Here is a 72,089-nt window from a genome sequence, read left to right on the forward strand (position 1 = left end):
GACAGACAGGATCCGACTGATGTAAAAGAGTCGAGGTTTCCTGATAATGAGTAGAGATGATCGAACAGCGCTGATGTTCAGGTTCGTACGAACTCGAACCATCAGTATTTGACTCCTGCAGTCTTCCCCTTCCATGGGGAAGGTGGAGACAGCCCGAGTCCAGTCTGGAAAACAGGAATACAGCCTATGGCCCAGGCCTAAGGGTGCATTCACTTGTACAGGATCTGCAGCACATTTGATGGCACAAATTTGCTTTGAGGCTATGTTTAGAGATGAGTAGAGATGAGCGAACCGGAATCACCTCGAACCCGAACTTTCGGCATTTGATTAGTGGTGGCTGCTGACCTTGGATAAAGATCTAAGGTTGTCTGGAAAACATGGATACAGCCAATGACTATATCCATGATTTCCACATAGCTTTAGGGCTTTATCCAACTTCAGCAGCCCCAGCTAATCAAATGTCGAAAGTTCGGGTTCGGATCGACTCGAGCATGCTCCAGGTTCGCTCATCTCTAGCTATGTTCCCACACAGTATTTTTGCTCAGTATTTTGCAACCAAGACCAGGAGTGGATTGAAAACACAGAAAGGCTATGTTCACATGCTGTTGAAATTAAGTGGATGGCCGCAATTTAATGGTAAATAATGGGCGTTATTTTAAAACAGCTTTTATTTGCCATTAAAGGTGGCCATCCATTAAAATTCAATATTGTAGCAACATAGCCTTTCTGTGTTTTCAATCCACTGGTTTTGATTGTGTAAGGATTTTTTGTGGTGTTTTCCCCATCACTACTATAGGACTGCATAAACAAAATGTAATTAAGAAAAGTTCTATAAAAAAAATGCAGGAGAAAAAGAAGAGAAAAAAAAACGTATGTGTTACCAGACCTAAAGGTATGTTCACGCCTGTCAAGATTTCTGCATTTAGGTTAATTCTGAAGCACATGAAATGTGTGGAGCACTCACAGAAATAACTGCAATACGTCTGCGTGTTCTCATAGCCTGGGTGTAAGAGGGACCGGTTTCTCATGTTTTGCCACAATTTTTGTAACTGCTGTAAAACATTTATTTTATTTTTATAAAAATAAATGGAGTTTTCCTGCAAACCCTGATCCCCCCCCCCCCCTAATAATGGACAGGGGGAATCGGTGGGGTAAGGATACTGCTGTATTTGTTGCATTTCTTCAAGTTCAAGATCATACATTATATTTCATTTCTGGGAAGTTACACTGATGAGGTAGATTAAGTGAGCATATACATGTATGTAACCTGTCAGCAGCCTCCCATATAACACGTTACCCCTCTGCAGCCTTCTGTATGACACACGTTACCTGCCTGCAGCCTCCCATATAACACACGTTAGCTTTCTGCAGCCTCCTGTATGACACATGTATGTATCCTGTCTGCAGCCTCCTGTATGACACATGTATGTATCCTGTCTGCAGCCTCCTGTATGACACATGTATGTATCCTGTCTGCAGACTCCTGTATGACACATGTATGTATCCAGCATGTCTCCTCCTGTATATCCCCTCCTGTCTAACACATGTATGTATCCTGCATGTCCTCTCCTGTATGACACATGTATGTATGTTGTATGTCCCCTCCTGTATGACACATGTATGTATCCTGTCTGCAGCCTCCTGTATGACACATGTATGTATCCTGTATGTCCCCTCCTGTACGACACATGTATGTATCCTGCATGTCCCCTCCTGTACGACACATGTATGTATCCTGCATGTCCCCTCCTGTACGACACATGTATGTATCCTGTATGTCCCCTCCTGTACGACACATGTATGTATCCTGCATGTCCCCTCCTGTACGACACATGTATGTATCCTGTATGTCCCCTCCTGTACGACACATGTATGTATGCTGTATGTCCCCTCCTGTATGACACATGTATGTATCCTGTATATCACCTCCTGTATGACACATGTATGTATCCTGCACGTCCCATCCTGTATGACACATGTATGTATCCTGTATGTCCCCTCCTTTATGACACATGTATGTATCCTGCATAACACATGTATGTATCCTGTATGTCCCCGTCTTTATGACACATGTATATATCCTGTATGTCCCCTCCTGTATGACACATGTATGTATCCCGCATGTCTCCTCCTGTATATCCCCTCTTGTATAACACATGTATGTATCTTGCATGTCCCCTTCTGTATAACACATGTTTGTATCCTGCATGTCCCCTCCTGTATGACACATGTATGTATCCTGTATATCACCTCCTGTATGACACATGTATGTATCCTGCACGTCCCCGCCTGTATGACACATGTATGTATCCTGTATGTCCCCTCCTTTATGACACATGTATGTATCCTGCATAACACATGTATGTATCCTGTATGTCCCCGTCTTTATGACACATGTATATATCCTGTATGTCCCCTCCTGTATGACACATGTATGTATCCTGCATGTCTCCTCCTGTATATCCCCTCTTGTATAACACATGTATGTATCCTGCATGTCCCCTCATGTATGACACATGTATGTATCCTGCATGTCCCCACCTGTATAACAAATGTATGTATCCTGCATCTCCCCTCCTGTATAACACATGTATGTATTCTGCATGTCCCCTCATGTATGACACATGTATGTATCCTGCATGTCCCCTCCTGTATAACAAATGTATGTTATCTGTATGCCCCCTTCTGTATGACACATGTATGTGACCTGTATGTCCCCCTCCTGTATGGCACATGTATGTATCCTGCATGTCTCCTCCTGCATATCCCCTCTTGTATAACACATGTATGTATCCTGCATGTCCCCTCCTGTATAACACATGTATGTGAACTGTATGCCCCCTCCTGTATGACACATAAATGTGACTTGTATAACACATGTATGTATGCTGTATGTCCTCCTTTTGTATGACACATGTATGTATCCTGTGTGCTGCCCCCCAGTACTATAGACCACTAGGTGCTGCTCCCAGTAGTATATATACCCCCTGTGCACCCCCCAGTAGTATATAGACCCCTTGTGTGCTGCCCCCAGTACTATAGACCACTAGGTGCTGCCCCTGGTAGTATATAGCCCCCTCTGTGCTCCCCCAGTAATATATACCCCCCGTGCAGCCCCCAGTAGTATATATATCCCCTGTGCTCCCACAGTAGTATATACTCCCCCTGTGCACCCACAGTAGTATGTATATCCCCTGTGCTCCCCCAGTAGTATATAGTCCCCCTGTGCATTCCCCATTAGTATACATACCCCCCTGTGCACCCTCCAGTAGTATATATATCCCCTGTGCTCCCCCCAGTAGTATATAATCCCCCTGGGCACCCCCCAGTAGTATATAGTCCCCCTGTGCACCCCCCAGTAGTATATATATTCCCTGTGCTCCCCCCAGTACGCTTTCCCAGTTATATATAACCCCTGTGCACCCCCCATTTATATATATATATATATATATATATATACCCTGTGCATCCCCCAGTTATATATATATATATCCCCTGTGCGCCCCCGAGTAGTATATAGCCCCCATGTGCGCTCCCTGTTATATATACCCCCCTGGACACTTCCCCAGTTATATATACCCCCTGTGCGCTCCCCCAGTTATATATATACCCCCAGTTATATACACTCACCGGCCACTTTATTAGGTACACCTGTCCAACTGCACGTTACCACTTAATTTCTCATCAGCCAATCACATGGCGGCAACTCAGTGCATTTAGGCATGTAGACATGGTCAAGACAATCTCCTGCAGTTCAAACCGAGCATCAGTATGGGGAAGAAAGGTGATTTGAGTGCCTTTGAACGTGGCATGGTTGTTGGTGCCAGAAGGGCTGGTCTGAGTATTTCAGAAACTGCTGATCTACTGGGATTTTCACGCACAACCATCTCTAGGGTTTACAGAGAATGGTCCGAAAAAGAAAAAACATCCAGTGAGCGGCAGTTCTGTGGGCGGAAATGCCTTGTTGATGCCAGAGGTCAGAGGAGAATGGGCAGACTGGTTCGAGCTGATAGAAAGGCAACAGTGACTCAAATAGCCAACCGTTACAACCAAGGTAGGCAGAAGAGCATCTCTGAACGCACAGTACGTCGAACTTTGAGGCAGATGGGCTACAGCAGCAGAAGACCACACCGGGTGCCACTCCTTTCAGCTAAGAACAGGAAACTGAGGCTAAAATTTGCACAAGCTCATCGAAATTGGACAGTAGAAGATTGGAAAAATGTTGCCTGGTCTGATGAGTCTCGATTTCTGCTGCGACATTCGGATGGTAGGGTCAGAATTTGGCGTCAACAACATGAAGGCATGGATCCATCCTGCCTTGTATCAACGGTTCAGGCTGGTGGTGGTGGTGTCATGGTGTGGGGAATATTTTCTTGGCACTCTTTGGGCCCCTTGGTACCAATTGAGCATCGTTGCAACGCCACAGCCTACCTGAGTATTGTTGCTGACCATGTCCATCCCTTTATGACCACAATGTACCCAACATCTGATGGCTACTTTCAGCAGGATAATGCGCCATGTCATAAAGCTAGAATCATCTCAGACTGGTTTCTTGAACATGACAATGAGTTCACTGTACTCAAATGGCCTCCACACTCACCAGATCTCAATCCAATAGAGCATCTTTGGGATGTGGTGGAACGGGAGATTCGCATCATGGATGTGCAGCCGACAAATCTGCGGCAACTGTGTGATGCCATCATGTCAATATGGACCAAAATATCTGAGGAATGCTTCCAGCACCTTGTTGTATCTATGCCACCAAGAATTGAGGCAGTTCTGAAGGCAAAAGGGGGTCCAACCCGTTACTAGCATGGTGTACCTAATAAAGTGGCCGGTGAGTGTATATCCCCCTGTGCACTCCCCCAGTTATATATATCCCCCTGTGCACTCCCCCAGTTATATATACCCCCCTGTGCACTCCCCAAGTTATATATACCCCCTGTGCACCCTCAGTAGTATATAGCCCCCCTGTGCCCTCCCCGAGTTATATATACCCCCTGTGCGCTCCCCGTTATATATACCCCCCTGTGCGCTCCCCCAGTTATATATATCCCCTGTGTGCCCCCCCCGTGGCAGCCCTAGTAGTATAGACCCCCGCTGTTTGCCCCCCCCCCCCCCGTTATATAGCCCCCTTTATGCTCCCCCCTCCCATATAGCAAATTACAAAAAAAAAACATACTCCCCTGGGTCTGCGCGTTTCTCTTCTCATCACTTCACCCTTGTGACCGCAGGCAGTGCTTTACCTGCGGTCACAAGAGGCCGCTCTCCCCTCTCATGGTGTCGGCGCTGCCTGCGGTCACAAGGGTGACTGACGGGGAGGAAGCCAATGGCTCCCGACCTGTCAGTGCCGCTGCTGCTGCCTTTACCTATGAGCGCTCGTTACGAGCGCTCATAGCTACAGTGCAGTGCGCAGCAGAAAGGGGGGGGCCTGCAGGGGGCGCCATGGATAGGTAACTTACCCATCCCGATGGCGCCCCCCTGGCAGGCTGGTGGCCGGAGCCCTGTGTGACCGCAATGGTCGCACAAAGCAAAGGCCGGCCCTGCGCAGGGTGGGCCCCTTTAACCAGTGGGCCTGGTGCACGTGCACCATGTGCCCTCTGGTTAAAGCGGCCCTGATGTATATTCCCTCCTGTATGCTGTATATCCCCTCCTGTATGACACATGGATATCCCCTCCTGTATGCTGTATACCCCCTCCTGTTTGCTGTATATCCCCTCCTGTATGCTGTATGACCCCTCTTGTATGACACATGTATATCCCCTCCTGTATCCTGTATATCCCCTCCTGTATGCTGTATATCCCCTCCTGTATGACATGTATATCCCCTCCTGTATCCTGTATATCCCCTCCTGTATCCTGTATATCCGCTCCTGTATGCTGTATATCCCCTCCTGTATGACATGTATATCCCCTCCTGTATCCTGTATATCCCCTCCTGTATCCTGTATATCCCCTCCTGTATGCTGTATATCCCCTCCTGTATGACATGTATACCCCCTCCTGTATGACATGTATATCCCCTCCTGTATCCTGTATACCCCCTCCTGTATGACACATGGATATCCCCTCCTGTATGCTGTATACCCCCTCCTGTATGCTGTATATCCCCTCCTGTATGACATGTATATCCCCTCCTGTATGACATGTATATCCCCTCCTGTATGACATGTATATCCCCTCCTGTATGCTGTATACCCCCTCCTGTTTGCTGTATACCTCCTCACACACTATAGCACTGAGCTCACATGTCACTCCTCACTCTCCAGCCCAGGAAGGAGGGGAGTGTGACTTCAGACCGTACCATGTGCGCTCAGCAGTGGGGGAGTTCTATGAACATATGAAATCTCTTATCATTTCTTCTATGGATTACGTATTGTTTTATAGGCTGATATGACGCGTGCAGTAATACACGGGGTGCACCTCTGTGGTAATGGTACATACAGCAGTAATGGCGGGAAGCTTCTGGCTCCTCCACACCCCGGGATCCCTGCACTGCTCTCTCCGGCCTCTGACCGCTGACTCTCCGGCCTGAGCTGCTGCAGCTGCTGTCACCATGAGTCGCATCTATCACGATAATGCCCTGCAGATCAAGCCGGTGCACGATGAGCGGCTGCCCGGGGACTGGGAGCCTGCCGTGTATCAGAGGTACGAGCGGGGCAGTGCTGGGGAGTGTAGGGACTGTACATAGGGGGAGGATGGGACTGTACATGGGGGGAGGATGGGACTGTACATGGGGGGAGGATGGGACTGTACATGGGGGGAGGATGGGACTGCACATGGGGGGAGGATGGGACTGCACATGGGGGAGGATGGGACTGTACATGGGGGGAGGATGGGACTGTACATGGGGGGAGGATGGGACTGTACATGGGGGGAGGATGGGACTGTACATGGGGGAGGATGGGACTGTACATGGGGGGAGGATGGGACTGTACATGGGGGGAGGATGGGACTGTACATAGGGGGAGGATGGGACTGCACATAGGGGGAGGATGGGACTGCACATAGGGGGAGGATGGGACTGTACATGGTGGAGGATGGGACTGTACATGGTGGAGGATGGGACTGTACATGGTGGAGGATGGGACTGTACATGGTGGAGGATGAGACTGTACATGGGGGGAGGATGGGACTGTACATGGGACTGCACATAGGGGGAGGATGGGACTGCACATAGGGGGAGGATGGGACTGTACATGGTGGAGGATAGGACTGCACATGGGGGAGGATGGGACTGTACATGGGGGGAGGATGAGACTGTACATGGGGGGAGGATGGAACTGTACATGGGGGGAGGATGGGACTGTACATGGGGGGAGGATGGGACTGTACATGGAGGAGGATAGAACTGCACATGGGGGAGGATGGGACTGTACATGGGGGGAGGATGGGACTGTACATGGGGGGAGGATGGGACTGCACATGGGGGGAGGATGGGACTGTACATGGGACTGCACATAGGGGGAGGATGGGACTGCACATGGGGGGAGGATGGGACTGTACATGGGGGGAGGATGGGACTGTACATGGGGGAGGATGGGACTGTACATGGGGGAGGATGGGACTGTACATGGGGGGAGGATGGGACTGTATATGGGGGGAGGATGGGACTGTACATGGGGGGAGGATGGGACTGTACATGGAGGAGGATAGAACTGCACATGGGGGAGGATGGGACTGTACATGGGGGGAGGATGGGACTGTACATGGGGGGAGGATGGGACTGTACATGGGGGGAGGATGGGACTGTACATGGGGGGAGGATGGGACTGTACATGGGGGGAGGATGGGACTGTACATGGGGGGAGGATGGGACTGTACATGGGGGGAGGATGGGACTGTACATGGGGGAGGATGGGACTGTACATGGGGGAGGATGGGACTGTACATGGGGGGAGGATGGGACTGTATATGGGGGGAGGATGGGACTGTACATGGTGGAGGATGGGACTGCACATGGGGGGAGGATGGGACTGCACATGGGACTGCACATAGGGGGAGGATGGAGCTGCTACATGGGACTGCACAAAGGGGAGGATGGAGCTGCTACATGGGACTGCACATAGGGGGAGGATGGAGCTGCTACATGGGACTGCACATAGTGGGAGGATGGAGCTGCTACATGGGACTGCACATAGGGGGAGGATGGAGCTGCTACATGGGACTGCACATAGGGGAGGATGGAGCTGCTACATGGGACTGCACATAGGGGGAGGATGAAGCTGCCTCCTGCTACATGGGACTGCACATAGCAGGGCTCCAGACTAAAAAATTTACCTGGGAGCCATTGGCTCCTAACCTGAAAAATTTAGGCGCCAAATAGAATATTTGGTCACCAACATTTTAAACCATGTAAAATTAATGTTATGTTACATGGGACTTACTGTGTGCAGAGGCCACGGCAGCTTCCTCCTCCTCCTCCTTTAGATTCTCTCTTTTCTTAGTTTGAAAATGTTCAACATGGAAACTTGCAACTTGACAACCATATCCAGTCTGACTCAGTACTTCAGCCTCACTTGGCTAGCCTTTTAATGAGGCTTACTCTTCTGAACTTGAACTTAAAGGGAACCTGTCACCCCCGGTGACGGGGTGACAGGCTCCCAACCCCCCGTTAAAACCCCCTATACTCACCTCATCGCGCCGGGTCCCGCTTCTGAAGATGGTCGGGTCACGGAGATCTCAGCCGCTGCAGCCCGGCGTGCGCTGAGAGATGAGTCCAACGCTCATAGAGAATGACAGAAGAGTCCAGCGCTCCGTCATTCTCTATGAGTGTTGGACTCATCTCTCAGTGTGCGCGCCGGGCTGCAGCGGCTGAGATCTCCGTGACCTGACCACCTCCAGAAGCGGGACCCGGCGGGATGAGGTGAGTATAGGGGGTTCTAACGGGGGGTTGGGAGCCTGTCACCCTGGCACCGGGGGTGACAGGTTCCCTTTAAAAGCTTGCAACAGTCTATACATACTGAGCTGGACTTATGACTGCAGCCATAGTGACCCCCCACAAGATGTGTATATAAATAGATATATCTCTCACCTAGTGACTAATGCAAGTGACCCCCTACAATACAGACACCTGAGGGGCCCTGATAATAATAATTGTGCATATATCTATCTCCCAGTGTCTGCAGCCAGTTTGCCCTACACTTATAGATGGCCCCCTCCCCTTATAGATGGCCCCCTCCCCTTATAGATGACCCCCTCTACCCCCATTATAGATTCCCCCTCCTCCCCCCCATTATAGATGCCCCCTCTTCTCCCCCCCTTATAGATACCTCCTCCCCTTATAGATGACCCCCTCTACCCCCATTATAGATGCCCCCTCTTCCCCCCCATTATAGATGCCCCCTCCTCCCCCCCATTATAGATGCCCCCTCCTCCTCCCCATTATAGATGCCCCCTCTTCTCCCCCCCCCCTTATAGATACCCCCTCCCCTTATAGCTAGCCCCCTCTCCCCCCCTTGAAGATGGCCCCTCTTCTCCCCCCATTATAGATGCCCCCCTTCTCTTCCCCCCATTATAGATGGCACTCTCTTCTCCCCCCATTATAGATGCCCCCCCTTTCCTCTATGCTAAGCAGTATTTAAAAAAAACAAACACACAAACTCACCTGACAACCCGCTCCCCCGGCGATCCTCTTCTTCTTCGGACGCTATCCCCGGCTGATGCGCGGCTGCCGGGGGTGTCCCATCCTATCCCCGGCAGCGCAGCGCATCAGTGAGCTCTCTGTACGCCGGGGCTGTGACTTCTGACACAGGAAGCGTCTCTGACGCGCGCTTCCTGTGCCGGAAGTCAGGGCCCCAGGCAGCTCACTGATGCGCCGCGCTGCCGGGGATAGGATGGGACACCCCCGGCAGCCGCGCATCAGCCGGGGATACTTAAAGAGACAGCGCGCCGCCGCCGGGGCCAGTCGCAAATGGGCCATTTGCAAAATATCAGTCGCATTGGCGACCATTTTGGTCGCCATCTGGAGCCCTGCATAGGGGAGGATAGAGCTGCCTCTTGCTGAATGGGACTGCACATAAGGGAGGATGGGGCTGCCTCCTCCTACATGGGACTGCACATAGGGGAGGATGGAGCTGCCTCTTGCTGCATGGGACTGCACATAGGGGAGGATGGGACTGCACATAGGGGGAAGATGGGACTGCACATAGGGGGAAGATGGGACTGCACATAGGGGGAAGATGGGACTGCACATAGGGGGAAGATGGGACTGCACATAGGGGGAAGATGGGACTGTACATAGGGGGAAGATGGGACTGTACATAGGGGGAAGATGGGACTGTACATAGGGGGAGGATGGGACTGCACATAGGGGAGGATCTCTGCTCTGATACTGTACAATAAACAGAACTTGCCTTAGAAGCTATTCTGTGCTGCCAGTATTAGGCCAGGGACACCCTGTGACACCATTGAGTGACAGCTGCTGTCCACAGTGACACATTTAGTTGTATGAATTCTTGTGGACTGCAGCTGTCAATCAGTAGTTACAGGGAATACGTGTATACAGCGGTACCTTGGCTTTTGGAAGGCAGTATGAGAACCCAGCAGTGTCTCCCCATAGGAAACATACTCTTATTAGGTGCCATGCCATATGCAAATATGCTTCATATAGGCATCAGGGCGGTCCTTGTCATCCACGTAGTCACAGCTGATGGGCTGTTATCTGCTGTAATCACGCCTCTGTCTAAATACGCCCTGATGCTTATATGAAGCATATTTTCAAATGGCGTGGGACCTAATAAGAGTATGTTTAGTTTTTCCTCTTTTTTTATAGTTTTTTTTTTTTCCATTTGCACACCTTTGTAAAGCTTAGATTGAGGCACATCAGACGTGTATTTCATGTATATTAGAGGGATTTTTAGTGCGCATCCGGGATCTACAGCTGATCATATCCAAAAGGTAGCTCTTATCCAAGTGCTATTTCTACTACTATACCATATACTGAGTGCTCAACCCAGCCGAGTGTGCACGTGTACTGCCATAGGGTAGGTGCACACTGAGCAATTTTGATAGAAAACTCTGTTTCCTGCTCGCAGACTGTGGCGCGTGCTCAGCTGCATTTATATTCTGGGGCAGGCTGAAATCCAGCATTCTAGTACTTGTTTCTGCTGGGATCCTCTTATATACATTGGATTTTTCCTGGGATTTGTCAAGTATGGATAGCTGGCCAATAGACCTAAATCGACTGAGCTGTGTATACCTTATTTTATAGTGGACCGGGCGTTCTTCTGGAAGGGGCACTAGTGGATTACTCTCGCCACACAGTCACTGATGTCAAAGGGAAGAAGGTGAGTAGACATTTATGAAGCCTGGTCTCAAAATGTTGCTACAGCACATGCTGCCCTTTGACATAGCCCCTTTAAATTTTTTCCAATTATGTTTTAAGCAGATATTTGGGGTGTTTTTTTTTTCTATTGCTCCATTGTATGTTAGCACAAAGTACTGACAAATAATGAATGAAATTGAATAGATGTATCCACTAAAATCTAAATTAAATTACTAAAGAGATTCCCTATGACATTCATATTGATAGCCTAGCCTTATGCTACGTTTACACGTATCGATAATTCGCCCGATCGTACGATTAACGATTTTGAAGTAACGATTTTTTTTTTATAACGATCAGCGTTTAGATGGAACAATATATCGTACAGAAAATTCATTTTGCGATCGCTTAAGCCTATCTCGCACATAGGAAAAATCAGTAAACAACTGTTTACACGGAACGATCTGCGAATTTTTTGCGAACGATCAACGATGATTTGTTAACATCTTCAAAGATCAAAATGAACGATTTTTAGCTAATCCCTTGATCGTTTGCTGCGTTTACACAGAACAATTATCGCTTAATGCGATCGTTATTGCGAAAATTCGCCCCATAATCATTCCATGTAAACATAGCATTAGGGTCCATTTACACAGAAAGATTATCTGACTGATTATCTGTAGGGATGGTCCGAACCTGCCGAGGTTCGGATTCGTATGAACCCGAACGCTCGGCAGCAGATTCTCGCTGTCTGCCAGCTCCGTGGAGCGGGCGGATACAGCGGGAGGAACACCTGGAAAACTGGAATACAGCCTATGGCTATGGCTGTATCCCAGTTTTCCAGGCGGTCCTCCCGCTGGATCCGCCCGCTCCACGGAGCGAGCAGACAGCGGGAAGACAACGGGAATCATTACCGAGGGTTCGGGTTCGTACAAACCCGAACCGAACTCGGTTCGGACCATACCTAATTATCTGCCAAAGATTTGAAGCCAAAGCCAGGAATGGATTTGAAAGAGAAAAAATGTCAGGCTTTCCTTTATGAACTGATCTCTGTTTATAGTCTGTTTCTGGCTTTGGCTTCAAATCTTTGGCAGATAATGTGTCAGATAATCTGTGTAAATGGACCCTTACAATAGGCCAGTGATGGCTAACCTTGACACTCCAGCTGTGGCAAAACTACAATTCCCGTTATGCCTGAACAACCAAAGATTTGGATTTGGCTGCCCATGTATGATGGGAGTTGTAGTCTTGAAACAGCTGGTGTGTCAAGGTTAGCCATCACTGCAATAGGCTATCAGTGAGGCTATCAGTGCCAAATTAGTGGGGGTCCAACCCAGGATAGGCCATCAATATAAAAGTCCTAGAAAACCCTTTAAAATATAAGTGTACCTAAACCTAAATAAAATGTATGACATCGTGGAGACATGCCACAAGTATGGATCAGCAGGTGTCTGGATGATGAGACCAACAATAATCACTTTAACAAAGGGGCAGAAGCATTGTGCCCTTGGTTATTGCTTAGATCTCCTTGGAAAGAGTGGAGTATGGGCCCAACAAATGCTCCGCACCCAGGCCCCCACCGATCCAAACTTCTGACATGATAAAAGTATGTTAAAAGTTCAGGTACACATGGTGTGTGGGGGGGGTGATTTACTAAGATCAGTCTGCTAGATTTATGTAGAGGTGTGTGCCTTTATATAAACCAGGCACATGTGAGCTGCCGTATTTCCAGCATCTGATTTATAAGAACTTTTGTATTATAGAAGAGGCTCTGTGGCGTGCAATAAAAATGTCTGGCAGCCTTCAGTCCAGAGGTCAAGTTTTCTTTTTTAAGAATGTAATGATTTTTTTTCTCTTTTTGCATATACTCTTTGTCAGTGGTTTTTAAGGCTCTCGATTTTGTAATAGTTTGTAGCAAACCTCTGTGAATAGCGCTGGATTCTGCTGGACTATTGATTGCTAGGGACAGGAGTGGGCTTTATAGATTGCACTAAGGAGGCTAGATTTACCCAAATAGTTCTCTCTTTATATTGCAGATGTCCTGCAGTCAGACGCCAGTGTGTTCTATTGATCTTTAGCTGTACAATTACATCTCCATGAGTTTGGAGAAGGCATGGTGAATACTGCGCCGCTGAGCTGGCGAGATCAATTCTACTGCTTACAAGCAATCGCTCCTCACTTTCCTGGTGTTCACTTGTCTGACGTGTTCTTTTTTTATTTCATTTTGTGCTGTTTGTTTTAGCCCCTTATTTGTTATGTTTTTGTTTCTATATGTATTAAGCTTGCGCTTTCTGAAACGTCTAAAACCCAACAGGATGCGAGTCAGTCAGAGATCAGGCTAGAGATGTTTTTGATGGAGCGTGGAAGCATAGTCTGTGTTCTGTGATAAAATGCACGCTCCGAGACGGAGGGAACAGAAGGGGTGTAATGATCCCTCTGACAAGTGAAATCAGATCTCCCACTACGGTTTTTGGGCTCTTCAAGCCGTCTGCAGCTTCACTTTGTGCCATTGACACATTAATAAGGCTGCGGCTTGCTGCAATCTTCTTATAAGATAGAATGATAACGTTACAGATTTGAGATGGCGGTGTGACAGTAAAAATATACGTGCGCTTCTCACTTCTAACAAATGCTATCAAGATGGAAATAAGAAGTTTGTCTCCCCTACAGTAATCGGCTAGGATCCCGGCTGCCTTCCTTTGGTGCCCTTCTAGGGTGCTCTCACACGTGTCGTTTTGATGCAGTTTTCAAAGGCATCTTAGAGTGGAATAAAAAGAAAAAAGAGAGAGAAGTAGAATCTTTCCTATATACTCCCCTTCCCTTTATGATCTCCTCCTGACATTATCTTCAATCTTCAAATACCTCCTCTGTAATATGACTTTTATGTGTGTGCTCTATATGACTGTCTTTTTTTCTTGACTTGTGGTATCCTAGGAACGATGGTATATTCTCTACATGAGACCAAACAAGATACATTGCAGGAAGTTTGACAGTAAAGGAAATGAAATTGAGCCTAACTTCAGTGACACTAAAAAGGTGAACACTGGCTACCTGCAGTCTTCTTACAGTAGGTATATTATATATATATAGAGTTTTATTCAATGATAGTACTAATGTAATTTCCCTATAATGTAAATGTTATTTATTCCAATAAAAATATAAGCATAGAGAAAGGGCAAGTGACCCCAGAACATAATATAATAAAACACACTGGTGATACAGTGATAAGGGGCAGAATATTAAAGTGTAACTGTCATACTGTTATTTAAATGTTTTTTACAGAAGTGATTTTGAGAAATTCTAATAGCTTTTATTAGACAAAAAGCCTCTTTTTGTACTCCAAAAAGCTGCCCCCCCCCCGCTCATTTCTTATCTGTGCATTATCAGGCAAAGCTGTCTTCATTACAGAGGAGCAAAGGGAAGATTTGCTGAGTCCATTATAACCTATGGAGGGGGGAGGTGGTCGAGGGGGATGTGTGAGGAGTAAGAGGAGGTAGGCAGCTGTGTAGTTTGAAAGCTGTCTGGGCACATACAATGCTGCATTCAAGGGTCGGAAAGGTTAAAGGTTATCTGGGAGCTTGGTGAGAGAAGATTGCCGGATGTAGTATTTTGCAGGACTGCCTTTTCTCCTCTCCATGCCCATTCACCCCCCTGGACCCCTCCACTCTCCATAGAGCATAATTGACACAGAAATCCTGCATCTTTTAAAGGGTGGGGGAGGTAGGAAAACAGCTATTTATTTGGCTTAATAAAACCTATTACAGAGTTTCTTAAAATCACTTATACCATTGATATTTATTGATTTCTGAAAAATGACATATAAATAACAGTTACGCTTTAAATGTGTTTTCTGACTACAAAAGAAAATTTCCAGGGGGCAGGGATTAGGAAGGAAATAAAACATATACCCATTTCTCTAGTCGCTTTCAGACCCCCCGCTGTCTGTCCCCTTTTCCCTTTTTACGTCTGTTTCCAAGGACATTTTTATTGTAATCAGAAACTCCTTTAGGCTATGTGCACACTGAGGAATTCTCGAGGAATTGAAGCAGAAAGTTTTCAGGCAGAATTCAAGCAGAATTTAAGCCCCCCATTGACTTCTATAGGATTCCTCTAGCAGATCTACAGCAGAAAATTCTGCTCTGAAATTCTGCAGTGTGAACAACAGAGCAGAAAACCCATTGGACACAATGGGACTTTGCTCTGTACATTTTTTACGGGAGGAATTTCAAGCTGAATTCCTCGCCTTTTCCTCAGTGTGCACATACCCTTAAAGTGTACCTATCATAGCGACACCCATGGCGATCGCTAGAATGAAGGGACAGACTTGCTCAGCAGCACACGCCCTGCCCCTTTTCTTCAGCTCTCACTGCTAAAGTAGCATTAGACGGAATTCTAATGGAGCCTATGGTCCTTCTGGTAGACACTATTGCTGGAAGTTCCATAGGGCTCCATTATAATTCCGTCTACCACTACTTTAGCAGTGAGAGCGGAGATGAGGGGCAGAGTGTGCTCTGTGCAGTTCTACCCCTTCCTTCTACCGATCGGCGGGGGTCTCAGCACCTGGACCCCGACTGACACAAAACTCATGTCATTATGACATGTCAGCGGTTTGTTTAAATGATAGGTATGCTTTAAATACAAGTGTACACTGCATAATCCACCTTGTGTGCTCTGCTGCGATCTGTGAGCTGTGGGCAGCTGGTCTTTACCCTTCCCCCTGTTATCTCTAAGGGTTTGTTCACACTGAGCAAATGTGGCGGAATTCCACGGCAGCCTGCCTCAGTGGAACAATGTTCCTCTGTGGGAGGGCTTGCGCACCACCACTCCTGCCTCTCTCTTCGCAAAGGGGCTCCTGCCCCTGCTCTGCGCAAATTGACATGTCAATTCTTTGAGCCAAGAGCGACGCACGCGGAGGCGACATTTGCTCAGTGTGAACATACCCTAAGGGTGCCTTCACACCTACCGTATCGCAGTAGAAAATTTAACTAAATGAATGAACACAGCACTAAATCCACACTTACAAATCTGCTGCGGATTTGCAGCGGATTTGACAGTGCGTATTTAATGCTGTGTTCATTCATTTAGTTAAATCTGCTGCGGATCCGCAGCGGATTTTCTACTGCGATACGGTAGGTGTGAAGGCACCCTAAGGCTGGGTTCACACTATGTATATTTCAGGCAGTATTTGGTCCTCATGTCAGGTCCTCATAGCAACCAAAACCAGGAGTGGATTGAAAACACAGAAAGGATCTGTTCACACAATGTTGAAATTGAGTGGATGGCCGCCATATAACAGTAAATAACGGCCATTATTTCAATACCACAGCCGTTGTTTTAAAATAACAGCAAATATTTGCCATTAAATGATGGCCATCCACTCAATTACAACATTATGTGATCATAGCCTTTCTGTGTTTTCAATCCACTCCTGGTTTTGGTTGCTATACAGCCTCACAAATACAGCCTCAAATATACATAGTGTGAACCCAGCCTAAGGGTGTAAAGCTAGTTCCATTTAAAGGAAAACTTTTAGCAGATTAGATTAATCTTACCTGCTTATAACTCCCTATTGTGCACTGTTCCTGTGCAGTTTGTAGTGTAATCCTGTGTCCAGTAAGGCTGTTTGGCGCACTTGTGGTGGGGCTACAACCCCCAGAGCACTGATCCGCTCGGCCAGCTCCTGTGATAACCATTAGAAGGGGTGGGCTGGTCGGGGCGGACCTGCCTTCTGGAGGTGGCGGTAGTCCTGCCCCCATTGCGCCAAACTGGCTTACCAGACACAGGATTACACTACAAACTGCACCGGAACGGCGCTGAGGATGAAGGTAAGAGACCTACCTGCATCCTCAGTGCCCCTTGCACAATAGGAAGTTGTCAGCAGGTTAGACGAATATATTTAATGCAAATGCTGGGATACGTCAAGCCGCATTAAAACAGATCCATAAACCCCCATATACTCAATAGAGATATGTTGAGAAATGTAGTGTATGTGTGATGGACAGTGTTAAATCACTTTAGGTCTTGGGAATACCCCTTTAACGTTTTGGTGCATGGTGGGAGATAAAACCAACAAAAGATATAACTGACTGCTGGACGATCGTTTGGCCATCTGTTATTGAAGGTGTATGGGGGCCTTTGAGATGCCGAACTCACCGTCACCAGATGATGTCAGGGGGGGAAAGGGTCAGGAGTTATGGATTTTCCATGCCCTTGCCCATTGTTCTTAAAGGGATAAGCATCGCTAGAGCAGTCTTGCAGCGGTTAAGCCCTTCTTAGCCATGCCAAGCATGTGCATGGGGGGGGGGGGGCCTCAGGATAGATACTAGAGGTTGTACAGTAGGGAATAGTAATGGGTAGGCGTCCCACCTTTCTGCTTTTATATGCAACCTCAGTCTTCCTTCCACTCACATAAAACTATAATGTAAAACATTCACCATAGCCCAAATATTGAACATAGAATATTGAGTTTGGTATCTTTTGGAGACTATGATGATACCAAGAGCTAAGCTCTGTATCGTAATATGTCATGTTTCTGCATTTAAAATATTAGATATGGCATATTACAAGTGTCTCGGACAGTGAAATAGTTAAACTGTAAGTTTTGAAAGAGAATGAGCTGATCCTGTTGGATAGCTGTTAGGTTATTAAAGCAAACTTTCTTGGTGTTTACCAAACTTATATAATTTCCTTTTTCTCTTAGCCAAGTGTCAAGGAGGTGGAGCCAAACTGTTATTGTGCCACAGCCTGACATGCCTAAACACTTGCTCTCATCTTTCTGCACCTCCTTGACTGATGTAGAGGGCGTGTTACATCAGTAAAGGGGTGCTGGAGATAAGGCCAAGCATGGAGGCATGTCCGGCTGTGGCACTTGAGCAGCTTGGCTCTTGGCTAAGAAGATACAGTTTGCTTTTATACCCTAACGGCTATCCAACAGTGACTGTAGTTTCTAATGAAAAATACAGCTGGCAGATTTCTGAAATATAAGATATCTTAATGATTTACATAACTATACGTCCTTCACCAGAGGTGGAAGCGAAGGGTGAAACAGACAGACTGCAGCCAGAGGAACTGAAACGTCTTGTTAACAAGGAGGAATTAATGAAAATCAGTCTGAAGTTAACCCCCAAGGATTGCGTTGCATTTTGGTTGCCAGAAGCTGAAATGGAGAAGACTGAACTAGAGTTTGGTGAACAATTAAGATTGAAAACCTTGGGAGATGGACCTTTTATATGTAAGACTGTTGCTTTAATATAGAATATGCAGAAACTGTTCAAAAACAGTATCTTGGATTCATGGGTTTCACGCTATTGTTAGTTGAAAATTAATAGCGTGACATTGTGATCTTACTGCAGAGAGGCCTGCGGAGCCTTTCTTATGAGTCTCAGAACACGGGAATAGCCAGATACCCCTTCAGGAAAGGACCTAGCAAAGGGATGGCTATTGCAGGAAGACCACCAAAACCACCATATTAAGTGGCCCCTTCAGTCAGTATCCAATTCAATTATGAGTCTGATGATATGATCAGGGAAATGCCAAAGAAAATCTTTTGACATCTCAGAGATAAGGTTTTGATTGGTCAGGGTCTCTGTGATCTGTTGATATAACTGGGTACTTATCTTCCCATTACCTGAAATCTCTGACTCCCTGTACAAGAAAAGCCTCATAGACTTATAACATTTTACGTCCTTTCTCCTCAGTAGCACGTCCCTCCTACACCTCTCGCACTGCAAAAGTGAACAAGCGCAGAGGCTGCTGTAATCACATGACCTCATGTTATATAATAACAGAAACAGCCTGTTTGAGTAGGATATTTAGATTATTATCCAGGCTAAGGACAACAAACTTTGTTTCCCTGTGGTTTACCACCAAGCATGATCCTCTTACAACTAATGGAAAATGTCATTGGTGGATGAGGGCAATATAGAAATAACAGTATAAGGGTGCCTTCACACCTACTGACTCGCAGCGTTAATAACGCTGCAAGTCGGCTAGGTCCTGGCAGATTACTTTCACTACTTTCACTATGTAATTCTGCCGGCCGCTTAACCCCTTCAGCTGCCGCCGGCTTCCGCTCTGTATACATTACTTCTCCTCGCTGCACGAGGTCCCAGCGTGCTGCTCTACCGCCCGGCCAATCAGTGGCTGCGGCTGGGCAACTTAGGCCAGGTAATGCATGCAGTGAGGACAGGTAATGTATACAGAGCGGGAGCCGGGCGGCAGCTGAAGGGGTTAAGTGGCCATTCAGACCGCTGTGTGTATGTAGTAAAAGTGATCTGCCAGGACCTAGACAACTTGCAGCGTTATTAACGCTGCAAGTCTGTACGTGTGAAGCTACCCTAACGATGCTTTAAGTTGTGGAATTTGCTGGCATTCCACCTTTGACAAATTTGTGCTGTATAAACATGGTCTTTTAGGAGCTTTAAAAAAAATAGCGCAGATTGTGGCCCGATATTTAGTTTTCTGTTTTATTAATCTTGTAGTGCAGCAATAAATAATAAATTTTTCTATCCTTTAGTTTCCTTGGCAAAGGTTGACACTGGGACAGTAACAAAATGTAATTTTGCTGGAGATGCTCAGACTGGAGCTTCCTGGACAGACAACATAATGGCCAATAAATCTCGCAGTGCTGAGCCTACATCCGAGGCCCGTGGTCAGGGTGATGGAGCTGAAGATGACGAATGGGTATGAAAATACTTATGTTCCAATAACCTATATACCTTTAAAGAGGTTGGCCACTTAAAAAACATAAATACTACTACTATATACCCCAACATGAAACATTACCTATGTAAGTTATTCCCATCCATTAGTGCCCCACATGTTAGCCAGCCCCCTCCAATAGTGCTCCACATGGTAGTCGGCTTTACCCACACTCCAGGAAAATGGGCCAAACTTACGTCGGGGGGAGATTAACGTTATAGCGGCGGCCGTCGGTAAAGGGGATTACCGGTGCCGCCGCCGCCTTTCATCTCCCCCCGCCGTGAATCCACGGTGGGGGGAGATGAAATAAGTGTATATCAGACCCCAGATCAGACCCCCCTAGTGCCCCGATAACTAACCCCCCTCCCCCGGCGGCCATCATTTCCAAGATGGCCGCCGCCATCCCTGCGAACAAACGATGTTTGTTCGCTGGGATGGAAAAGTTTAAATGAATGAAAGCCCCATGCTCTCCGCCACCGGAGGTAGCGGAGAGCATGGGGCAGTCATCAGGGACCCCCCTGTGGGGTCCCGGTACAAGCGATCAGCGGTATATACTATATACCGCTGATCGCTTGTACCATGTGCCGCCGGCACTTTTGATCCCCTGTCACCATAAATGATTGGTGACAGGGGATAAAAAGTGATGTCCCCCCACCCCCCAAGTCGCCCCCCAGTCACCTCCCCCTTCCCCATATACTCACCTGATCCTAGAGCTCCGTCCTCCTCGACGTCCTGGCTGGTTATGAAGTGCGCATGCGCTTCACAACCAGCCAACTCTGGAAAATTTAAAGTGACAGAGACCAATTTGGTCTCTTTCACTGAACTATGATTACTGTGAAACAAAATATCACAGTAATCATAGTAATACAGTGAAAATGAATGTGTAAAGTACAAAAAGTGAAAAAAAAAGTAAAAAAAACATACAAAAAATAAAACACACACTTTTTTATTATAGTAATAATTGCAGTTTACTCCCAAATTACCCCTAACCCTACCCCAGATTACCTGTAACCACCGCACGTTGCCCGTAACCACCGTACGTTGCCCGTAACCACCGCACATTGCCCGTAACCACCCCAAATTGCCAGTGACCCCCTCCAGATTGCCCGTAACCACCCCAAATTACATGTACCCACCCCAGATTACCTATAAGCACTTCAGTTTAGCAGTAACAATCCCAGATTGTCTGTAACCCTTCCAGGTTGCACATAACCCCCCAGGTTTCCCGTAATCACGCCAGATTACATGTAACCCCCCCCCCCCCCCAGATTGCACGTTGCCTCTGACCACGCCACGTTGCCTCTGACCACGCCACGTTGCCTCTGACCACGCCACGTTGCCTCTGACCACGCCACGTTGCCTCTGACCACGCCACGTTGCCTCTGACCACGCCACGTTGCCTCTGACCACGCCACGTTGCCTCTGACCACGCCACGTTGCCTCTGACCACGCCACGTTGCCTCTGACCACGCCAAATTGCCAATGACCCCCTCCAGATTGCGGTGCCCATGCCAGATTACAGGTATCCACCCCAGATTGCCTATAAGAACTTCAGTTTATCCGTAACCACCACACGTTGCCCGTATCACACCCCAGATTGTCTGTAAACACTGCAGGTTGCCCGTAACCACCCCACGTTGCCCGTAACCACCCCAGATTGGCTGTAAGCACAGCAGGTTTCCCGTAACCAGCCCACGTTGCCTGTAACCACCCCACGTTGCCTCTGACCACCTCACGTCGCCTCTGACCAGGCCACGTTGCCTCTGACCACCGCAGGTTTCCTCCGACCACCGCAGGTTGCCTCTGACCACTGCATGTTGCCTCTGACCACCCCAAATTGCCAATGACCCTCTCCAGATTGCGGTAACCATGACAGATTACAGGTACCCACCTGAGATTACCATTCAGTTTATCCGTAACCACCCCACATTGCCCGTAACCACCCCACGTTGCCCGTAACCACCCCAGATTGTCTGTAACCACCCCAGGTTGCCCGTAACCACCCCAGGTTGCCCGTAACCACCCCAGGTTGCCCGTGACCACCCCATGTTGTCCGTAACTACCTCAGGTTGCCCATAACCACCCCAGGTTGCCCGTAACCACCCCACATTACCTGTAATCTCATTTATTTTATTTTAGTAACTGCGCTATTCTAATAACCATTACTAGCTGCGGTTTTGCTCCAGCAAATTGGCGCTCCTTCCCTTCTGAGCCCTGCTGTGTGCCCATACAGGGGTTTATGCCCACATATGGGGTACCGTTTTACTCAGGAGAACCTGAGTTACAGATTTTGGGGTACGTTTTCTCTCCTGTTCCTCGTCAAATTGAGAAATTTCAAACTAAACCAACATATTATTGGAAAAATTTGAGTTTTTCATTTTTACTGTCTACTTTTGAATACTTTCCTCTAATACCTATGGGGTCAAAATGCTTACCACACCCCAAAATGAATTCTTTGAGGGGTGCACTTTCCAAAATGGGGTGACTTATGGCGAGATTTTACTTTGATGGCACTACAGGGGCTCTGCAAACGCACCTGGCGCTCGGAAACTTCTGCAGCAAAATCTGCATTAAAAAAGCTAATTGGCGCTCCTTCTCTTCTGAGCCCTCCTGTGTGTTCATACAGTGGTTTACGCCCACATATGGGGTACCATTGTACTCAGGAGAACCTGCGTTACAAATTTTGGGGTACTTTTTTTCTCTTGTTCCTCGTGAAATTGAGAAATTTCAAACTAAACAAACATATTATTGGAAGAATTCGAGTTTTTCATTTTTACTGTCTTCTTTTAAATACTTTCCTGTAATACCTGTGGGGTCAAAAAGGTCACCACACACCAAGATGAATTCTTTGAGGGGTGCACTTTCCAAAATGGGGTGACTTATGGGGGGTTTTCTCTCTGCTGACACTACAGGAGCTCTGCAAACACACCTGGCGCTCGGAAACTTCTTCAGCAAAATCTGCATTGGAAAAGCTAATTGGTGCTCCCTTCCTTCTGAGCCCGGCTGTGTGCCCATACAGTGGTTTACGCCCACATATGGGGTACCGTTGTACTCAAGAGAACCTGCGTTACAAATTTTGGGGTGCTTTTTCTCTCATTTTCCTTTTGAAAATGAGAAACTTTAATCTAAACGTATATATTATTGGAAAATTTTAATTTTCCATTTTTTTACTGCCTAATTGTGAATACTTTCCTCCAGCCCCTGTAGGGTTAAAATGCTCATTATACCCCTAGATTAATTCTTTAAGGTGTGTAGTTTCCAAAATGGGGTCACTTATGGGGGTTTTCAGGATACCAGACTTCTAAATCCATTTAAAAAAAGAACTGGTCCCTAAAAAAATCAGTTTTGGAAACTTTCACGAAAATGTGATAATTTGCTGATGAATTTCTAAGCCCCGTAACACCCTAAAAAAGTAAAATATGTTTACCAAATTATGCCAGAATAAAGAAGACATATTGGTAATGTGACTTAGTAACTAATTTATGTGCTACGACTTTCTTTTTTTAGAAGCAGAGAATTTCAAAGTTCATAAAATGCAAATTTTTTAAAATTTTCATGATATTTTGATGTTTTTCACAAAAAACACACAAAGTAGTGACCAAATTTTGCCACTAACATAAAGTGCCATATGTGACGAAAAAACAATCTCAGAATCGCTAGCATACGTTAAAGCATCACTGAGCTATAAGAGCATAAAGTGAGACAGGTCAGATTTTGAAAAATTAGCCTGGTCATTAAGGCCCAAACTAGCTGCAGCACGAAGGGGTTAAAGGGGTAGTCCACCCAAAAAATTTTTCTTTCAAATCAACTGCTACCATGAAGTGCCAGAGATTTGTAATTTACTTCTATTAAAAAATCTCAAGCCTTCCAGTACTTATCAGCTGCTGTATGCCCAACAGGAAGTTGTATTATTTCCAGTCTGGAGAGCAGGAGAGGTTTTCTATGTTGATTTGCTCCTGCTTTGGACAGTTCCTGACATGGACAGAGGAGGCAACAGAGAGCACTGGGTCAGACAGGAAAGAAAACACCACTTCCTGCTGGACACACAGCAGCTGATAAGTACTGGAAGACTTAAGTTTTTTTAATAGAAGTGAATTACAAATCTCTGGCACTTTATGGTACCAGTTGATTTGAAAGAAATTTTTTTTGGGTGGACTACCCCTTTAAAGAAGTATTGTCAGCATTGTTTACATAGTCATTTGTAATTCCAAATGCCTTTTACTTGGAACAGTTTTAAGAAACTGTATTCTTTACATTATTTGCCTTTGTCTGCTGAAGAACATGGATTGATGGCTTGGTCATCACATAATGTTACTAACATAGCGTAGATAACACTATTGTCTTACATTTCATATTATATTATATAAAAAAAGTTATCTGTTGTCTGCTATTCCCATGAAGGGTTTAGTAGCCAGAACTGCTGTGTCTTTGAAACCAGCAATAATATGTGTAATATAACAATGTATATATTTCTCAAACCTGTTCATAAGTTAAAAAAAAAACAATACAAAAAGTTGAGTTCTGTATGTAAAGTGCTCCATTACAAGCAATGTTGTTTGGGGATAATACTTCTGCACATAGAACAGTCAGTGGAACATGCAACAATTTGTTTTTCATGTAAAGTCGGAGGCATATGGTAGATAACACTTGCTCTACAGTGGAAGCTATTTATAACTCCATGTGCATGAGCTTTTATACAAAGCAAAATAGCGTAGTCTACTGAGATATTCTAATGGTGAATTCCATTGTAAATCATTGGGATCTGTTAGGGTGTTTTGACATCCATCATATAGCCTCATATATGATACTAGTGTGAATACAAGTGGCCATTGTCTAGGTATTAAAAAAAATTACAGCATAAACATGACAAGTTTTTCCCCTAACATCTGTAGCTCTGGCACAACTGCTATGACTTTGAGAGATGGGCCTTGGAGTGTGCCCCACCAAAAAGGAGCATTTTATTGTTTAGCTGTTAGGTAGATAACCCCTTTAATTTAAACAATATTTTTATTCTGTTTAGCCACATGTGCTTTGCTTATACTGTAATGCCTCTTGTCCAATGTTTGTCTATTTATTTTACAGGATGACTGAAGTACTTGCTGGTTGGTTGGTCAGTACAGCACCCAAACGTGATCCAGCCTCTTCCCTTGCTGAACATATAGACCAATTGTTTCTTCGACGGGCCTTTCTGATGCAACCATTTCCAAAATCTACAAATTCTCAAGGACAACACAAATTGTGGCCTGTTTGCCTATTTAGCATTGGCAGAGCAGGTGTGGTCCTTCCGTGGACTAGTCCTTCATTTTATGTGATCTTTATGCAATGATGTAATGGACTGTTTAGTTTCTGTTAGATGGATGTGCCAATGATGGGGTTATAACTTACAGCTAGGTTTACATGTTGCAGAACACAAATGTGCTAAGGTGTTCTTCACTACTTGTCCTTGGCAGTCACATTAAAGAAATTATCCAGCGCTACAAAAACATGGCCACTTTTCCCCCTACTGTTGTCTCCAGTTCAGGTGCGGTTTGCAATTAAGCTCCATTTTCTTCAATGGAACTGAGTTTCAAAACCCCGCCCAAACTGGAGACAACAGTAGGGGGAAAGTGGCCATGTTTTTGTAGCGCTGGATAACCCCTTTAAGCAAGTTTTACGTCAAGTTTTTTTTTAGCAGAATAAAGAAGTAGGAGTCCTTGAGCTGTAAAAAATCTGTGTATGAAACCACCCTTGCATTTGATTTGCATTATTGCTGTAGCTGGAAGTGCCAGTCCTACATGGGATATATCATATTATTGTTTACTGGAAGTGTTTTTGATAGCAGACTGGAGCTGCACTTCTTTGCCCAGTGTATAAGGTGGCACTTATATATCATATACAATATTATTTCTTCTATACAATGCTGTGGTGTTTACTTTTAGTTGACGACTTAGCCCTGCAATGAGGAACATTTCTGTATTATAACTTTTTTTTTTTTTTGTATTTCTACGTTCGGAATTTTTCTTTTTTTATTTTAATGACATGATTCTAAAAGAAAAAAAGTAATGTATCTACACTAAATGTGTTTGTGCAATGATATTCTGTTATATTTTTCTATAAAAATATACAAAGTAAATAAATCACTTATACACTGAACCTTCTCTTTATTTAATTATCCAATGAATAAAGCTACATTTACAATTTCTGTAGTTTTGTTCATAATTCTGGATCCACAATTACTGACAGCACTACAGACCCATTCATTTGAACGTGTCCATATGCCCTTGCCGCAAAGAAAACAGGCAGGTGCTAATTCAGACTTGCAAATGTGGCATGGATGACTATTCTTTAATAAATAGGTCTGTGCTTTGCAGACAACTAAAGATGCAGCTTTGTAATGCAGTCCGCAATTGTGAGTCAACGATCTCGATACGGACGTGTAAATGAGGCCTTGGGCTGAGTCCAGGTGTAGCTGGTAATTTTAAATGCATGTTTTTACAATAAATACACCAGAAGGAAAAAAAAAAATATATCAAAAGTCAAAACCCCAAATAAATCTTTCCAAAAGATCCTTGAAAATACAGCATTTTAGTATGCGTTCACATGTAGTGTTCACAGCAAGTTTGATGCAGCATTCTTTTGGCTTTACTCCTGGTTTCATTTAACAGTCCTGTTTCGTAAGTTTAGCTTCCAGGACAGCACCACATAATAATTATGGCATGCAGACAAAACCGTGCCTGCATGCAATGATTGCAATGTGGTTGAGGATAACTAGCTGATTGGTGGAGGTCCGACCACTCGGACCACCACCCATCCGGAGAACAGAGATAAAATGGCCCCCAAGCGTGCAGGGCCAGTACACAATTTAGATTTCCTAACATTGTCAAGCACTGAACTCTAAATCCACCCATTTTGTACAAATCTCTTCAGAATTTGGTCCGGATTTACCAGTGCAGATTTGCATGTGAAAATGTGGATTTTCTGCTGAGGAAAATCAACAGCATTTTTGTCTTGCAATATACAGCATATCCAAATCATAATCCATGAATTTCTTTACAGGATTCCTGTACATCGACTGCCTTGTATAACGTCTTGTAATATATCCTGGCCAAATGTATGTCAAATGGACATGCAGGTGTTGTTGGCAGTCACATGGATTTTTTCATGCTTCATTCATATAGATTGCAATCTATAGATTTCTGCAACAAATCTGCTGGGCGTGAGCCATAAAATCAGTCCTTATTTTTTAGTTCAAACACTGCCCACTAGATGGTGCCATCTACATACCATCTAAAATAAACATGGTACATTCTCATTCTGATTCTAACAGCTGACACTTTGTTATAGTCCCATCCAGTATAAATTATACATCCATCCAAAATCCCTGTGTTGTACTCAGGGCCGGATTAAAGGGAGGGCACAAAGGGCACGAGTTCCGGGTTCAGGCTGGTGTATATCAGGGCCAGCGTCAGCACTTGGCTTACTCTGGCCCCCAGGGGCGGGTGCTGCTTACCCTGAGTCGGGGGGGGGCAGGAGCCAGGAGGGGTCTGTGCTAAGTTGCCTACAGTAAGCTGCCATATGTATAGATCACGGTATAGTTTAATTTTTTTTTTTTTTGGGGGGGGGGGGGGGGAGTGGGGGCCTCCAACTAAATTGTCGCCCGGGGCGTCCACCAACCTTAATCCGGCCCTGGTTGTACTTGAATACGTATGAGAACATTTGATAGCTTCCATTATAGCATCTTGCATTTTTCCCTTGATAATACACTTCTGCTAGAAAGCCCTCCCCCTCCCCCAAAAAAGTACACATACCTGTGTACCTCAAAGTAATTAGAAAATTGTAGTCCATGCCCTGTAACCTAAAAAGTAAAGTTATGCCGATGTAAATTTAAAGCAATTTTTTTTGCCTATGGATAGAAATATGGGCACATTATTTTTGTATGCAGACTAAAGCACAGTAATGTTAACAAGCAGTGTCCCCTGCAGACTGCTGACTGATCATACAGTAGGTACTGCAGGACAATAACAGCACCATAACTCCTATGTGCGGTGAAACTAGTTACAGGGTCAGCATGTGTGTTATACAGCAGCTACCATCTCCCCCAATAAAAGAGACTCTCTTATTGGTTCTCTAGGGTGATAGTAAACTAGCAATCTGCAGCTCTCATGATGAGGGGGTGAGTGAGCTGGGTTTTTAAAGGGGTTATCCAGCGCTACAAAAACATGGCCACTTTCCCCCTTCTGTTGTCTCCAGTTTCGGTGGGGTTTTGAAACTCGGTTTCATTGAAGTAAATGGAGCTTAATTGCAAACGACACCTGAACTGGAGACAACAGTAGGGGGAAAAGTGGCTATGCATACCGATATCTTAAAAAAAAAAAAAAAAAAAAAAAGGGCCAGGAGCAGAACACTTATCATTGTGACAGGTGTTCTGCATCTTACAGCATGCAGCATCTTGGCAAATGCTGCTTACAGTCTGCATGGCATCCACACTTAACCCTTTGTGTGCCAGACTGAACAATGTAGCCCCCTGTCGGTTAAAGTGTCTGTACCACCAGGCCCAGGCTGAAGCACTGGAGGCGGGCCGACCCACCCTTAGTGGGAAGAAACTCCAGCCCCTCCATGACGTGACTCCATTAAAATCAATGAAACCCTGTCATAGAGGGGCTAGGGTTTCCTCCCACTAAGGGTGGGTCGGCCCGCCTCCAGTGCTTCTGCCTGGGCCTGATGGTACAGTCACTTTAAGTGAGGATGCATGTCATCCTCACTTAACCCCATAGGGGCCACATTGATGACAAAATGTACCCATCCCAGCAAGGAAGGGGTTAAGTGCTCCCCTTCCTTGCCGAGAGTGGTTGCAGTGCTGGGGGGAGAAGGGGGGCCCTATTGATACTCACCACAGATGTCTTCTGTCTTCACTGGAGCCTGGCACACTGAGATACAAGTGTGCCAGGCTCTGCCTCTTCAAAGCTAAACACAGTTAATCAGCAGCTGCAGATTCATACACTGTTGAAATTGATTAGATGGCCTTTATCCGTTGCATTATTTTAAAATAATGGCCGTTGTTTTGAAGTAACAGCCGTTATTTGCCATTAAATGACGGCCATCCACTCAATTTCAACAGTGTGTGACTATAGCCTTTCTGTTTTTTTAATCCACTACCAGTTTTGGTTGCAAAATACTGAGTGGGAACATAGTCATAGGCTGTATCAATATTTTCCTTCCAGCCCTAGGGCATCATTCAATTTTTCCATGCAACGTCCAAACCCAGACAACTGGCGTTTATGAGGCATCTGTCCATGTGTAAAGCACTAAACCTTATGCCAGCTACGCCCTGGTGCAGATGTGATGGGACGTATGCTAGTACGTTGCATATGCCATAAATCATAGAACAATTAAAACCATGGCCCTGTCTCTTTTACACCACACTTACGTAAACCCACCAATAATTGCGGAATGTACTTATGTTTCATGTTCAGATTTCTTTATAACCAGCACACGGCTATGGAGGCACCACTGTAGATAGAAGCGGCACACATATATAGAGGTGAGTGACAACTAGCACAAGGCTATGGAGGCATCACTGTAGATAGAAGCTTCCCGCATATACAGATAGGTGAGTGACAACCAGCACAAGGCTATGGAGGCATCACTGTAGATAGAAGCTCCCTGCATACAGTATAAAGATAGGTGAGTGACAACCAGCACAAGGCTATGGAGGCATCACTGTAGATAGAAGCTCCCTGCATACAGTATACAGATAGGTGAGTGACAACCAGCACAAGGCTATGGAGGCATCACTGTAGATAGAAGCTGCACACATACAGAGGTGAGTGACAACCAGCACAAGGCTATGGAGGCATCACTGTAGATAGAAGCTCCCTGCATACAGTATACAGATAGGTGAGTGACAACCAGCACAAGGCTATGGAGGTATCACTGTAGATAGAAGCTGCACACATACAGAGGTGAGTGACAACCAGCACAAGGCTATGGAGGCATCACTGTAGATAGAAGCTCCCTGCATACAGTATACAGATAGGTGAGTGACAACCAGCACAAGGCTATGGAGGTATCACTGTAGATAGAAGCTGCACACATATACAGAGGTGAGTGACAACCAGCACAAGGCTATGGAGGTATCACTGTAGATAGAAGCTGCACACATATACAGAGGTGAGTGACAACCAGCACAAGGCTATGGAGGCATCACTGTAGATAGAAGCTGCCCACATATACAGAGGTGAGTGACAACCAGCACAAGGCTATGGAGGTATCACTGTAGATAGAAGCTGCCCACATATACAGAGGTGAGTGACAACCAGCACAAGGCTATGGAGGTATCACTGTAGATAGAAGCTGCACACATATACAGAGGTGAGTGACAACCAGCACAAGGCTATGGAGGTATCACTGTAGATAGAAGCTGCACACATATACAGAGGTGAGTGACAACCAGCACAAGGCTATGGAGGCATCACTGTAGATAGAAGCTGCCCACATATACAGATGGGTGAGTGACAACCAGCACAAGGCTATGGAGGCATCACTGGAGCAGCTCCCCGCATACAGTATACAGATAGGTGAGTGACAACCAGCAGAAGGCGGCATCCCTGGAGCAGCTCCCCGTATATACAGCTCCTTCCGTACACACAGTCTCCCCTCCGTAGAGAAGACCCCGTCCCCAAACTCCAGGTGATGCACCGGCACGTAACCGGAAGTGGCTTTACAGGGGGACGGCATTCTCTGTAACACCGAGAGCGGATGCTGATGCCGGTGCTGGGAGCAGGGAGCTGGGTATCAGAGCCGCACTGTCAGGATGATAAAAGCCATTCTGGTGTTCAATAACCATGGGAAGCCCCGCTTCATGCGCTTCTACCAGCACTTTGTGAGTGTCCCGGGGGGAGGTGGTCGGGGCCCCGCTCCTCGCTACTCACTGGCCTCATGTCTTCTCTCCTGTCTTCTCTCCTGTCTCCTCTCCTGTCTCTTATAGGCTGAAGAGATGCAGCAGCAGATAGTGAGGGAGACCTTCCATCTAGTCTCAAAGAGGGACGACAATGTCTGCAACTTCCTGGAGGGAGGAAGGTAAAAGTGGTGGCACAGAGCTGGGTGCTGCCATGTTGGGCTCCATCACCATGTCATACCCTATACAGGTGGCAGGGCATGAGCTGGCCGTAAAGGTCACATGGATTATGGAAAAGACATATATAAGACATATATATTGTGGCGGCTTATTCTGGGAAGCTGATGTGGTTATCCCAGGTATTGTCCATCTATAGGGGGGACTAGCTGATTGGTGGGGGTCCTTACTGATGTGGTTATCCCAGGTATCGTCCATCTATAGGGGGGACTAGCTGATTGGTGGGGGTCCTTACTGATGTGGTTATCCCAGGTATCGTCCATCTATAGGGGGGACTAGCTGATTGGTGGGGGTCCTTACTGATGTGGTTATCCCAGGTATCGTCCATCTATAGGGAGTGACTAGCTGATTGGTAAGGGTCCTTACTAATTTGGTTATCCCAGGTATCGTCCATCTATAGGGGGGACTAGCTGATTGGTGGGGGTCCTTACTGATATGGTTATCCCAGGTATTGTCCATCTATCGGGGTGACTAGCTTATTGGTGGGGGTCCTTACTGATGTGGTTATCCCAGGTATCGTCCATCTATAGGGGGGACTAGCAGATTGGTGGGGGTCCTTACTGATGTGGTTATCCCAGGTATCGTCCATCTATAGGGAGTGACTAGCTGATTGGTAAGGGTCCTTACTAATTTGGTTATCCCAGGTATCGTCCATCTATAGGGGGGACTAGCTGATTGGTGGGGGTCCTTACTGATATGGTTATCCCAGGTATTGTCCATCTATAGGGGTGACTAGCTTATTGGTGGGGGTCCTTACTGATGTGGTTATCCCAGGTATCGTCCATCTATAGGGGGGACTAGCTGATTGGTGGGGGTCCTTACTGATGTGGTTATCCCAGGTATCGGCCATCTATAGGGGTGACTAACAGATTGGTGCGGGGTCCTTACCAATTGAAAGAACGGGTCAAATGCTACCTGAGTGAATGGAGCAGCAGAGCATGTGTCTGACTGCTGCTCCATTTATTGTTTATGGAATTTGGGATGTTGCTTAGTGCTGAATTATGTCCAGTGATGGGGGGGAGGCTGGGCATCTGCACTCTGGGGACAGTAGTCCTCCATTCAGTGAGGGTCTCTTGGCTCTGAGCCCCACTAATCCGTGTTATCCTCTGTCATAAGCAAAAATAGAAGCGGGCGGCACTACAGAAATACAACAGCGGTATTTAAAGAGTGCAATCGATACAGATTTTGCTGCGAGTGTGGACTCAACCCTCAACAGCGGCATACAGTCCATTGTGAATAAAGTTCAAAGGAGAATAGAATGGAGTGCACTCACCAAGGTAGTCTTCATAACTTTATTTCTTCATATCAAAAAAAGAGAGAGGACACAGTGCAGACACGGACAAGGTGGACGCTAGGAAACAAAGCCCGTAGAAGCGCGGTCCGTAGTTTGTAGCGCGGTCCGTAGAAGTGCGGTCACACGCGAAACAGTCTGTCACCGCCTTGTTTGTTTTCTAGTGTCCACCTTGTCCGTGTCTGCACTGTGTTCTATCTCTTTCTTTGATATGAAGAAATAGTTATGAAGACTACCTTGGTAAGTGCACTCCATTCTGTTCTCCTTTGAACGTTATCCTCTGTCATGTAGGATTGCATTTTCTTGTCACACCTTTGCTTCCTATGTGATCCTTGTGCAGCAAGTAAACATGCCTTCAGCCGCAGACTACAGTCTCAAGAATACATAGCTGTTGTTTTCTACGTGTGTCACATAATCTAAGGAAACTAGTTAAAGTTGTTCAGGATTGCATTGCCTGTATTACTATTGCATGTGACTAAAATGTTATTGCTGCATAGTGGTGAGTACCGGAAATACCAGTAAGGGCCTGTTCACACTACGAAATCAGCGCCGAAATTCTGTGTGGAACCTCCACACGTGGACTCGGTGCTGAATCCTGCCTGCTGTCTGTTTGAATAGGAGGGCTTGCACCCCTCTGCTCCCTGCGCCTATCCTCAATTCTTTGAGCGGAGCGTGAGCCCTCCCATAGACACATTGTTTGACACTGAGGTAAGCGGGATTCTGCCGAGTTTGTTCAGTGTGAACAGGCCCTAACGGTGTGAGCAAAACTGATAAACCAACCTCTGCAGGAAAAACCTAAAGTGTGTCAGCTGTTGTGTCAGATCCACTGTGGTTTGCATTCTGTCCTCATGTTAAAAAGGTACTCCATCAAAAAAAATCAAATCAACGGTGCAGGAAAGTGACAGAGATTGTTAATTTACTTCTATTAAAAAGTCTTCCAGTATTTATAGGCTGCTGTATGTCCTGCAGGAAGTGGTGTATTTTCTCCAGTCTGGAGAGAAAGAGAGGGTTTCTATGGGGATTTGCTACTGCTCTCCACATTTCCTGTCATGGACAGAGGTGGCAGACTGGAAAGAATACACCACTTCCTGCAAGGCGTCCAGTAGCTGATAAGTACTGGAAGACTGGAGATTTTTTAATAGAAGTAAATTACAAATATCTGGAAATTTCTGACTCCAGTTGATTTGTAAGAAATGTATTTTTTGCTGGAGTACCCCTTTAATTTGTCTCCAAACCCACAGTGGCGAAATCCACACTGATTTGTCACTGTTGAAGTGCTGGAAATTTTCTATTGTGAAAAATCCACCATGTGTGTTCATTGTTGCTTATTGATTTATATTGCTTTTATTTTTTTTTTATTTTTCTTTGCAGTTTAATTGGTGGTTCTGACTATAAATTGATCTATCGCCACTATGCCACCCTGTACTTTGTGTTCTGTGTGGACTCCTCGGAGAGTGAACTGGGAATTCTTGACCTCATCCAGGTAAATATGTCAGGGTGGAAAATTAGTATAAGCAGCTATGTCTTTTTGGATACAAAGTCTTTACAAATAGGTACCGTATTACATACTATAATACAGTGATGGCTAACCTTGACACTCCAGCTGTTGCAAGACTACAACTCACATCATGCCTGGGCAGCCAAAGCCATATCTTTGGTTGTTCAGGCATGATGGGAATTGTAGTTTTGCAACAGCTGGAGTGTCAAGGTTAGCCTTCACTGCTATAACAACTAATTATGACTGTGGATCAGTGCAGTTAGTGGTAATGAAACCATGGGAGCCACTCTGTAAGGGTGTGTGAGTGTGCCACTCTGCAAGGGTATGCTCAAACAGCGTTTTTAAACAAGGAAAATTTGATGTTTTTGACAAGAAAATACATGTCTAGATTTCTTGTGGATATTTAAAGGGGTAGTGCGGCGCTCAGAAATTATTCACAGAATAACACACATTACAAAGTTATACAACTTTGTAATGTATGTTATGCCTGTGAATCGCCCCGTTCCCCGTGTCCCACCACCCCCACCCGTGTACCCGGAAGTGTGGTGCATTATACATTACCTGATCCGTGTCGAGGGCCGTCCGCCATCTTGTGCCAAACGTCATCTTCGGACGGACGGCCGAGTCTCTGACGCCCGTCCCCCCTCCGCCGCGTCACAACTGTGCTCAGCCGCGATTGGCTGAGCACAGGGGTGGGGGTGGTGGGCCACGGGGAAGGGGGCCATTCACAGACATAACATACATTACATAACATACATTACAAAGTTGTATAACTTTGTAATGTGTGTTAGTCTGTGAATAATTCTTTACCGCCGCACTAGCCCTTTAAGGATTGTTTAGAAAATTACATGAAGTTGAGGCTGGTTTTTAAAATGCAGCCAAGCTTTTGATCTGTGTCTAACCACACTAGATCTGCCTCAAAGTAGGTTTGGTGTGGATTTTTGTAAGCTAACATCCACATTCCCCTGCTACTCTCCACCTTAAAGAGGATGTACCACCAGGTACATCCTCTTTAATCTGACACAGGCATAGAACGGCGACGTCACGGGCAAGCCGGTGCCGTGGTCCGCCCACAGTGGGAGGGAATTCTTTCCCCTCTATGAAGCTGCTCCGTTAAAATCAATGGAGCCGTGTCATACAGGGGAGAGAATCCCCTCCCACTGGGGGCGGGGCGGCCCGCCTCCAGTGCTTGGGCACCGGCCCGGGACCTGAGCATAGAACGGCGCTGTACACGGGAACCGGGTCGCGGGTCTGAAAACGGACCGCGGCACCGGCTTGCCCGTGACGGCGTTGTTCTATCCCTGTGTCAGATTAAAGAGGATGTACCTGGTGGTACATCCTCTTTAACTACAGGAGAATCCCCACCTCATCCCCATCCTGCTTTGCAGTGAATGCAGCAGTCCCATCGGTAATATGGCCATGCATGGAGGAACACATCACCATGCTCCTCCCTAGGCGTCCTCCACTGTGCCTGTTGAAGTCAGGGATCTGTAAATGTCCTTAAGTAGCCAAGCCTGAGTTGTACCTAAGCCACTTCCGTGTTGTCTTGGCTGAGTGCTAAGGTGAATCTTCAGCCCATGCTGAGGCCCAGAGCATTCTATATCAGGTTTTCCTTAAGGATATATCTGTACTTTGTAGAATTAAGGCCAAAATGTTCAAACTTGGTTTCATCAGACCAGAGAATCTTATTTTTCACAGTCTGAGAGTCTCTTAGGTGTAGACTCCATTGGTCATTTACTGAGGAGAGGCTTCTTTGTGGCCACTCTGCCATAAAGCCCAGATTGGTGGTGGTCTGCAGTGTTGGCTGGCCTTCTGAAAGTTGCTCCTATGTGCATACAGAATATTTGGTTTCTTGGTCACCATCGCTATGTTAACCTTCACCTCCTGTAAGCAGAGCCCTAGTTCTTCCATGACACATCTTTCAGTCATAGCTAGGTGATGTGCATTAATATTTCAGCTGTGAATATAGTTTTCTAACCCGATACGTCCCTTTTGGCACAGAGAGATGAGGATGCAGTTAAGTCTTTTATCGTCATCCTCATCGCTGTTCCTGTGCAGTTAGTAGTTAGATCCGTATGCGTTGTTTGTAGCACTGGGCACATTGATTTTCCTTATGAAAGGTGGGCCAGCCGGGGGCAGATAGGTGCTCTAGGGGTGGTAGCCCTGCCCCTCCCCCCCCAGTGCACCAAACGTTCATTCACAAAAGGGAAATATCAGCAAAAAAAAAAAAACAGTTCTAATATATATATCATGTCCAGTAGATGGCAATGCACTCTGCATATTCAGACTTGCTTGCTGCAATGTTACAAGTAAACTTTCAGCTAAATATCACAGAAATATAATGTTTAGATGGAGTATGTAAAGAAATAGCATGATTTGGTTAATTATGGTGGTTGTCAAAGGTGAATCTATCTAACTCCGCACCATTTGTGCTGATGGTAGACTCCCCTAACCTATTATCACACTTTCCATGGATAGGGGATGAATGGACAAATCCTTTAATAATCTGCTTTAAATAGAAATAAAAACCTATTACAGTGCATTGTTATCTGTTACATTTTATATGTAGAATAGAACTGGCCTTAAAGTTGCCTGTTAGATGGTATGTATGAGAGCTCCGGCACCAGAGATCACAGCCATCACTAATGTCTATTAAAGATCCTTGAACACCTGAAAACCAGTCCTAAGCGTATTCTTATGAATCAGTTTTATTCACTTTAGGCAAGAGGATGGAGGCACTAGAGGCTCAGTATGATAGGTAATATAAGTGAAGAGGTGCTATAGGAGCTGTGGGCATCCTGCAGAATAAACAGGTTTATGTACAGACACAAAGATTTTAGCATATTTATTATTAAATTAAATACTTCTCCTTGGCTAATATCCCCTAAAAAATACTAAGATTATTGTTCATCTGCTTAAAAATATGTAGTTCAACTTCTAAACGCTGCAGCATAATTACTTGTGTTCTAAATATTTCTCCTTTTGCGTTACTCTTTGCCGCTCCCGGGTCTCGCTGACAGCTGTAATTTTCAGCCGGCATCTGGGTACCTCACGTACATGACTTGTCCAGCTGCGACGTCACAGCCTGGCTGATCGATTGCCCGCACAGCCAGTCAGTGACCGGTATGTGACGAGGAAGTGGGCGGCTGTCAATGAGACTTGAGAGCAGTGATACAGGCACAAGGATAGGTAAGTATACTTTTGTTCCCCACCCCCTGCCTTTTTTTTAATTTTATGAGATTTCTCCTTTAAGGAAGCTGTCAGTTCGCTTACTACAGACTTTAAGATGTAGGACTTTTTTTTTTTGCAAAATGTTTTTTTTTTTTTTTGCATTTATAAGGTTCATAAAACAAGTTTTAAACATAACTATGTTCTGTTGAAAAATACTCATGTAGCAGTAAAAGCGGGGCCTTTTATAGATAGTAGGAAGCCACTTCAATATCCGTATTGATAGTAGTATTGATTTTTTTTTTCTTCTTCCATTCATCAGATGTGGCTGTATCACACTGCATATTGATTGTGTTCCACAGGGCAGCTAGTTGGCCGCTGACTGCCTTCTTGTTGAGCTGAATTTGTTGTCATTGTGTTTGTCAATTATTAGCCCATGCAAATAGAAAATATGTATGGGGTAATTTATCGAACACGGTGTAAAGTGAAACTGGCTCAGTTGCCCCTAGCAACCAATCAGATTCCACTTTTCATTCCTCACAGACTCTTTGGAAAATGAAAGGTGGAATCTGATTGGTTGCTAGGGGCAACTGAGCCAGTTTCACTTTACACCATGTTTGATAAATCAGTCATTATGCTATAACAATCCTCCTTATTTTGTCACTTGTAGTAACTTGTTCCAGAGGCATTACTACTGTAAGAGCTATTGCTAGTGAACAGTGTTGAGCAGATCTGTCAAAATGTCGCGGTTTAGCAATGTTATCCGAGCCTGAACATTTGGCGTTTTGATTCAGCCCTAGGGAGTGCTGGAAAATATGGATACTGCCCTAGGGTGTATCCATATTTTCCTGACAGCCCTATGGCAGCATCCGACTTCAGCTTTTGATTTCCCGTGGCTGCAGAATGTTCAGGTTAGGATAACATTGACAAACCCAGATCTGCTATTTTAACAGATCTGCTAAACACTACTGGCCAACATTGACGCTTGGTGCCCAGTGTGGAGGAGGTTCTTTCTGACTAGCATTAAAGGGGTACTCCAGCGTGGGGGCACTTTTGCGCTGGGACCGGGAACGAGGTGGCCGAGGGAAAAGTTGTCCACTCACCTCCCCGGTTCCAGCGGTGGGTCCCGCATCGTGGCGCTCCGGTGCCTGGTTCCGGGCATCGGAGCGCCACGATGCGGGACCCGCCGCTGGAACCGGGAAGGTGAGTGGACGTCTTTTCCCTCGGCCACCTTGTTCCAGGTCCCAGTGCAAAAGTGCCCCCACGCTGGAGTACCCCTTTAAGGCTCATTGTCATCGAAATGCTCATTTGATTCTTGATGGTTTAATGTCACTGTTTAAAAAGGTTTTTTTTTCTGTTTAAGTGTGTTCACAAAATGTGGCTTTAGTAGAAAGTGCAGGGGATTTCACAAAATCTGTTCTTGTTGTGTGCTAGATATCTTTCACAGTGATTTTTATGTGTTTGCACTAGTTTCATGTTTATTTGTTTTTCTTCTTATGGAATAAATCACTCTTTGTCCAGTCTGTTTTACATCAGATCCAAACTGGCCCTGATGGATTCCTGTTAAATTCATCAAAAACACCAGGAGGGCCCCAGTGCCTGTAACTTAGGCTCTCAATGTGGCAATAAGAGTGTAAGATTTATAGTTGTTGGGGTCTATTTCACTCTCCCATAGTTAGAGAAGCAAGTTATGTTTCTCTATCACCCAGAACATTTCCCAATCAGTACCTACCTGTTTGTAAGTAAGTGCAGGATGTTGACTCTTAGATTACATAGTTTATGGCCCTTCTATTATTACCTCTGTATTAAATCAATATATATTTAGATATACTTATACCTATTGACCTTGACTTTTATCTCTTTTACACTGGTTAGCGTTAGTGGAAGGAGATTACTGTGCCCATCCAAAGCAGGAATACCTCAGCATGTCATTTTGATAGTATCACTCGATGTATATATAATGTCCTATGCGTGAGCCAAGAAAAATTATCATGTCCCTTTGGTGGTATTATGGTAATATGCTGAGGGTATTGTGTTGCTGGGTGGTGTAGTGCAACCTTAGGGCTCACCTTCTGAAACCTTCCTGTCACAGTGGGGTCCGAGGGTGCTGGGGCCCTTGTCTTCTTCAGCATACACGCAGGGACATATAATTTTTGATAAAAGTCTTCACACAATAGCGGTGAAAGTATAACAAGACTTTACTTGAAGGATAACTATATAAAATCCAATACAGGGGCATCTGATGGTGGCAAACTGTTGGCTTGATCAGAGTCCTTAGCTTCAAGGGGAGGGTTACCTTGGTTACTATAGCTTAGACTTGGTGGATAAATAGGGTTTCAAAGAGACAGACCTGTTCCAGAGACTTTATAGCTTTCTGCCTTTATAAGGTACGTGTGAATAGGTACTTGAAGTTACTGAAGAGACTAGACACTGTCGACACTCGCTAGCATGTAGGAGGAAGACGCATGGACACACTGACTTAGAAGCCAGGAAGATGTGGACGGTGAATGGGAGACCCTCTATCACTTCACCAATCCGACAGCAGGCACTAATAAATACAGAGTATATCCTGCTCAGACTTAGAAGACACGTATTAGTCCTTATGGCTGACTGGAAACAGGTTAGGGGGTTGAAGATGGAGTCTGACAGGATTACTGAGGTGATGCAGGGAGGTTAGATGTGACCCCGGCAATTCCAGAACACCAACTGTCACTGAGGAGACCGCACAGCCCCTCTGGGCAGGAGGTGGGTGGAGCTAGCTTTCCCCTGGCCAATCACTAGAGTGTGATAGGTTGCAGGGGAGGAGCACTGATCAAGCTCAACACTTGTATTATTATCGATTAATACATAACAACATATTGAATAAATACGTAGCAGAAAACAATACCACTACAAGAGAGCTAAGGAAGAGCAGCAAATACATAGGCCCTAATACAGACTGTCTAAGGTTGCCAATAGCAACAATACATTTCCAGACACCTGACAATAAATACCGTTCTGGGCCATTACATATACATGTAGCAAAGATCATGGTTCATTCATCTTATTGCCCAGTACCAAACTCAAAAACAGAGCTGCCTCTCCAAGGGCCCCATAGCAAACAATGGTCATTCTATATGGCTTTGCTTCTCTCTAGCTCAGGGGTAGGGTACCTTGGCTCTCCAGCTGTTGCAAAACTATAACTCCCATCATCAGCCAAAGTTCCCCACCCCTGCTGTAGCTTATGCCATTTCATTGAATTACTATGTTCATGTTCATGTGATGGGTTTTCATGTGGAATCTGTGCCAAAACAACACCTGCTTATTTTTTAATAGCCCTACAAGCCCTACTTTATACAGTGTACATTTTTCTTATGTGATTGTTTAGATCCATGTACAGGAATTGTGACTTGTCACTCCCTCCTTAAGCAGCTGATGATACATAAGTATTATAATTCTTTTATGGAGTATGTATCCCTCTACAATCCCATTCTGTCCATGCCTGCTGAGTAAGCAAGCTCTTTCTGGTCTGATGCCAGTGCGGTTCTCTCCCTGTTGCTCAGTCATCCTTGTGACGGCTAAATAATAGACAAAACTCAGCTCTACCCTTCCTCTTTGTTTTCTGGTTACTGTATTGTAGGCTGTGCATGAGACTGAGGAGGTCTGCATATTTACAGTCCGTATGATAGGAAACCAAGACCATTGGCTACCGTAAGGTGAGGATGATGTAAATGGAAATAGGTTCTCTTCATCTAGTGCAGGGTGTCAAATTCAGGCCCTCAAGCTGTTGCAAAACTACATTCCCAGCTAAAGCTTTGGCTGTCCAGGCATGATGGGAATTGTAGTTTATAACAGCTGGAGTGCCGGAGGACCAAAGAATAGGCTGCAGATAGTGCTCTGTAATCTACAGGTGTCACTTTGCTCCCTATACAGAGGTCTCTGTTGATTAGGACCAGTTCACAGATCCCTTTTACCTTCTAGATTGTAATATAACTAAAATAGAGATGCATATTGCCTTTGCCATAAAACAGTAAAACTTACCCTGCTGACAGTCAGTAAATTCCTTTTGTATCTTTGACATATGTTAAAGGGGGTTGGCCACGTTATAGTAACGTCAGTGTACAGTATTATTAGGTGTACTTACAGCACTATGAGCAGCTCTCTCTGTACCTCATAGAGCTAAAATCAGACTCCCCTCCTCCAGGCTGTGCTGCCCTGCTCTGTGGTGTCTCTGTCCATACAATGGCCGACATGGAGGAGCATGTGACTATGCCCCACCCTCCGTGTCCACCATAGGCATATACAGGCTCAGAGATGGATATAGGGGTTGACACATGATCACGTGCTCCTCCATGTCGGCCATCTTATGGACAGCCTCACCACAGAGCAGGACAGCTCAGCCTGGAGGAGGGGAGTCTGATTTTAGCTCTATGAGGAACACAGGGAGCTGCTGTCAGTATATACAGTGAGTACACTTACTAGTACTGTAGGGGGCCAACCCCTTTAACCATTGGATATCCATCCATCCACACGCACACACTATATCTATATGAAGATAGATACCAGCATTAAATCCACACCTGGTTTTGTCTTCATTAACTAAATCACAAAACCTAATGGTGGACAAAGTGCAGCTATCATATCTAGATGAACCACTACCCGTATGTGATTGCTAATGGCAGCATGATCTTGTTGGTGAAAATGATGTCACCAGTAAAGTCATGCAACCATTGGCCATCCCATGCAGGTGATGGCCCACTGACTTCTATGCGAGTTACATAAGGTGCATAGAACAGCCTTTGTTTTTTTTTGCTTTTTTGCTTCCTGACCACATCTGTCTGCTTGAAACAGACGAGAGGGGGTTGAGGGCCTACATTCTTTTGCAGGTCCAAGAGATGGGACCCACATCTATCAGATATTTAAGGCAAATCCTGTGGATATGCCATAAATGTAAAGATTGGAATACCCCATAAGGGCCAGTTCACACATAGTGGAATTCTCCACTGCGGAATCCCGCCAGCCTTCCTGTCATACTGGCAGTCAATAGGAGGCCCGCGCTCCTCCACTCTCCACGCGGAAGAATTGACATGTCAACTCTTCCAAGCGGAGAGAGGAGCCGCACAAGCCTCCCATAGACTGCCAGTTTAACATGGAGACTGGTGGGATTCCGCCAGTTTAACTCTATTTGAACTCTGCTTAATAGAGGTTTTCTGGGCATAGTAAGTGTAGGGAATGAGCATTTCCTGCACAAATAAAACTAAAAAATTTGAGACCCGCAGTGGTAAATTTCTGCTGTACATGGCCCCTGCCATATACATATGGAGCTGGTCTGCTAAGCCTGATGTGTAACTTTCGGTTATGTACTGGGTAATGGGAAAACACATATTGCATGTGTCAAGGACTACAAGTGTTTCGATAAGTAGCCCAGTCACACCAGTCTCAAAGTAATAATTGATGATATGGAAAGTCTTTGTTAATCTTCAACTATGACCTCATGACCACGGCATGTAGTATAAAGCAGAGAATATCTCCTGGTTATCTACTAGCAGTTAATACCTATCTACAAGAAGATAGTTGTGCCCCATGGAATGATAGAGTTCACATCAGACTTCAGTCAGTTTCTAAGCTTGGCGTTGTTCTAGAACAGGTGTAGCCTCAGTAATGGGAGCAGTGTTGACATTTGGGAAAGTGAATAAAGCTCTTCATGTTTTCTTTATTTTTCAAGTAGCCATCTAAGTAGGGGAGTGACATCAGGACCCACCCTTTGGCTTCTGTGTGCCAGTGACAGCTCATTGACGGGCACACATTAGCAGACCATGGGATGTTTGACAACAAGTGCTCTGTAAAGAAACTCTATTCTAAATCTTTGAGAACTAATGTTAACTAAAAAAAATAAATAAAAAATAAATATATATTCTGACCAACAACAATTTTTTTTGCATATCCGCATATCTTAAAAAAACAGCTACTCTAGGGCTTCCCAGGAATCAGGTTGGTAATGGAGACAGTAAATTCCCAGCTCTCAATGCAGACAACAAATGCCAGGTAGGTCCTGCACTACCAGATATAAAATGGTGTTCATCGGTCTGTTAGCAATATCTGTCATTCAGGAGGTTATATTGATCCTCCCAATCTGGTGTCACTTTTGTCTTTGGTACAGAAGGTATACCAATGGAAACATCCACAGACTGCTTTTCCCTGGGTATTATTGCAAATATGGGACATCTCATGTGCTAGTCTTATGGGAACCCATTTCCGGAGACCACAGTCTATTAGACATTATATAATTTAGCTTAGTTGGAACACCCCTTTATATTTAGATATATGTTAACTATGAAATGTCAGTCAAAATAAACCTTAAAAACATGTTTTTATTTGGAAAATACATTGGAGGGTTCATTGGGGGCTTACCAAATTTCTTATACAAATAAAGGAGAAACCATTCTCAGCTGTCCCTTCACCCTCAGCTGCCATTCTTACAGCACCAGATCCCCGCTGCTGCCTACTTTCTGAGGAAATACTCAGCCAATCACTGATCAAGGCAGGCAATGATTGGCTAAGTAAGGACTTCCTGCATGAACAAATCCTCACAGGAAGTGTGAGGCCCATGGTGCCACTGACTTTAGCATGTAACCATGCAGAAAAGAAGTACTATGTCACTTATTTTCTGTGTGCTTGACTGCCTCCCTTTTGAAGTCAATAGGAACATGGTTTCTGATGCAAAGACGGGGGGTTTATACACAATGGGTCTCGTATATCAAAACTGTTATTTTAGTAAGGACAGTTGAGCTCTGATTGGTGGATGTGGGCGAAAAAACAGTAACGCCAGAGGAAAAACATATAAGTAAATTCTGTTAAAAATATCATGGCTTCCAGCTGCTGTATGTCCTGCAGAAAGCGGTGTTTTTTTTCCCCCCCTGTCTGACACAGTGCTCTCTGCTGACATCTCTGGCCGAGACAGGAACTGTCCAGAACAGAAAAAGGTTTTCTATGGGGATTTGCTACTGCTCTGGACAGTTCGTGTCTCGTACAGAGGTGGCAGCAGAGAGCACTAGGGGAATAAAAAAAAAAAAATGACCACTTCCTGCAGGACATTCAGCAGCTAAATACTGAGAGACTTGAGATTTTCAACTAAAAGTAGTTTACAAATACAATTTATTTTTCTCCAGAGTACCCCTGTAATGGGGTCGGTCAGGTTTTTGCTGCATTTCATCTGCATGCTTCACTATTTTGTTTTATATTTTGAAAGGAACCTGCAACCGGGACACCCAGTGCACGTGTGCACCCAGCCGAAATGCTAACAGGGCTCTTACTTTGTTTGTTTTCTGTCTGACGATTGTTTACTCCAGGAGACGTTTCCTATCAGCACAGATTTGTGCTGACATATTGTGAACATTGGCTGTTGCCATCTTACCAACTATGCATGGTAGAACTTTAAATTACTAACTCACACACCACCCTCTGCTATCAGCAGCAATAAACCATTTCAGAGAGTAACCATTCCTTTTATCAGCACTTGTAGGCCATCCCTATTGCGATCTAATGTCAATGTCTTCTGAAAAGCAACAGTATGAAGAACTGACGTGTGCAGAAAATGTATGAGGCTTTGCCAGTAATCTGTGTTCTGTACTTGCAGGTTTTTGTGGAAACTTTGGATAAATGCTTTGAAAATGTCTGTGAGCTTGACTTGATCTTCAACGTGGATAAGGTGAGTTATAGCAAAAGATTCTTGTCCCCATGATGGTTATGGAGGTATATGTATGTGTGTGTATGTTACATATGTATGTGTGTGTTACATTATAATTTTTTTTTCTTTGCCTTCCTGCTCAACATACAAATATTGCGTTGTCATAGTGAGTGTTTCCTCCTGATATGTCCTTACACACCTCTGTGATCTGTCCATAATATGGCAATAAAGTAATCAAAGAAGAATTAGATGTTGTATTCAGTAATAATTATAGATGAAATAGCAGCTATAAGATATGACTATTACTGTAGGTTTTAATGCTTTTATGGCTCGGTGTAATTCCGTTATCTCTGGAGATAAAAATTGCTGACATTCTTATGACTTCTAACTGTTGGTGAAAAAAATTTAAAAAACTTGCATAATACAGTAGATTGCTCCATTGACCGTAGAATATAGCTTTATGGACTATAACAGCCTGAATTATTGCTTTAATGAAGTTAATGTGTTTAGAGTTACATTTATTGGATTGATAACGCAGATGTTTATATATGTAAGTGCATACACTGCTCCCTGCATGGGTTGTCTGCTATGCACTGACTGTATGCAGTCTGCATGTGTCTACCCTGCAGTGACTGCAGTCTGGATGTAGTTACCCTGTAGCAACTCCTACATATAGTATCCCTATATAGTATTAGGCCCACCTCTGTGTCCCCATATCATATTAGGACCCTCTTTGGCCTCATATGCTATTAGGCCCACTTTGTTCCCATACATAGTATTTCACCTACCTGAGCCCCCATTTAGCAGTTAGGCGCCTCTCTGCACGCCCCCATATATTAGTTAGACCCACCTGTATTTGGTCCCATATAGTAGTTAGTCCCCACTCTGTGCCTCTATATAGTATTAGGCCCCCTCTATGCCCTCATTTAGCATTAGGCCCCCAATGTGCACTATATAATATTAGGTTTCTCTATGCTCCATGATGAATAATAAACAAGCAAAAAAACTAATCTTTCATTGTCTCCCAGCGTACTCTTCTCTCCTACTGGTATGGGCAGTCCGCTCATCCAAAAATCCAGGGTGTGTTGCACAGCTGTCATGGCCCTGCGGTGGGCTAATCTGATTCTGTTGACACACCACATCAATAACTAATACACTTTACTTACTTTTTTTCTGTGACATAGATTGAGATGCCGGTTTTCCATTGACATCAATTAGATGTTTTTTGTTTGCAAGTTTCCTGATACTGCATGCCAAAATGCATGTAAAATACAACCCATGTGAATATACCTTTACTAAGTTAATAACCTTTATCAGTTTTATGGATGTTATTAAAATATTTGCCTTAGGTTTGGCATGTCTTTTTTGAGTTTCATTGTCGGAGAATTTGATCGGAAGCTGTGTTCTTCCCTCTGGCGTAGGTTTTACAGCCTGCAACAAAGCGTCTGTACATGATGCTCCTTATGCACCAAATTCCTCCATTAGATTATGGCATGTGACTACAATGGTTAGATGTGACTGGATATTTTTATTGCACTTATCAGAAGAAATTAAGATCATTTTTGGGAAGGACTTTCATGTATTACATTATTAGAGAACACTTCAGTAATTGACATTGAACAGGAGAGATACAGTGTTTGTATTGCTGATATGTTAGGCCACGTTACTGAACGTCCTGGTGCAGCTATGGGAGTTCAGAGGGGGATCGCGCGGCGACCCCGCTCTGAACTGCTGCGATTCCTGGTGCTACATGAAGCCCGGGACCGCGGCTATTAGCGGGCACAGTCCGATCACCGTGCCCGCTAATTAAATATTTAGATGCAGCTGCATCTAAATACTTATTGTAGCCCTTCCCTAGGGGTCTAGTGGGTTCAGATCCCCGCATCTGAAGCCGGCCGGGTTCTGTGCCGTAATGGCGCTGATCCTGGTTCAGCACTCTATTGCTTTTGGCTGCAGCAGCCGAAAGCAATAGAGTGCCTATCTCATTGATCTTTGCAGTATAACTATACTGCATAGATCTCAATGATAGATCAGAGTGGAAGTTCCAGGGGGACTTCTAGTATGTGTGTAAAGTGAAAAAAAAGTTTTTCTATTAATACAAAATCCCCTCCCCTAATAAAAGTTAGTATCGCCTGAACTATTAAATTATCACACTTTCCAAAGTGCAAAATTGCACATTTTTAGTCGCATAAAATCTAGAAAAATTTATATAAAAAGCGATCTCAAAGTCGCATATACGCAAACTAGGTACCGATAGAAAATACAGGTCATGGCGCAAAAAAATGACACCTCACACAGACCCATACACCAAAGAATAAAAGCGCTATAAGCCTGGGAATAGAGCAAAGGTTTTCATTTTTTAAAAGCCATCAAATAAAATAAGTTATACAAGTTACATATCATTGTAATCGTAACAACTTGAGGAACATGTATAACAAGTTAGTTTTACCCTAGAACGGCGTAAAACCAAAACCCCCTTAAATAAAAAAAAAAAAAGCGTTGTTTGTTTGTTTGTTTTTTTTCAATTTCACCACACATCATTTTTTTTTTCTGGTTTCACGGCATATTTTAGGCAAAAATTACATCTGCCATTGCAAAGTACAAATAGTGGGGCAAAAAATAAGGGCTCATCTGGGTCTCTAGGTGGAAAAATGCATGCGCTATAGCCTTATATACACAAGGAGGAAAAAACTAAAGCGCAAAAATGAAAACTGGCTGTGTCCCCTAAGGGTTAAAGGAAAAGTCCAGCAAAATTTTTTATTAAAGTATTGTATTGCCCCCCAAAAAGTTATACAAATCACCAATATACACTTATTACGGGAAATGCACATAAAGTATTTTTTTCCCTGCACTTACTACTGCATCAAGGCTTTACTTCCTGGATAACATGGTGATGTCACGACCCGACTACCTGAGCTGTGCGGGCTGTGGCTGATGGAGAGGATGATGGCAGAGGGATGCTCAGTGTCCCTCCAGTGCCCTGTTTCCCTCCGCCATCATCCTCTCCAGCAGCCAAAGCCCGCACAGCCTTGATGCAGTAGTAAGTGCAGGGGAAAAAGCACTTTATAAGCATTTCCCGTAATAAGTGTATATTGGTAATTTGTATAACATTGGGGGGGGGGGCAGTTCAATACTTTAATAAAATTTTTCGCCGGAATTCTCCTTTTAATGATTGGTAGGGGTCTGATCTCTGGGACCCCTACTGGTCCTGAAAATACACAGCACTTGTATAGCGCCACATCCCCTTGACCTTTTCTCTCCTGCATAGTGCCCCCCCTTTTTTTTTTGTGGTTTATGTGTATTGTGCTGTAAATTGTTGTGGACTGTTACCGGGGAATGTGTAAATTCACCCTTGTGATTTCAGTGATTGAAAACAAGACGTTCTCAGATAACAGAATACGGCCTGGTTGAACTCTTTTAGATGAGATATTTAACCTTGAGTGAGACATGATACTAATGACTAAGCTGCAGAGGGCTGCCTTTCCATGTGTTTACTACTGCTGTTTTATATAAGCTTTTATGAGCAGAGAGTAGAAGAAAAAGGTCATGAAGCTCTTCTAGTAGGACTGAGAGTTTAATTATAATAAATGTCAGTGATTTCTGGATTTTCCCTACTTCTTGCTATCAAGTTATTATTCAAAAGCATATTCACTCACAATTCAATGGTATTGTTGGTAATAAGTATAGTTATTTAGCCCAGTATACTGTAGTTACAAAGAAACCTGTGCTGGTCCAGAACTCATATTAAAGGGATTGTCTATAAAAAAAATCCCCCCACCTGAGGGCATGCTGGGAATGTGGTTTTGCAACTGCTGGAGAGCTGTTGATTAAAGCGTAACTGTCATATTTTTTTTTTATTGCAGAAATCAGTAGTATAAGCGTTTTTAAGAAACTCTGTAATAGGTTTTATCAGCCAAAAAAGCCTCCTTCTGTCCTCAAGAAGCAATCTCCCAGCCTCCCCCCCCCCTGACTTCTTATCTGTGCATTATCAGGCAAACACGTCTTCATTACAGAGAAGCCACTGAAGACTGGCTCTGCTCTCTCCATTGTAAGCCTATGAAGGGGGGAGGGGCTGAGGGAGATGAGGGAGCAGGAAGAGGTGACATGAAGGTCAGCTGTTTGTAGACTGGGCACCTAAACCGCAGGATTCTGGGGTAGGAAAGGTCAGTGCTTATCTATGAACTTACTGAGAGAAGATTGCAGGGTGTTGTGCTGTGCAGGACTGCTCCGTGCTCAGTCACTCCTAACAGCCCCTCCCCTCTCCATAGCCACATAATGGAGACAGAAATCCTGCTGCTTCTGAAGGGAGGGGGGAGGCTGGGAGATTGCTTTTTCAGTCCAGAAGGAAACTCTTTTGGTTTATAAAACCTATTACAGAGTTTCTTAAAATCGCTTAAACTGTTGATATTTAATGTTTTCAAAAAAATTACCCTGAAATGACAGTTACGCTTTAAAGATTTACCTGTCATTACAAATAACTTTTGATATGTCATCAGGCATATCAGACGTTATTGGTCACAGCAACTCTCACTACTGACACCCCCTGTGATCAGGAGATATAGCTGGGGGGAGAGCACTGCAACAGCATCATACAGTCCCGCGGCGTTATCTCCGTAACGGCCGGCTCCCACGTGGCTGGCCAGGGAATGGATTGCGCTAACGCCACATGCTCTTCCCAGCTATATCTTTTGATTACAGCAGTCCTTAGCTGTGAGATCTGCTGTGATTAATAACACACTGGTCCTCTTTAAGGATCACCATTTTAGGGATTTCTTTTTTGCAGGACAGTTGAAACCCCATGTACACACACTGCACCCAAAGACTTGCAAAACACATGGCATTTTATCAGTGTTGTTCTCTTCTAAAGAGCCTTTACCTGAGATGAATTTGTTGTAAACTCTACTGATGAATTAGGACCAATCAACCCCCATATGGTGCTAGTACTACAATAATGGCAACTATCATAAAAGTGAACCATGTGGAGAGATCAGTTCACAGGATCCGTTTCTGAACCATCTCTCTCTCTGTCAATGAGTCAGACTCTTGTGGGACCATCATATCTCCCAGAGAACAAATGGGTCATATATTGAAAATCCAACATGCCCAACCGTTCTCATCAGAAGAGAGTTGAAGGCCACTATACACTTTAGGTGGTTGGCCATTCCTGCCGTAATTAGTGAGTTTGTCATCCATGTGTTTAGTGTATATGGTGTACTTTAATTTCATCAATTCATGTACATATTGGTTGTATACCCTATTGCAGTGAGACCTTTGGTAAAAAATTTTTGATTGTCCATGAGTCTCATGAGGAAGTTGGCTCTTGGCATGTTAGGTGTACAATGAGATTTTTTATGTTGCCTTTAATATCTTATTATATTTTTGTGTTAATTTGGGGACAATTCAGTATAAGAAATGTATGAATTCATACATTATTATACTAGGCAGAAAAATAAAATCCGGTTTTCATTTACAGAAATTGATTTTTTTTTCTATCTTATGATAAGTACCTATCATTGACCACTAAGTTTATATGACTATGTTTATAGAGTTTAGATAATGTTGTGACCTGTTGTTCCCCGTTGTCTTATTCTGATTAGACAACGTTTACATTTCTGTTTATATATAACTTATCCTATTGCCTGACATGAACAGTGATAGTTGCTGATTTATAAAATAACAAGGAACAACAACTAAAAATGTTATTAATAGCAACAGAAACAGATATTGGGTTGTATACCCAGAACCTACAGCACTTATGTCTGAACACATCAGTATACAGGCAGGCAGTTACCCCAACTTATACTTTTGTGTACCCATACTGGGCCCACTGAATTTAATGGGCTGAATTTTGTCTGCTTGTGGCTACCATTGGTCCTTTGAGTGTGTACAGTTTTTTTTTTTTTTTTTTAATAGGACTCAAAGTGCAGCTTCTTTTCTCACAGTAAAATAGTTGTATGCCTAAAATTCACCCCAGAACCCTTTGCTGATGATAATAAATTGTTCTCTACTCTTCCTGCAGGTACATTACATACTGCATGAGATGGTGATGGGTGGCATGGTTCTGGAGACAAATATGAATGAAGTTGTTGCCCAAGTAGAAGCTCAGAACAAACTGGAAAAATCTGAGGTGAGTTTCTAAGAATTACAAACTCCCAGAGTGATGTTGGCATTAAAGGGAACCAATCAATTGAAAAATTGATATGAGGCCAATAATATGTGCTAATATACCCTCCAACACACTTTCCATACATGTATCTATAGCAGCTGCCTCTGCCCCACACACCCCAAAATCATACTTTGATCTTGTCCCCGCCGTATGTAAATTCCAGGAAGGTAGTCATGTTGGCGGTTCATCATTCCAAGTACTGTAGTCACGTTCAGGCCAAGTAGTCACTGCCTCGGGGGGCGGGGTTTGGCTGTAATCACGCCTCTATGGGTGTCATTCACAGCCCCTGACACTGCATCATCATCCAGGGACGGGGCTGGGACTGTGTAACTGAGATCCAAAGCACAGAGGCTCCCTATCCCCCATGCACTGTATATGTGTAAACTGTCCTCACACACAGGCAGCTGCTGCCTTACACAGCCTCCCGGAATGGATGATTCTACACCAGCAGCAGCCAACACATAAACCAAAGCGCTGTTATTCCTGTGCTGCTGCAGAATCATTCCGGGGCGCTCTTATCCCCCCTCCCCCTCCGGCAGTTACTGTGTGTGGCCCCCTCCTCTCTCCTCACATGCCTCTGGTGCCGCTCCTTCTTTTATGCTGTCAGAGAGGGAGATGGGTGATGAGGAGTGCGGCACCGACGGCAGGAGGAGGAAAGGAGAGGGGAGAGGAGTGAGGGGGGCCGCTGCTGTCACAGGGCAAAGGAGTCACAGGAGAACATGAGGAGAGAGAGGAGGGGGGATAAGAGCGTCCCTGAATGATTTTAACCCTTCTCGCTGCTGGTGTAGAATCATCCATTCCGGGATGCTGTGTAGGCAGCAGCTGCCTGTGTGTGAGGACAGTTTACACATATACAGTGCAGGGGGGATATGGAGCCGCTGTGCTTTGGATCTCAGTTACACAGTCCCAGCCCCGCCCCTGGATGATTATGCAGTGACAGGGGGCTGTGTATGACGCCCATAGAGGCCTGATAACAGCCAACACCCCCCACCCCCCACCCCCCCCGTGAGGCCGTGACTACTCGGCCTGAATGTGACTACTTGGAATGATGAAACGCCCACATGACTACCTTACTGGAATTTGCATACGGCGGGGACAAGATCAAAGTATGATTTTGGGGTGTGTGGGGCAGAGGCAGATGCTATAGATATGTGTGGAAAGTGTGTTAGAGGGTGTATTAACACATATTATTGCCTTCATATCGATTTTTTTTTTTTTTGGTGATTGGTTCCCTTTAATAATTTATCAGTACTGTATATTATATACCTGGCAAAGGGGAATCAGACCAGCAAGATATGGTGTTAGGATGTTGGCTGCAGCTATATGTTCACAACCATAGCATTAAGCCATGAATGACTCTGCCCGTAAGCTAGTGTTCTGTAATAGTGGAACCATGGATCTGCTAAATTAATGGGACCTCCACTGAGATCTCCTCCGGCATCTCCCTGTGTCATGTATCTGGGATGGACTGTGACTAATTTTTTTATGTAGATAATCTTTTGTACAGGGTCCCCAAGTTTAGTTTATCTCAATCTCTATGACATTTCAGCTGAAGAATGCCCACGTGATGGCACATAAAGCTGAAGAGCCCATATGTCAGAGGATTCGTACATAGTCTCACCTTCTTTTTAATGTCACTTTCCCATAATGTGACTTTTACATCATCTAATGCCAGTGATCAATGCCACTGATGCTTACAAGAGAAAACAGCCATATACACTGTGCGGCAAGCGGATAGATCATAAATCTAGGTGGTTAAAAACCCAAAACCTTCATGTGGTCTCATGGAAACCACTTTTCACGTGGTTGAGCTGTAGTATCAGACATAGCCTATGGATTAGAAAAAGAGGTACTAGGAGAGTCCATGACACGGACACTGCCTCTAGGTGACAATACATGCTTTCTTTATCTGGACTCTGCTGGCATTTATGACTGCCCATTATCTTTAATGGAGGTAAGAGATAAGGCTGCTTCCTTTAGATCTTGTGCCGTTACTGCACTATACTCTATGAAGCCTCTAGTTAGTGAAGGGTTTCTTTAGCACAGTATTTTCATTACCTCAGGTTACATAATCATTTCTTCAGTTTTACCAGATTTATTATATCATTGTATTTATGGTACAATTTCTTTTATGTTTAGGAACTTTTTTAAGAAGGCCTTGTCTACGCTCAAGACCTAACTTGCATTCTTCATAAAATAATAATTTGTTTCCTAGAATTCCTAGTTATTCCTGGGTGATACCATTCCTTGGGTCAGAAGGGGGTGTCCCAGCACAGACACTATCTGCACTGGTTGGATAATGGTCAGACAGCTAAGGGACATGCTTCCAACTTAAAACACCCAGTATTCAATTTTCTCATATGTTTTGGGAGGAATAAGAGCAATAGCACAACATAAAGTTCTAAGAAAAGATGTCTTGATTATAAGATTTATCGGTTTCAGTTGTACACATTCTGAAAGAATCAGTTTAGCTCAGATTATTTTTTTTCAGCTTAAGGTTACAAACCCACTTGCCGGATCTGCAGCGAGTCTCCTTGCTGCGTTTTTGCAGCGAGACTCGCTGCAGATCCTGGCCCTATACTTTCAATAGCAGAGCAACTCGCAGCAGGGATGTACATCCCTGCTGCGATTTTGTCTGCAGCCCGCCCCATTAACCCCCCGGCCGCCGGACATTATACATTACCGGGTCCCCGTTCCTGCTTGCTTCGGGGCTCCCGGTGTCTTCACGGCCCGCCCGGCCAATCAGTGCGCTGCGGCGGGGCAGCGCACTGATTGGCCGGGCGGAACGTGCCGGGAGCCGCCGAAGCAAGCAGGAGCGGGGACCTGGTAATGTATATCCTGCCCGCCCCCCTGCAGCCCCGATCGCCCCGCAGCTCCCGGCCGCACGACCGCCTTCAGCCCCGCAGCCCCCGGCCACACGATCGCCTGCAGCCCCCGGCCGCACGATCGTCCGCAGCTCCGCAGCCCCCGGCCTCATGATCGCCCGCAGCCCCTGGCTGCACGATCGCCCGCTGGGGGCGATCGTGCGGCCGGGGGCTGCGATGCTGGGGGCGATCGTGAGGTCGGGGGCTGCAGGGCTGGGGGCGATCGTGCGGCCAGGGGCTGCGGGCGATGGTGCGGTCGGGGGCTGCGGGGCTGGGGGCGATCGTGCGGCCGGGGGCTGGGGGCGATATACATTACCTGATCCCGGCTCCTGCTTGCTTCAGCGGCTCCCGGCACGTTACGCCCGGCCAATCAGTGCGCTGCCCCGCCGCAGCGCACTGATTGGCCGGGCGGGCCGTGAAGACACCGGGAGCCCCGAAGCAAGCAGGAACGGGGACCCGGTAATGTATAATGTCCGGCGGCCGGGGGGTTAATGGGGCGGGCTGCAGACAAAATCGCAGCAGGGATGTACATCCCTGCTGCGAGTTTCTCTGCTATTGAAAGTATAGGGCCAGGATCTGCAGCGAGTCTCGCTGCAAAAAAGCAGCAAGGAGGCTCGCTGCAGATCCGGCAAGTGGGTTTGTGGCCGGTCTCTGCACAGATCATCCCGGATGATCTTTATGGCTGTAGTGTTCTGATGCGGGCGCATCAGAACTCCCCATAGGACACAATGAAGCAAGCGGTGTGTGAACTGACAGGGTTTCCTACATGTCAGTTCTTTGCGGCCCGTCGTGGGATCCCGGCTGGAGTGTATACGCTCCAGCCGGGATCCCATAGAACAAAAGGCAATGTTCCACACTGCATTAAGTACGGACGTTGTTGCCGATGGAAACAACAGCCGTACTTTTATGTAGTGTGAACATAGCCTAAAAGCAACATTCAGTTAAAACAGATACTGTATAGCCATATTGTATGAAAGAAAAGAGTTTGGCAAAAGATCGCCAAAATCAAGTAAACATTAAAATGTTGAGCTGTCTTTGTTAACAAGTTTTATTGCTGTACAGTAGCATCTGCCATCACCTGGTATAGATTCTTACATTAAAAAGGTCCTCTGGACACATACTTCCATCTCTGTTCCTGCCCATTGGAGGGGCCCTAGTTATATCTCAATGCACCCCACACAGGATGCTGCAGTGTCCTCTGATTGTCATCAGGAAAAATCCCTTAGGCATATTTTTCATCCATTTTTGCAAAAAATGCATGGAAAAAATAGAAGCATTTGTGTGCATCCGTTTTTCTATTGACTTCTATTATTAAAAAAAAAAAGGACAAAACGCATAGGGGTTTTTTTTTTGTTTATTTTAATGACACACAAACATAGTCGACCACATTTTTGTGTACGTTAAAAATGTAGTGTGAACCCAGCCTTAGAGATGAGACTTTTGAAACAAATATGTCTATATTAAGGAGTTGTGTACTTTGGTTAACCCCCTTTCTTAGACCACACCCTATAGAATCAGCTGGACCATCCTCATTTCCATTGCAGCATTACTGAAAACAAAATTTAGCATTAAACAGTGTCTTTCGAAATCAATGGAATGTTCATGTAGTATCCATACTATAGAAAGCGATGCTTGATAGTAGATCTCTGCTGTAATAGAGGAAGTATCCAGCAGGAGACCCCTACCCCATGACATTTATATGGCCTAAAAGGGACATTTAAAAAAGTGATTTATAGTGATTATAGAACTCCCTTTTCCTTCTGTTTGACTAATTCATTGACTTAAAATATAAGTGCTGTTCTCTTGCAGCTTTGGGATCACGGTTCAGATCAAACCAAGGTCAACATCTGCATAGAGTTTGTATGTTCCACCGGGGTTTGCCTGGAATATCTCTGGTTACTCAGACTTAATCACACTCTCCAAAAAAACATATTGATTCTGGTCATTTTGCTTCCTGTGATATTGGCCCTAATGTATATAAGATAGGGAATTTTGATTTCAGGTCCAGTAGGAACTGAGGCTGATGAGCATGATGTCAATCTCTATGCAGCTCTCCAGAATACATTGGTGCCACCTCAGCAACCAGGAATACGCACAATAAATACCATCATTGGCTTCCAGGCTCCCGATAAAATGTAGAGCCAAGTCAGTAAACGGTGTTTGCAAGGATGACAGTGAATGTACAGAGCTCTAAATGCTCTACTTCACATTAACTGTATAGAAATCTACCCTCTTCTCTGCCTGTTTCTACCAGAAACAGTAACAAATCTTGGAAGAAATAGAATACTAAAAGTATTTGGGATCTGTTCTATAAAAAATGAACAAGAGATTTTATGTCTTTTTTTATTTTTTTTATTTGTTCTTTTTTTTTTAAAGCTGTGTGGTTCATGGTTAAAGTGTCTGTGGAATATTACACTAAATGTGGTGCCACCAAGAATGGGGTTACTTGACCGCCAGGTAAAAATCTGGATGCTGGTGTCTCACATTGGACTGTGAAAAAGAGCTGTGGCAAGGTTCTTTTCCAGTAAGAGCTGCTAAAGCCTGTTATTCTGCCCAGTTTTCCTGGCTCGGTTCTTTGTGGTATGTTGGCTTATAAAAGTCTTGGGGCTTGCATTACATATCTTACACATGAGCCTCCATTCTCATACTGAAAAGCTGTTGAATAATTGGGGAGGTTAATACATGCCATTGTTTTTTATTGCATTACTTTACAGTACAATAGACTTTCTGTGTTACTTTTCAATAACATGTTGGTCATTATTTTTTAACTTGGATTAAGTTAGTAAAACCCGGGAGTTTGGAGGTCCTGTTCCAGTTTATTTTCTGGCTCATTTTTTGCCTTTTATCATTCTGCCAGTTACCAAATTATGTGCAGAGCCTGGCAGGGAAGACTACAGAGCGTGCTGCTGAATTATAAGTAAAGAGTCTTACTAAATCAGAAAAATGGCTTTCATTTGGTACTGGTATATTAACATGCTAGTGTTGAGGGCCACGCATGTTGTAAATAGGAAATTGTCACCACGTTTTCTGGTAGATATATCTTGATAAGCATTGTCATTTTTTTTCAGGTTGATATATTACAGCAGCTTTGTAACCATTTACACGCCCTCAGCATGGACTATATACTGCGGCCCGCACTTTGGAACCCCCAACATCATGATTCATTATTATGCCGGGAGTTCCGAAACTGTTTAAATCTTCGTGCTACTGTACTGACTTGCTGTGTATATTACAGACATGTGAATGGCCCCTTCAAGTAAATTAGTATATATAGTAGTATATGTGTGTGTGTGTGTTCCACTGGACAATATACCATCAACTAATTAGGAGTAGAATAACAATATATGTCTAGCTCGACATCCAAATGCCAATTAACAACACATTGTACACAATAGGCATCAAAACAAAATGACTTTAAATACTGAAACTAGACAGAATTAAATACAATGCACTGAGGGATTACCAACAAGATTGTCAGGGTAACACAAATGAAAATATAATCCGTAATCAATCTATCAAAGTGTAAATTTTATAAACACACATGAACTGAGTCTTAGTAATACTGCAAGTAGCATCTTCCCATCATAGGGTAAGCAGTCCAATAACAACTTAAGCCCCTTTACGCAAACGAGTGCTCTTTCCCAGCTTGCTGCCAGTGCTATTACACGCGTCAGCAGCGAGCGGGTGAGTATGGGGGGGCTGCCTGGATGATTGCTAGAACGTCCGGGCAGCTCATAGCAGATAGCAGCGGTCTGCTGACGCCACTCCTTTTCCACAGAGCGATGGCAGCAGAACGTTGCTATCACAGTCATTTGTCTTTCAACATGTTGAAAGACAAATGATATCAACGATCAGCCGACATCGTTCATGTCGGCTGATCGTTGCCTTTTATAACATGGGATGATTATTGACAGTAACTGCCAATAATCATTCCGTGTAATAGGGCCTTCGTGTCAACCTGGTACTGATCTTCCAGTACTTATCAGCTGCTGTCTGTTCTGTATTCCTTCCAGTCTGACACAGTGTTCTCTGCGGCCACCTCTGTCTGTGACGGGAACTTTCCAGAGCAGTAGCAAATCCCTATATAAAACCTCTACTGCTCTGGACAGTTCCTGACATGGACAGAGGTGGCGGCAAACAGCACCAAGTCAGACTGGAAAGAATACACCACTTCCTGCAGGACATTCAGCAGCTGATAAGTAGTAGAAGGCTTGAGATTTTTAAATAGAAAGAATTTACTTATCTATCTTTCTAAAAACAGTTGATTTGAGAAAAAAATCATCAGAGTACCCCTTTAAACATTTATTCACAAAATAACACACATTACAAAATTATACAACTTTGTAATGTATGTTATGTTAGTGAATGGCCCCCTTCCCCGTGTTCCCCCCCCTCCCCCACGCAAGACCAGGAAGTGTGGTGCATTATACTTACCGCATTCGTGTCGACCCCCGGCTGCTATCTTGTGACAATGACTTCATCTTCGGGAGGCCGGCCAGACCGCTGCAGCAGTCCCTCATGCCGGCCCCCCTCTGATGTGTCATCAGCTGCTCAGCCGCGATTGGCTGAGCATAACTGTGCTCAGCCAATCGCGGCTGAGCAGCTGATGACGCGGCAGAGGGGGGGGGGGGGAGGGCTGGAGCGATCCAGAATGCGGTAAGTAGAATGCATCATACTTCCAGGTCTAGTGTGGGTGGGGGGGAACACAGGGAAGGGGGCCATTCACTTACATAACACACATTACAAAGTTGTATAACTTTGTAATGTGTGTTATTTTGTGAATAAATGTTTAGCGCCGCACTACCCCTTTAAGGCAAGGAGACACATATTGCCCTTTTATATATATATTTGCATGTGTTTCCATAACATAGATACATTATTTTATTCTTCAGTGCAAAGTGTCAGTGAGACTTTCCCAAGCTCCTGAAGTGCAGCAAGCTGGAATGCCTCCTCTCTCCCCCTCCCAGACCAGTCTGTTTTGTAGAAGTTTCTACGAGGTGGCATCACTCCATTACATGCCCTATCTATCTGACTTCCAGCAGTGAGCACCCATATTGCTTATGCCGTAGAGAGGGCCTGAAGGTGAGCCATGCTGTGGCACTTAAGCAGCTCAGCTGAACCTCCGACACCTGTGACACAGAAATGTTTTTTGTTTTTTTTTTGTAACTCCTGTTTCACCACCTTGGGCAGCACAGGTATGTTATTTACAAGCACACTGTTATCTATAAAGGAGAATCAGCAGGTAGTAGCTGTATTTCCACATAGTGAAAACCTGCATGGCTTTGTTCTTGTAGGGTAGCTTCACACGTACCGGATCCGCAGCGGATTTCTAGCTGCAATTTGCAGATCCTTGTATAGTGAAGTTCTATGGGGTCACATGCCCGCAGCTGAATTTTCATTCCGCTGCAGATATGTAGCCCTGACCCGGAGCATACATTACCTGCTTGGCGCCACGGCTGTGTGTGAGGCTGCCGGCCCCCCTCGCTCCTTATCAGCCAATTAGTGCTGCCGTGCACTGATAGGCTGATGGGGACCGAGGGGTTCCGGGAGCTTCTTTACACAGCCGTGGCGCAGAACAGGTGATGTATGCTCCAGGTCAGGGCTGTGGGCAGTGGGGGGTTAAAGGGGCCGGGTCAAATATCCGCAGCGGAATGGAAATTCCGCTGCAGGTATGTGACCCCATAGAACTTCACCGTACCAAGGTCCGCCGCACATTTTGCTGCAAACTTGCAGCGTGAAATCTGCTGTGGATCCAGTATGTGTAAAGGCACCCTTAAACCTTTAAAGTGGTGACAGGGTGATTTGAGATCTTACCCTCCATTGGTGCAAGCTATTTCTTACTCCATTTCAGTGCATGTGACCACAGCTCATCTGTTTTCCAGCAGTAGTCACACCTGGACTTCCTTTCTCTCACTTCTCTGGACAAACACAGGACAGCACCTACTCACAAGCTGCCCTCCTCTGTGCCATGCCTGTATGGCTTTGACTGAGAGGAGAGAATATGCACAATGTTAGTTCTAGGTAAAAGTACACTGCTTAGACTGGACAGGCTGGCACTGTGTAGGGTTGGTTTACAGTACAGTATTGTGGATGGCATATTACAGGAAGGTGGAGGGAAAGTGTTTGAAACGTTTACATTTAATTTTGATCCATTTAAAAAACTTTTTTTTTTTTTGGAACAGATATTTCCACTGTAACTTGATCTTTTTTGTATTTTCTTTTCCTTCATGAATCTTCTGACACAGACTGGATTCTCTGCCGCCCCAGCCAGAGCGGTTTCTGCAGTGAAGAGCATGAACTTACCAGAACTACCACGAAACATAAATATCGGTGACATCAACATCAAGGTTCCGAACCTCTCACACTTGGTATAAAACGGGTTGTAATGGTTGTACTTCCCTCCATCTCAAGACTCTGGACTGTTTCATTATTATTTATGTTATTCAGACACATTATAGAATTGAGACGTTTACTGGAAAACAATAATCACATTTATTACTTTGGCAAGCAGATTGTTTTTGTGCATAAAGTAAAAAATCATTGAGCTGCACAGCAAAAACAAATGATGACAGTAGGAGGTGTGACTGGCAGCTTTCTACATTAAATGTCTACTAGCACATTCCTTGTCTCTTGTGTTTTGCCAGTTTCCACAGGTGACAAATAGTGTCCCTCTGCATTTTGCGCCTCAAAACCTGTTTAAAGCCTCATTTAGGGAGTAACCTCTTGGTTATGAAACCAACAGCATGGATAAACACTCATGGCTTTGTGCTTCCATAGACAGCAAGACAAAGCTGTCTCTTCAGTATAAGGCTTTGTTGCAATCTATGCTGGAGACTGACACATGACATGGTTACTCTAGCACTGTATGTAGCAATATATTTTCCAGTCAAAGGGGCAGACATCTCAGAAGAACCTGATGAATCCTGTTTATAATTTTTTGGGGTCAGACAGACATCTCTATTCTCCTTCATGCACTCCAGCACAGCTTTGTGGCTTCTGTTGTCATCAAATGCCAAAACACTGATGCAGACAGAGCTTAGATCTTCCAAGAAAATAAAATAAAAAGGGAATTTAATGTTATGATATATAAAATGTGTTATGTCATGAAATATTAATATAGTACTAACGGTGAAGTAATTCTGTTTTCCATCCTGAGGATGTTTGGCTGTTTTCTAGTAAATTACCTGGATAAGTATAATAAGTGTGCCATTCAGTTGAGCTGTGCCTGAAAATTTAATTCCATTTAATAAACCCTTAAGTAATGAAATGAGTAATGAAATGTTTTTTTTTGTTTTTTTCTTTCCCTATTTTCAGTATTGGGCCAATATGATTATATGTAAATCACTCACAAGTAAGGCATTCAGCTACGCTACTTTTTAGTGCAATCACCCCACTCCTATGAGTTATGAGAGGTTTTCAGGAACCTAGGTATTGTTGGCCTATCCTTAACATAGGCCATAATCATCAGATCCGTTGATGTGTGTCTCCAGATCAGCACCAGATCAGATGGTAGAAGGGGCAACAACCATGTCTGCCTCATTGTTTACCAGGCACAGTCCCATACGTCTTTGAGCTCTGCGTAACCCAGTACAATTCACTTGAATAGGACTGGGCTGTAGTATCAGGTACAGGCACTACCAAGTGTATGGTTCTCTGTCTGGTAAACAGTGAAGACCCTTAGGAGGAGATTTATTAAACTAGTGTAAAGTAGAATTGGCTCAGTTGCCCCTAGCAACCAATCAGATTCCACTGGGATTGATGGGTCGGCTGGGGTGCAGCTTCAGGGCCGGGGTGAGCTTTCGGACAGCTTCCACAGACAGCCTGTATCACTGTCCGGAAGCTCACAGCTGCAGCCCCGCGATACCCGAACTTCTCTCCCGCTCGGCGATGACGGCGTACGCTGCCGAGCAGGAGAGATGTTCGGGACCGCGGGGCTGCAGCTGTCTGGAAGCTCGCCCCGGCCCCGAAGCTTGTATTTGCATTTGCCTAGCCTGCCCCTGTTCCCTTCTGCCATCTGGCTGCCCCCCGACCAAACCGTCTTCCACTGCACCCCTGCTTCTTCCTCTGCCTCTCCACCTGCACCCCCAGCCTCTCCCCCTGCACCCCTGCTTCTCCCTCTGCCTCTCCCCCTGCACCCCACAGCCTCTCCCCCTGCACCCCTGCTTCTCCCTCTGCCTCTCCCCCTGCACCCCTCTGCCTCTCCTGCACCCCTGCTTCTCCCTCTGCCTCTCCCCCTGCACCCCCCAGCTGCTCCCCCTGCACCCTTGCTTCTCCACTGCACCCCTGTTTCTCCCTCTGCCTCTCCCCCTGCACCCTCTAGTTTCTCCTCCTGCACCCCCCAGCTGCTCCCCCTGCTTCGCCCTCTGCCTCTCCCCCTGCACCCCTCAGCCTCTCCTCCTGCACCCCACAGCTGCTCCCCCTGCACCCCTGCTTCTCCCTCTGCCTCTCCCCCTGCACCCCTCAGCCTCTCCTCCTGCACCCCACAGCTGCTCCCCCTGCACCCCTGCTTCTCCCTCTGCCTCTTCCCCTGCACCCTCTAGTTTCTCCTCCTGCACCCCCCAGCTGCTCCCCCTGCTTCTCCCTCTGCCTCTCCCCCTGCACCCCCCAGCCTCTCCTCCTGCACCTCCAGCTGCTCTCCCTACACCTCTGCCTCTCCCCCTGCACCCCCAGCCTCTCCTCCTGCTCCCCCAGCCTCTCCTCCTGCACCCCCCTGCTTCTCCCTCTGCCTCTCCCCCTGCACCCCTGCTTCTCCCCCTGCACCCCTGCTTCTCCACTGCCCCCCAGCTTCTCCCTCTGCCTCTCCCCCTGCACCCCTCAGCCCCTCCCCCTGCACCCCTGCTTCTCCCTCTGCCTCTTCCCCTGCACCCTCTAGTTTCTCCTCCTGCTCCCCCTGCTTCTCCCCCTGCACCCCCCAGCCTCTCCTCCTGCACCTCCAGCTGCTCTCCCTACACCTCTGCCTCTCCCCCTGCACCCCCCAGCCTCTCCTCCTGCTCCCCCAGCCTCTCCTCCTGCACCCCTGCTTCTCCACTGCCCCCCAGCTTCTCCCTCTGCCTCTCCCCCTGCACCCCCCAGCTGCTCCCCTGCCATCCCCAGCTGCCCTCTTGTCCCTGTTACCCCAGCTTCACCAGATGGAGAAGAAAGCGAAAAGTGAGCGTCTGCAATAGGAGAAGACGTCACCTGTGAGTCATTAGTAACTGCACTGCTATCACTTCTATAGTGTGTACCATTGGTGTCTAAATGGGTCAGTGTATTGGTTGCGCTAGTGTACTGACACAGCCCCACTGTCACTACAGTACACTAGCGCAAACTTTTAAAGTAGGACCCAACTACAAGAGCTGCAGGCACTACAACTCCCAGCATATGCTGAGGGCTGCAGACTGTTAGTACATGCTGGGAGTTGTAGTGCCTGCAGCTGTTGCAGTTGGGTCCTATACACTGGATGCTTTGTGGGAGATCAGAATACATAGATCTGTGGGGGCTAAGTGTAGGTAAGTGACCCCAGAACAGTACTAATAGGGGATAGAACAAAAACATCTCCCCCTATCCCCTATTAGTGATTTTCTGGGGTCATTTCCCTACACTGAGCCCCCATAGATCTATGTATTCTTATATGCCACAAAGCATCCAGCGTATAATGCACCTAGGACCCAACTACAACAGCGGCAAGCACTACAACTCCCAGCATGTACTGACAGTCTGCAGCCCTCAGGATATGCTGGAAGTTGTAGTACAATGTAGACAGATGTATTGCTGGACCTTCAGGGCTGATGGTTGTCACCCACAGATTGCAGCCACCAGGAGACTCTGCACACAGTGATTTATTATAGGGTTGTCTTCTCAGAGACTACAACTCCCAGCATACCCTGAGAGCTGTATAAATGGAGGGGGTCCTGAGAGTTTTAGTTCGACTGAAAATGTTCACAAGGGACTTTTCACAGATACAGATGAATCCAGGAAAGGAGCGGGTCAGCATGTCGTGTCTCACAGGTTCTATATTGGTGAGCCCCGGTACCCCAGTCCAACACTGCACAGAAGCGGTCGGGGGGGGGGGGAGGGGGCTCAGCATGCAAAGTGCCTAGGGCAGCATGAACTCTAAATAAAGGGCCACGCGAGGTATTGTTTTTTTTTCAGTACCAATTGTATTTGTAATGATACCTTTTATTTTACCATAACGTACAGTAAAACCAAAAAAAATTTTGAAGCTTGAATTTGGAAACCAAACCAAATATTGCAACATTTGAGGGGTTTAATTATTTTCTTAGTGCACTTTACAGTACAGACACATTCTTGTGGATATTCTGTGGATATGCCTTTCCTCTTTACATTTTTCCTTTTTATACAGAGGTGTAACATTTTAACTTGACCCTAAGTGATCCCACACTTTTCCGGCATAGGAATGCTGATGGATGTAAGTTCTAGATGTTCTAATAAGAAAGGCATGGGCTTTAACATAAAATGTTTCTTTTGTATATGAGAGAAATTTCTTAGTCATTTCCTTGAGGTTAGTTTAGTTGGAGAGAAAAAAGGTAAACTTCGTATCTGAGCTGTATCCTGAGTGAAAGATTAGTGTCGGAGTTGTTCATGTTTTTTGAGATCAGCATATACTCTGTTATTAGTAAGTGGTCAGAGGCCTATAATTTATCTGTATTTTGTCCTTAAAGGGGTACTCTCATCTGGATAGGTTATCGGGGATAACAAGCTGATTGCTGGGGGTTTGACCACGTGAATCCCCCATCAATCCTGAGAACGGGGATGCAATCATCCCCTTTCAACTAGAAAATAAAAAACCCCTTCTGCCTGCACCATTGCTGTAAATGTGTGTTTTTACTTTCAGAATTGTCTGTCTTGCTTCTTTGGGGGAGCCTCCCTGTCCTGTTCTTTCCCAGGCCCCTGTGTGAAATATTGTCTGTGACCACCATGGTTATGTCTGTTTGGAGGCATTCAGTAAATTGCCGATCTAGACCAACATCAACTGGAGCAGATAGAAAGCGACTGCAATCACGTTCCCTGACATGTTTTCTGACAAGTCACGTGTCTTGACACTGAACTTTAGGCTTAACGAGTAATCTATTATCTATCATTCTCAGTAGAGCAATTAGTAGATATACTACACCCGAACTTAAAGACAAGTTGATCCTATTTCAAGCTGCTTCATTGTTAGGTTATCCCTACATGCGTAGTCAGTGGCATGAAATAGAGAAGACACTCCAACATTTCTCTGTTTGCCTGCTTACCTAACCAGATTACATGCAAGATTTTACAATTGCAACATATTTGTATTGGGCTACAGGAGTTTAAAGTTGTTTTGTTCATCCAATAGATAATGGAACCAATCCGTCTAGACTTTACAGATGTAGCCACTGCCAAACACCTGGTGGCGGTGCAATAATCGGGGGCCACAGCACACCCTGAGAAAGATGTAACATGCAGTCATGTTAGCGGCTTTATCTGTATATCTCTAGATTATCTACTGATAGTAGGAAAGTACTGTAGCACCTTTCACTGGCTCTATTACACTGGCCAATATTGGCCTCATTTGGCAGCTAATCCCTTAATGTAATATGGCATTAGCTCACAGGGTGTTGCCCATGTCTGTAATTAGGACTTCAAATTGTATTATTTTCTTGAGATCCCTAGCACACACAAAATACACAGCCCCTCTTGTCAGATTACAGACCCTCTGCTGTTGTTGTTGTTGCCAGTATGATCAGCTTCTTTATGATCCACTCCTGCCCCAACGCCAACCTGGAACGGGCCAGTCTGGCTGCCTTCTGCTAGAATCCGGTCTACACAATTTGCACCAAGATCTGCGTCATTCAAAAGCATTAAGATACGCAGGACCCATAAACGCTATAATTTAAAGTTATCCAGGATTAGAAAAGCACAGCTACTTTCTTGCAAAAAGAGCACCACCCCTGTCCTCAGGGTGTATGTGGTATTACAATGCAGCCCCATTCATTTTATTAGAACTGAGCTGCACAACCACACCCAAACTGAGGAGAACAAGTGGTGCTATTTCTGGAAGAAAGGGACATGTTTTCTAAGGCTGGATAACCTCAGTAAGAGGAACCAGCAAAAAAATTGTGGGTTTATTGGCGAGTCTATACTTTGTTTGTGGGAATTCAGGTTATATTGAGATTTAAGTCACAAGTTCATTTCCTGTATAAGGACACTGGTTACAAGGAAATATTTGCTTTGTGGGATAATTGTAAGACTGGGAGTCTCCTGGTCGCCAGGAGGATACATGTATTTAGAGGCATAAAACAAGAACAAAGCTACACTTGGTTTTAATTTTAATGTACCCAGACTCCTCCATTGTTTTTTCATTATAAATGACAAAAAAGGTATAGTATGAGGCTGGGCACAAAACGTATAAATTAACTATTCAACAAGCATGCTAAGAGCTGCATTTAAAGTTTTTCAGGCTTCATAGCTGAAATCTCCCAACACATTTATCAGCTCTCAGTTAGTGTCACCTTTAGGGTATGTTCACACTGAACTGTCACCTCTTTGAGCGGAGAGCGGCGCCAGTGGAGGAGCACACGCTGTCCCATACACTGGATGTCACACACTGAGACAGCCAGGATTCCGTGGCAGAAAGTTCAGCTGCGGAATTCCACCTAATTTACTCAGTGTGAACATACCCATAATCTTAGAATGTGGCAGTAAATGTTAAAGGGGTGGTGTCATGAAGAAAACAAAGTCTGTATTAATGCATTAGGTTAAATGTAACATATTTCAAATTTACAAGTATTTCTTAAAATTCTATAATTTGTGAGATCACTAATCGTTCCCATGTGCTGCTTTGTTTGATAACCTGTTGCCTCGGTTACAGCTCGCCATGCCTCCACTTTCTTGGGGCACTCTTGCTCAGTTTAATTGTAGTCACATGATCTGTCCCATTAGTACTTGCAGTCAGTTTCTACTTCACATGCAAGCGAGAGGGATTGTGGGAAAGTGTCTGCACTGTTACATGGCAACCGCAGGGTCACAGTTCAGAGAGGAAACCGGGAAGAAATCAGATGCATAGAGACGGAAAATATTACAGTGATGCTGATGCTACTTAACTAAAAACAGCACATTTGTACTCCTTTACATACTGTATATATGATACACATCTGATTGTACCTTCTTTGCTTCCTGACACTGCCCCTTTAATAAAATTGTCTCTTGCTGCTACTTCCACACTTTCAATTTAAACAAAAATGTAATTTCATTCAGAAAAAGATTAGTGATATGCCATAATAAATATGGCATTCACATTGTGGCTGTAAATTGTATTAATGCCACCTTGTCTCCACCTTGATCTCCAAGCTATATAGCCTTTTTCTCCATTCAGTATACAATACTAATGTTGGAAAACTATTCCATTGCATTACTGATCAATATTTTAGATGATATGTATGGCTCACATTTAATATTGACAAAAATTGAGTAATATATTTCACATTTATGAATATTGGAATAAGAAGAATTGTTAAACGTTGTGATAATTGGATTTATCACAGTAGACTTTAAAAGGCCGGGTTTATACATCGTAAGACACCGGCTGTTCTGTGACACAGCCGAGTCACAGAACGCCCAGTGTCAGTGAAGTCTATCCCAGCTGGTACTGCAGTACTGGCCGGATAAACTTCTTTTCTGGTGAATTCGGATCCGTGTGCGCCCACATCCCAATTCACCATTGCACACAATGGAGAGTGCAACCGGAGCCGAACACTCCATTGTGTGAACTGTCAGTTCTGTACGTCTGCTATTTAATGAATAGTGACTGCACAAAACTGACATGTCAATTTTCACTGCGACCGATAGGGATCCCAGCTGCAGCGTATACTTTGTGTATACACTCTGGACGGGATCCCATTAATTTTCAGTTGAAAGTTTTTTTTTAACTAATCACGGCCGTGATCAATTAAAAAAAATACGTTGTGTGAACATAGCCTAAAGAGGTATCCTGGAGAACGGCCTAGCCAGGGAGAGAAGCATGTTGTCATACGCTTCTCCCAGCAGTATCCATTGATCAGTCCGGGGCTTAACACTGGGACCTCTATCATTTGAAATATTAGAAAGTATGTGAACAGTTTTTTGAGGTGATGATAATAGAGCCTGAATTGTTCCTCCTATAGTTTAATGGTCGTATTGCCCTGCATGCCAAAAACATGCTGTAATACCTTCCTAATATTGAATTATATTTATTTGTAAAGTAAATAACTTGTAAAGCTATTGTACTTTATGAAGTCATATTGCCCTGGGGAAATTGTCTCATACTTAATTGGTTGTGGCAGTCTCAGTGTAAACTTACAATGTAACAAGTGCAGGTATGTCGTCATTTTTTAAGAATATCAGTTGCACTTAATTTCCAGAACTTGTCAGCTTGAATGTTTGGTAATATTTGCCCTTATGTGTACTTGAAGTGTTTGTGCAGTGTTTTAGGTTTTTTTCATGTCCTGCCTAGGGGGGTGCCTAGGTCTTAAAGACTGCAATTGTAATTGAGTAAAAAAAAAAATACACCTTACATATCTTTATAGATGCCCCATGAAAATCTTTATGTATTGGATGCAAATACTCAACTTTATTATTATTAATACAGTGAAGCCTTGGATTATGAGCATAATTCATTCCAGGAGCGTGCTTGTAATCCAAGTCACTCAATGCAAATTTTTCTCTTAAGAAATAATTGAAACGCAGACAATTTGTTCCACAACCCAAAAATAAGGTAGGTAAGGTGTCTTGTTTCAATCAAAAGCTGTATTCGTAATGAAGTGGTTAATCAGTTAACTCTCTCTCCACATGAAAATCCCCAGGTGGCTGCAAAACTTCTGGTGCTGGTGCCGGCTGCCTGAAACGGCTATTGGTGAAGAGGTTAATAAAGGGGTCAGAGGGAAGCAGCGTTGATGCGGACGGGTACCAGAGGAGGGCCAGAAGGTGTCTGATCACTGGCTGAAGGGCTTTCTACGCAGTATAGTGTCAGGATGGGGACACAGGGGTGTATTAAGTAATCTTGCTACTTTACAATTTTTTTAAATTATTAGCTTGCCTTGCAAAACGCTTTTAAACTAAGTTACTCGTAATCCAAGGATTTACTGTTTGTGGAAACAAGAAGAGAACATCCAGCACAAATACTCCATATCTGACAAGATCTTGCTAATGCGATATGGGAACAGCCTTCTGTCTGAAAAACATTGCTTAACAGGACGCCCCTTCTAAAGTGCAGTGTCCAGACATCCGAAGGTTTGTGCAGACGCTTGTGATATGCCATAATGTGTGCCATTTCCTGGTATTTTATTCACCATCTGCTTGTGCAGTCCTGTGCTAGGCCTTATGCATAAGCACAGAATTTTTATGGCTCATATATTGTGTCCGCTATCAATGTTCACATTCTGCTAGAAATTACGGATTGTGCATTCACAATCTGCTTTTTTTTTTTTTTGCGAATGCAAAAAAAATAAATACAGTGCTTGGTAATAAAGTTGAACTGGTTCAAAGGGTCACGTTTGGTCACAGTTTTTTTTTTTGTATTGTCTTTTTTGCAGATCCTTTTTTTTTTTTTTTTTTGCGTGCATTGCATACATGTCCACAAAAAATTGTTAATCCCACAGACTTTAATTGCTAAATCCGTAAAAAAAAAAAATCTGGGTCCATACTAGGACATGTCCCTTTTTTATACAATGCTTAGTTTACTCATAAACTACTGATTGTGTAAATAGCCCAATAGAAATCAATGGGCACTAACTTGAGTATGTAGATGCATATTCATAATTACGGACTTGATTTCAGGACATGTGAATAAGGCCTTATTTTATATGTTCTTTAACAATTCTATTAAGTTGTTCTAAAATACAGATTTCTTTTTCCACCATGAAACACAGTACAATTTTGGCCATGACTCTATGGTATCATGTAACACAACTAGCCCTTTCTCATATCACTATATGTGAACAACCTGTGCAAGTGCATTGACTGTGTTGAAATATTGTTTATTATTTGTCACAGGTTCTCATTATGATATCTACAGTTCCCTTATTGTGATGTGTGTAGACAGCCATCATTGTTACCTTTCTTGTTCCATGGCTAAGTGACATATGCCCCTGGACTTTGCCTCCAATGCATACATTAATTTTCACAAATACCAAACTGTTGAGGTGTCTAGCCTCTAGTTAAATAGATGTTTAAATATCATGTAAAAAAAAAAAAATATATATATATTTATGTCAAAATGTATAATGTTAAGCAAAGATGTTCACTAACTTTGGAAGGAATCAAGAAATATTGTGTAAGGGTAGCTTCACACGTACCGGATTTGCAGCAAATTTCATGCTGCGAGTTTGCAGTGAAGTCCGCTTCGAATCCTGGTACTGTAACTTTAATGGGGTTACATACCCGCAGCAGAATTTTCATTCCACTGCGAGTATGTAACCCGGCAGTTGTTTCTGGAAGGAAGCAGACATGTTTTTCTAAACCTGGATATCTCTTTTAAAATATTTTGGTTTGTAGTGTTTTAGGGGTCCATGGCATTTTTATTTAAAAATGCAGAATATGCTTCGTATGCTGTTTTTGCCACAAAAACATAGAAGGTTGTTGGCAGAAAAAGACCACTTGGTCCATCTAGTCTGCCCTTCTAGTATTTACTTTATTATCTTAGGATATATATATATATATATATATATATATATATATATATATATATATATATATGTTTAGATATATCTATCTCATGTACAGGCCCTTAACCACACCGGACCAACAAAACACATATTTGTATCATTACAAAATGGCAGCAAATATGTTATAAAAACACTTGAAATCAATTGCGGTTGAACTGTACACAAAGAAACCCCTAGGCTGAAATCACATGCAGTTTTTTTGAGCCAATGTAGGAGTGGATCCAAAAAGAAGAAAAAGTTGAAAGAAAGGGCTGATTGTTCTTCTTTGTGTACGTACACGGATGTAAAAACGGGACCTTTAAAGAAAAAGGGCACAAAAAGTAATGTAAGATTCCTAAGACTTAAAAGTATAAAGTGTAAATGAGCATTACCTAAAGTTACCTAAGGATATATGTATTTATGGCAGATTTGTTGCCAAAACAAGTTTGTAACTATCCTATTCAATCATATGTAGCTTGTAGAGTTCCATATGTAGAGCAGCAAACCTATGTATGCCTAATGTTTTAACCAGTTAACCTGACGTTATGGTGAAAATAGATGATGATTGATTCATACAACTAATTGACATTTCTGTATAAACAGCACAGGTAATGCTCTTTTAGCATTGTAATGCTTGTTCAGCCTAATAATACATATAACATGATTTTGGTCTATATAAATCTTAGGGGGTGAAAGATTTATATTTGTTTATACCTCAGCAGCCAGGATTGTGTTTCTTTTGGACTGTGCTAACCAGCTTATCATTATAACGTATGGTTGCTTCCTGTGTTCTCCTTAGCTCAGGTTCAGAGAGAATTCATGCATAAATCAGGACAAGAAAATAGCCATTGTTCTAGAACTTGATGATACCTTAAGATATATATAAAAGTAGTTGCCTCCAGCCACATTTCTTAGAATTTTGTTGCACTTAAAGGGGCACTCTGGTGAAATTATTATTATTTTTTTTTTTTTTAAATCAACTGGTTTCAAAAAGTTATATAAGTTTGTAATTTACTTCTATTTAAAAATCTTTCTAAAACAACATTTCCTGCATGACATACAGCAGCTGACAAGTACTGAAATATTTTAGATTTTTAAATAGAAGTTAATTACAAATCTATATAACTTTCTGACACCAGTTGTTTTTAAATGATTTAATTGATTAATGTTTTTGAATGATTTCATGAATTAAAGGGCCAGTGCTGTTCAGCCCTACCCATCCCTATGTGAAAAAGTAAGTGATCTCATAAGGGGCCCATATATCTTCAGTAACTATTAGCAATTATATGGTCGACAGTTATTGCTGCTGTCATGCATATACGCATGAATGTTCCACACAGCTGAATATTCTCTATGGGGAGGGAAATAGGCATAATCTTTACTCAAATGAGGGTGTTTCAAGGCATGCATTGAGACCTGTGCAGTGGCCATTGTGCAGGCTGAAGAGGACATGAACTATTGCAAAATGGCGAGATCCCATCTTACCTATACATACTTGTAACCTTTCACAATGAGAGAGAGGTTAGTGGTGCCATCTACATAGAACCAGGTAATATTAATCTGACTTAACAGGGATCCCTATACATTATGCAGCGGCTGTGTCTGGTACTATGCATAATATAGTCACATTCATAGCCTTTACAGTTGGGCAAATGCTGGTGAAAGGAGTTGGACCCCCACTAATCTGATATTTGTGGCCCAAGAATCACTATGA

General features: G+C 44.5%; 2 protein-coding genes across 3 annotated transcripts; both read left to right on the forward strand.

Annotated features, from left to right (window-relative positions):
- The first annotated feature begins 6,428 nt into the window (after positions 1–6,428).
- Positions 6,429–25,502, forward strand: ARPIN (actin related protein 2/3 complex inhibitor). The gene is made up of 6 exons (XM_069984387.1): positions 6,429–6,648; positions 11,213–11,288; positions 14,201–14,333; positions 18,291–18,497; positions 19,782–19,948; positions 25,049–25,502. The coding sequence occupies exons 1-6, from the start codon at positions 6,557–6,559 to the stop codon at positions 25,055–25,057; spliced, it is 684 nt and encodes a 227-aa protein (XP_069840488.1). The 5' UTR covers positions 6,429–6,556; the 3' UTR covers positions 25,058–25,502.
- A 5,002-nt stretch (positions 25,503–30,504) lies between these two features.
- AP3S2 (adaptor related protein complex 3 subunit sigma 2) lies at positions 30,505–60,351 on the forward strand. 2 transcript variants are annotated; one of them, XM_069984410.1, is made up of 6 exons: positions 30,505–30,522; positions 30,933–31,024; positions 33,742–33,853; positions 44,652–44,723; positions 50,722–50,829; positions 59,978–60,351. In XM_069984410.1, exons 2-6 carry the CDS (start codon positions 30,942–30,944, stop codon positions 60,104–60,106), a joined length of 504 nt encoding a protein of 167 aa, XP_069840511.1. In that variant the 5' UTR covers positions 30,505–30,522; positions 30,933–30,941; the 3' UTR covers positions 60,107–60,351. The 2 variants fall into 2 exon arrangements, with proteins under 2 accessions (XP_069840511.1, XP_069840502.1); XM_069984401.1 differs by lacking the exon at positions 30,505–30,522 and adding an exon at positions 30,661–30,827.
- The last annotated feature ends 11,738 nt before the right edge of the window (positions 60,352–72,089 follow it).

The sequence above is a fragment of the Dendropsophus ebraccatus genome, chromosome 1 (genome assembly GCF_027789765.1).
Source record: "Dendropsophus ebraccatus isolate aDenEbr1 chromosome 1, aDenEbr1.pat, whole genome shotgun sequence".
Taxonomy (NCBI): Eukaryota; Metazoa; Chordata; class Amphibia; order Anura; family Hylidae; genus Dendropsophus; species Dendropsophus ebraccatus.

Coding starts and splice junctions, on each gene's coding strand:
- AP3S2 (XM_069984401.1), top strand. CDS start 30,759: ATGATAAAAGCCATTCTGGTGTTCAATAACCATGGGAAGCCCCGCTTC. Junction 30,828..30,932: donor TGCGCTTCTACCAGCACTTT/GTGAGTGTCCCG, acceptor TGTCTCTTATAG/GCTGAAGAGATGCAGCAGCA. Junction 44,724..50,721: donor TGATCTTCAACGTGGATAAG/GTGAGTTATAGC, acceptor CTCTTCCTGCAG/GTACATTACATACTGCATGA.
- ARPIN (XM_069984387.1), top strand. CDS start 6,557: ATGAGTCGCATCTATCACGATAATGCCCTGCAGATCAAGCCGGTGCAC. Junction 6,649..11,212: donor GAGCCTGCCGTGTATCAGAG/GTACGAGCGGGG, acceptor CTTATTTTATAG/TGGACCGGGCGTTCTTCTGG. Junction 18,498..19,781: donor GGGAGATGGACCTTTTATAT/GTAAGACTGTTG, acceptor TCTATCCTTTAG/TTTCCTTGGCAAAGGTTGAC.